The following is a 72089-nucleotide window of genomic DNA, read 5'->3' as shown; positions in this document are numbered from 1 at the left end:
CAAACCTCATGCTTACAGAAAGAGATAAATTTTTTTTGTATATAGGATTCGAGAATTTTAAGATAGAATATTCATCTTCCACCATTTTAAAACTGGTTCAAGATTTCCTGGGAGACAGATTTTTTGTGGTTACCATTCTTAGATTAGATTAGATACCCACTCGGCATGTTATGTTGCTGAAATATTGAAATATTCGGAAATGGTGCAGAAATATTTCGTTAACATTTTATTTGTAACCATGCATCTGAAATATTTCAGAAATATACCTGCATCATGTTTTTTATAATATTGCATTAACAATATTCCTGAAATCTTTCAGAAAGTTGTTTACAATATTTGTAAGTTTCTGTAATATTGCAAAAAAATGTAGCAGATGCAATATTTCAGAAATATTTCTGAAACATTATAAAAGTAATATTACGTTTGCATTGCACGAATAATATTTCTGTAACATATCAAACGCAACATTGCATTTAAAATATTTCTGAAAAATTTCTGAAAGATTGCGTAGGTAATGAAAAATTGAATTGCAGGCAGTAAATTTCTACAATATTGCAGAAGAAATATTGCAGATGTAATGGTTTAGAAACATTTCTGATACATGATAAAACTATTATTACGTTTACATTGAACGCGTTATATTTTTGAATGTTTCACATACAACATTGCATTTGTAATATTTCCGAAAAATTGCTGACAGACTTTAGAACTTATAAAAAATTAAATTTATTATTATTTAATATTGCATTTTATTGCATTTTTTCTCTTTTATTAAGAATTTTCTAATATTCCAAATTTTGTCATATGGCATTTTTAATATAAAATATAAAATATTTAATAATATTTAATATAAAATAATATTCGACGCTAACTGGCAAAAAAGATTTATTCGTATATCTGTATTGTTAATATTGTTATGCGATAGCTTTATGCTCACCAAAATAAGCAAGTATAAGAAAGAAAGAAGCGTCAGAGTCAGAAGATCACCACTACCCTGTTCGATCATCGATGTCAAGCAACAAGGCGCCGGTATACTACTTGGATGGGTGAACGGCTGAGAGAGCGGATTTCTTCGGACAAATGCGCGGCGACTATACGCACATGGCTTAATATATTTTTTTTGTTCCGGTAACAAAATATTTCATTTTTCACATATCAACAAATAGTTTTTGCGTCAGTAACAAAATTTTGTTTGCTAATACAAAACATTTTTCTCAGTGTAAAATGTATTTGAAATATTTCTGAAGTGTTTCTGCAATATTTCGTAGATATATTTCAGAAATATTTCAGAAATATTGCCGAAATCTTTCAGCAAAGTTGCATTTGAAATAATTGTGCCGATTGAAACATTGCAGAAATGTTGCAGAAACGGTCGTGAAATATTTCTGAAATATTGATGAAAGGTGTAATATTTCAAATGGAATTTTGCAGAAATGTTTCTGAAATATTACATGCCGAGTGGGTAAGTTTATTGCATATCCCCGCAGGGTTTACAAGGCGTTTTTGTGAGGAACGTACCCAAACCTCTTACAGATCACACCCCCCTAGCCTGGCCATTTTACGACCTTACAAATAGACTAGTTCCCCAACACCCCCTTCCTCCTTCCCCTTTCTGCTTGTCTTCTTCCGCTTCCTCCGCATCTGCGTCCCTCCGCCTCCATCCATCCTGTCTCGGTTCTTCCCTGTCCTCAAACTCTGAAACAGATTGCGTTAACACTACCTCCTATTCACTTCTCCTCCTCCTCTCCCCTTCCCCTGCCGTCATATCCTCCATCTTCCTTTTTCTCTCTTTTCCCTCCAACTTCCCTCCTACTCTTCCATCCCTCCTACTCTTCTTTTTCCCTCCCGTTTCCTCCGGCATCCTTCAGTCCTCCTCCCTCTACTTTCCCCACCCATTTCTCTCTGCCTCCTTCCTTCCTGCCAGACTTCTTCACTTATTTTCCCTTCTTGTCCTCCTCATCCTCACCCGACTCCATCAGTAGACTCTCCTCCATTTTTTTTCGTGATCTCGTCCTCCTCAGTCCTCCTCCAAACCGCTCTATCCTCCTCCGTCCTTTTTGTTCTCCTCTCACTCTCCTCCCTTTCCCTTATTCTCATCTCCACGGACCTATCCTCCGCCACTTTAACCTTGAGCCTGTACCCTTCCCTTCTCCTCGCCTCCAAGACCCTCCGTTTGTCCTCCTCCCTTCCCATCTTCACTAATACCGTCAACCAAACCCCCCTCTGTCCTATCACGCTTACTTCTTTTACCTCTACTCTTACCTTTAATCCCTTCTCAAATAGCTCTTTTACTTTCTCCCAATTCGTTCCCTTTCCGATCCATCTCTCTCTCTCGACTCTTAGGATCACATTCTTCTTCCTTTCCTCCTCTTCGTTCCCCTCGTATTCATCCTCCCACCAATTTTTCGCCTCTGCCTTACCCCTCCGCTCCTCGCTATCGTCCCTCTTCCTTTTTCCCGCACTCTGCTCTAACCTCTCCACTTTTCTTCTCAAGCTTTCTATCTTCTCTCTCTGGTCCTTTATTTCTTCATCTTTTTTCTTAAAGCCCTCCTTGACCTCTCTCATTATCTCCCGCTTCAGATCCTTCTCCATCCTTTCCATCGCCTCCTTTTCCATTATAAATTTTCCTCTGAATTCCATCTGTAACTCATACAATTACTCACTCTCCTTTCCCCTGCTCTGTCTTCCTCTCACCCTCCTCTCTCTCTCTCTCTCCTCCACCGTACTTACCTCTTTCACCTCTACTTTTTACCTTTGCTCCTTCCAAGTTTATTGTACTATTCCTTCTACAATCAGCTTTCCGCTTACTTTCTACTACTATTATCCACTTCTTCTCAAAGCTCGACCACTCTGCTGCTGCCACGTGCGTTTCTTTCCTCTTCCTCTCGATTCTATCGCTTCCTTCTATCGATTCTTCCTTTCGATCCTTCCATTCCTCACTGTCATCCGCGCGCTCCAATGCCGCGCCTCGACGCCCCGCAGTGGTGCCAACCCACTCTTTTGGAGGGGCCGGCACCCCACGCCGTCTCGGCCCTAGCCGGCGCCCGTCCCTCTCACCTCAGCGCCATCTCCATGCTTCACAGTTCCGTGTCCACATCTGCGCTGCTCCCCTCTCTCGTCTCCCCCCGCTCGTCACGCCCGGCTCCGTCCTAACCTCCAAACTTCTTCATCTACGAATTCCTCTATATCTCCTCTCACGTTCCATTCTTCTCACCTCCTTCATTTCCTCATCATCTTCCATACTCTCTCTATCGATTCACCCATCCCCCGCTGACTTCCCTCCTTTTTCCTTCCTTTTCCTCCAATCTCACCGCTCTTCCATCCTCGGGCCGTCCACTCACTCCCAGTGTAGTCTAATATACTCCATTACCATTCTTTAATAGTCTCAAATATCTGACACGTTCGAATTCTTTAAGGCCGTGGCACATAGAAAAACTTAAGCAGTAAAACTGAAGCAGTAAGCAAACCAGCCAATCACAGTCAAGAACTTAAGACATAACATAAGCGGTAGCGAATAGTAGGGGAGACCGGGGCTAAACCGCCAGTTTTTTTTCGGAGCCGATTTTTAACAACAAAATAAATAATTGAAGTTAAATGTGGTATATCACTGTAAAGAGTAAACCTTTAGCTACAAAATTTATTAAGGAAATTTTTATCTACGTCGCTTTGTTTAACCGGTATAGAGCAAAAACGACAACGGTGCAAAAATTGAAATCTCAAAAATGCCGGGGTTGAACCGCCACCCCCCCGGGGTTTATCCGCCACACTGCATTTTCAATACATATACGTACATGTAATCCTGAAAAATGATAGGATACATTTTAATAATTGTTTTTTAAGAGAAAAATATAAAAATTTATTAAAAATTTTTATGCAAAACATTAAAAAATAATTGTTTTACCTATTCCATAAAACAATTTAGGCACGTGAATACAGAGGTTAACCAAATCGTAAACTCCCCAACGGCACGTCACATTGTCAACGCGGGCAACCACGGGGAATACGCGTGACGGCGTTCCGGTGCCATAGGATCAGCGCGGACCCTCGAGCAACCTAACCAAGCCGCGTTTCTCGCGGGGGAGCGATAAATAGCGACAGGGGGGTTAGAAAAGCTCGCGGTGGAGCGCGACCATTTTACCGACTCGACGGCGTCCTCGCGCCGATTCCTCGACGCGCCGACGACGACGACGACGACGGCCATGACCACCACGACGGCCACGACCACCACGACGACGACGGCCACGACCACCACGACGACAACGGCCACGACCACCACGACGACGACGACGACGACGACGATGACCACCACCGACACCACCACCACTACAACGGCGGCGACAATGACGCCGAGACGATGCGGCGAACGCTGGACGATGCGGTCGCACGCGCGACTGTCACTGACACAACGACCAACAACGACGATTTACCGCGGCCGGGAGTCGGGACGATCTACAGCGCGCGCGGCATGTCAACTCTCGCGCGGAAATCGCGGGATCTCAGAGCCGTGCCGTGCCTCGCCGTACCTCGCCGACGTGCCGTGAGCGTAAGCGATCTCGAAAACAACGGTCCGCCATCTTTTCGGTCGGCCAAAACACCCAAAAACACCCGTTTTGCGACGATACGTGCGTACCATTTCCCTCCTACACAAACTGACGCACGTGCAAGGGAAGACAGAATCACGCTCGAGGGAAACCTAACCTGAAATCGCCGTGAGCTGAAGTCGTGCGCCCGGCGCGCCACAGTGACGAGACTGGCGGACCAACCCCGGGTGCTTACTGGCGGATAAGCCCCAAACATAAGTTTCAGGTTTGATCGCCCACGAAATATTAGACATCAACGATAATGAAAAAACTACACTGGATTCGTGTTCAGCATGCATTACTCTTTATAATCACGTACCGCGAGATTTGGAGAGCAAATATTATTGCAGATATTACAATATTTCCACGCGCAGAAAATTTCACTTTCACCTTCCGAAAACACGTTTGCCCTCGTAAAAATCATAACACGGCAGGTAACCTGCCGAAACTCCGTTGGTCACATGGGTACCATAAGCAGCGTTTACAATGTTAATAGCGAGTTCGCACAATATACAGGTTCCGAGATATTTGATTTGGCGGTTCAACCCCGCTGGCGGTTTAGCCCCGGTCTCCCCTAACATAAGCGGTAGCGAATAGTACCGTTGATTTCCTTACTGCTTACGTCTTACTGCTTAAGTTTTTCTATGTGCCAAGGCCCTTAGTGTATAATCGACCGTATTTAATTGTTGGACAACATGCGTTAATTGAATCGACAAAACTTGATCATCGCCTAAGAGAAACAGTTTTTCCCGGGGACAAACTTCTCATAGGGATTGAGTATCTTTTGCTTTTTATCCTCTGTACTTCCAATGTTATTGTCTCAGAATCGTGCGTTACTTCCAGAAACTTCGCTCTTTGACTAGGTTCCAAGCTACTCTTGTTATAATTTATGATAAAGTCTAAATATTCCAGAGCTCAATCGAGGCCTTTACATTGTCCACACACTATGCCTAGATGACGCAACGAGCAGTATATCGTCTAAGTATGTAACTAAAGAAAAAAACAACCTTTTTTACTCAGCTGGTTCACTACTGGTCTCAGGACCTTAGTGAACACATGAGGGGTTACATTAAAATCAGGCGGGTAAACATAAGAACCCGAAATATTGGCCCTGGAAATAAATCTCGAGTACTTAGAAGAATCCTCTCGTCTACTGGTATCAGAAAGTAGGCATTCTCTAAATCTTACTTTGCTTAAAAAAGAACAGTTTTTGGAAATTAGCTTTTCCGCTGTACTATCGTCTTCCAATTTAAAGTGCTTTGTCAATATAAACTCGTTAAGTTTCTTAAATTCAAAGCAAATCTGAAAATTCAATCCGATTTTTGGGACTAGAAAAAAAAATAATAATAAGACGACACAACTGAGGATCTTCTGGAGTACAAGGCCTAATAGCTCTAATTCAAGAGTTAATTTATCGCCTCTCTGACGTCATCGAGAGATTGCAAACTCTGCAATAGCGGTGCCTTTGGAACCAGCGTCTGACAGGGCCGAAACGTAAACTGGATCAAGAGACACGGTAGTGTCCCGCGCTAAGCACACGCGAAGCGAGACCGCACCGCGACTCTTCCACGCGAACGCACGAGTTGCAAGTACCCGAGATTTTTAGATCTCAATAACGAATGAACGGATCAAGCTCTAAGCAGGCTTGATCGATAGCTTCGGTTTGAATTATGTAATAAAAGTACCTCCGGCAGTCTCTGAAACGCAGGGATCTTTCCGAGTTTTCTTTTTAAGCCTGCTGCGAGTGGCTCTTGAACTTCATCTAGAGGTTTTTACGGTTCTTGCCAAATAAATCGGCCGTATTTTACGACTTCTTCCACCGTTCCTGGTATTTCTTCTCGATATCTGGCAGGATAAACGCTTTCCTCATCATTGATTGCTGATAACGCAAGCCTGCCAAAAATTTGCCTGCATTTCTCCTAAAAAAATGCAACAAAACGCTTGAGACTTCATCCTCTCCCAGCTCGCGGATTAGAGAGATGGCTTTTGCCATGGCTACCATCGCCGAGCCGAGCCTAGCGTTTTTTCGATGGAACAAAATATTTGTCTCTGCTCTTTGCAGTCCCTGACATGCAAATCAGAAAACATGTAAGCCAGAATCTCTGGGCTAAGTTTATGGAGATAAACAACAATCACAACAAGCAGCTGACTCGCTATACGTACGATCTGTCCTCCCTCGAGTGAAGGCTCATCGCCGCGAGATTTTCTTTTACGAACGTGCGATATGTCCTTCCTCTAGTGAAGGCTCATCGCCCAGAGATTTATTCTCTTCCGAACGCGCGATATGTCCTCCCTCTAGTGAAGGCTCATCGCCAAGACGCTTACGAGCACATTTTTCCATATTACTCACCGATTTCTACTACTTGTTAATCGTGAGAACGAGACTTGAATATAATTGGCGCGAGACACTACTCTATCTTTTGATACTGCTAAAAAGAAATTAGAGAATCACTTTTTTTTGCTCACTTTTTGTCCATTTTTGAACTATAATTACTCAGCAGCAAACAATTAACGTAAAGAAAAATAAAAACATGAAGATGTGACAAAAAAATTGACGAATGTCGTCGTTAATACCACCATCTTGAAGTACGTAATTTATTCTTTTAAGTGAGAAAGAAACTTTGCTCCCTACGCCACGCCGATTATATACCAAGATATTGTTTAAGTTTAAAATAATCTCCGTTTTTCGATATTTGCAGGACGATGCCGTCGGCATAATGTATACAATTAGCTCTTTATCCGTTTAATTACACTGCAAGCAATTTACTTACAATTGGATGTTATTAATTGGACCACATACATGACATTTTACAGCATCTTCTAACAATTTTATTGGCTTTTCTACTTATCTAATTTAACACATTTTCTTCTCCTAATGAAAAACGAGTTATGTACCTACTTCTTTCTATCATTAATCACTTCATATTACACATTCTATTATTACGATTTTCAAGACAATGTTCTCGATATTCATGATCTTTTTTTATACTCACTGACTCATCAGTTATATGTTTCTAACTTTAATACCTTTTACAATTACACCATATGTTATTTGACTTACGCTTATTTGTTTTTACAATACAAATAATTTTTTATTTTTTGTCATTTTATTTAGCTATGATTTACATTTCTCGATCACCCCCTAATCATCAAGTTAATAATATTCACTTACATGCCTTCTTTTACTTTGTCGACTGATAGAGAGATCTGTGTAATCAAAACGTATCTTTATCTTTTCTCTTTTATATGATTTACAAGTGGATAATAAATTTTATATTACTTGACCACACATAACTTATTTACTGTTTTCTCTTGGTATTCATTACTTATACTAATCAGTCAAAGAGTTGAAAGTGTAGTTGATTTGAATCAAATAAAAAACAATCTAAATGCAACCATGTCAAAAGTTCAGATATTTTTATTTGTAATCTTTGTTCAACTAAATTGATAGTAGGTATCCGTAAGAAGACCAAAATGTCTCAAGTGTCTCAAGTTTTTGGCCTTCTCGCTTTGAGTTCTGATTCTTAAGGCGGAATGAATTCAACAAGTACATTTTGTTGTATCGCACTCAGCTTTTTTCGCGTTTAAAAGTTTTCTGAAGGGAGAGGATGAGAACTTGTAAATGATCGAAATAACAATATAAAAAGAAAACGTTTTTTAAAGTAGATTCTTTCTAGCATATCTTAAATTATAAATACATACGACTTTTTGATACGTCTAAATGTCTAAAAAGAGGGATTGAACACAGTTAATTCTCTTGCAGTCTGAATGATTAGACACGGATAATCAAGAAATAACTAAAAAAAACCCGTTTAAAATTTTTATTTGTCATCTGATAATATTTTCTACTTATGACTTATGGCCTTGATTTGAAATAAAGAAAAAAAAAGAGAATAAATTATCAATAAATGTGAAGTTGATGCCAAACCTTTTAACCCATTAACGACGAAGATCGTTGATTTTTCAACATGTTTTGAACCTCATTTTCATGCCTGTAACAGAGAAATAAATGGATCAACGTTCCTTATATTTTCGGGTATGCTCTAACAGAATTTGGGCTCAGAATAGAGAATTTCCAACTACAAAATTAAATATGGCGGCCTCTGTACAAAGAAATGAGAAAAAATTGTTTATTTTTAATGTTTATGATTTTTTTTCGGACTGATATCGCGCAGAAATCTGGAATATCGCTCAACCATCGGTGCACAAAATTGTTGAAATTCAACAGGAATTTTTTTGATATTTATGTTGATGACTTTTCCTACCTATGATTTCTACCTATAAGATGATCATAGAAATAAAAAATTCGTCGAAAAATACAAGAAATAACTGAGTCTTAGCCACTTTGGGGCCGCCATATCGGACCCGTCATTTTGAAAATTGATCATTGCGTCAACCGTCGTTAGGAGACTCGATAATTATCATCTGAACTCATAATAACCCAGGTAGCAAGATGTCGTCATTATAACGTCGATTTAAGGTCATTTCTCGTCATTTGACGTCAGTGGACTAAATAATGACGTAAAATAAACGTAATATTTGTGACGATATATTGTCGTCATAAAAATATCGTCATTTTATCGTCATTTTTAAGTCATATTCAATGATTGATATTACAAATTTTAATTAAGTAATAATTGTAAGTAAATAGTATATTAGTAGAACATATTAGCTTTTTCTTCCGCGCTTTCACTATTAATTCTAACGAGTAACAAAATATTAGATGGTACTGAGCTACTCGATTCGCAATCTGCGCATGCGCGAAAAGTCCGCGCGTATGCATAGGATCTAACCTAAGCTACGCAGCGAAATCCATTGCATGGCCAAAGAAGAAGAAGAAGAAGCGGTCTGTATTCTGTTTCTTCTTATATTTAGTGTGATTTTGACAAAAGTGTTTATTAACGGAACAATGTATAAAGTAATAGAATTTAATGAAGCAGATGGGGGTGGCCTAGCAATTGTGCATACTAAATGGATAACGCCACGTAAAAAGGAAGTATTCTGGCCACCTTATAAAGACAATGTAACTTTTATGCGTGCATTAAAAAGGGGAGAAGATATTAATGAAAACACATGGCAGATTTACGGAATAGCCCGTAATTTCTTTGAATCCGGTAAGAACGTAACATAATTACTCATATAATATTTACTATTTTAGACGTAGATATAGGTTAGTTCAGTTCACAATGAGCAGAAATAGTGATCGACTCTTTTTGCTAACTAAAATACGCACGAAGCTGTTACGTCCTTTTATCACAATGTTTATAATTGCGTAAACGGATCAACTAATTTCATACTTTCTGTTTTTCTATATTCTTTTATAATAGTTACATTGGATATTGAATAATATAAAATCGTAAATGAAAGATATATTAAAACCTTTGTTTTAATAAAATGGATTTAATTAAAAATGTATCTCTCTAACCTAAAAATTTATCTTGTTCTTTAATAATTGCAGATAATTTAGATCTAGCCAAACAAAAACTTTCTCTGGCAGAAGATACAAGCGATCTTAATACAGAAGCGGAATCACAATCACAAATTAGAAAAATAAAAAAACCAAAACGTTTATGCGAGAGCAGTAGTAATAGTGAAGAAGAACAAACAGATTGTATATTTGAACGTCCTGCAAAAATTTCTAAATCATATGGTCGTCCTACAAAAAATTCTAATTCATATGGTCGTCCTGCAAAAAATTCTAATTTACATGGTTTGTACTAAATAATTTTTATAGCATTTTTATCCCTTCGCCCGTAAACTATAATTTGACTGGCATCGTCCGTAATCTGGGTCGTAAATGTCCTGTCGTTATTTTGACCTAGTAAATAATGTTCAAAAAATCTGAAAAAATTCTGTAATATTTGTATACTATCCTATTTTATAATCCCAAAGTTTATTTAGCGATTCGTTATAAAATAAATTGTTTATAAATAATTCTTTATGCAAAAAATTAATAAAAATCCATTTTTATTAAAAAAATCATATCTCATTGAATTTTAAATCAAAATGAAAAATTCCAACGAGGTTTTATAGTTAAATATGTGTACTTTCAAAAAAAAAATTCTGTATATGGGTTATTTTCAAAAAGTATAATTATTCTCAGGATTGAAAATGGCGTTTTTCGGGTTAAAGAAAAATAAGACTTTTAGCGTAATTTTTACATTATTTTATTAAAAAATCATATAAAATCGTTCAAGAACATTAAGAGTGATTTATTCTGTCCAAGAATTAGCACATGACAAACATAAATTTGTGCGATGCTTTTCACAAACGGCATTACCGCAAAGTCCACAACAAAATGATGTTTTAACATCGTCAGCGTAAGGACAGACTGTTCATCTTTTACGTTTGATTTTAGTGTTTGGATTAAATGAAGTAGTACTTTGAACACCTAAAATTTCTTTAATATTTTGTTTTAAATTAGTTCTTAGAGTATTTACAGTTGCACGAAAGTCTGGCACTGTCCGTAATCAGGGTCAATATTGGCACTGGACGCACTTTGACTCGCTGCTAGTCAAGCACACACTGGCGAATTCCAACGAAACTTTGGGCATGAGTTCTCCCCACTACCTACTTTTTTTACGAGGGAAAGCAAGCCCCCCCCCTTTTCATTTCGGCGGTATTCTATTTTGAATTTCGGCTTGTGCCATTTACAACCCAGATTACGGGCGAAGGGTTAAGGATGTTTGTATAACTTGGAATATAAAAGTACACACAAAAAATATATACATAAAATTTTTACATATATATATCTATATATTTTGTAGATGTTAGCAATAATACTAAACAAATTAGTGATACTACAAAAAATATAAATAGATTGCCAATAGATGTAAATGTTGCTAGTTCCTCTGATCAAACTTCTACTCCTGATCGGTTTGGTAAGTTTTATATGTATAAAATGTTTTTGTTTGTTAAACTTTTGTAGTAATAATATCTAGAAGTTATTTAAGCTCCTTTATTAATAATAATATGTGTAGATGTTAATAGCAACAGTGCTGGTGTAAACATCACTGATGTTATCACGAAGAAAGATAATATACCAATAGATGCAACAAATATTGCTGATACATCTCTGACTTCTGATTGTGGTCGATTTGGTAGGTTTTTTATTTCTAACTTGTTTTTTAAATTCAGTAGTTACAATTTTTTAGTATTTATTTTTAATATTTAAATTGTTAACTGTCTTTATAGTTTAGTAATAAAGTATAGTCTCAATTATTTGGTTGTTTTGTAATTTTTTAATTTTTATAAGCTATTTCGAATACTAAAATCTTGTGTTTCTAGTTCTACGGAAAATATTGCAATTACTAGTGACCATTAAACAACAAAATGAAGATTTAATGAAAGCAGTACGTAATAAAAATCATACTCAACTATTGACTACATTAATACCAGAAGATTTTTCAGTCAAATTGCCATTAATGTCAAACAATCATATTTTAACATTAGAAGAATATTTACAAAATAATGACAATTTGTCCGCTTTGGTAAGTTAAACGAAAAAAAGTTCTTTATTTGTATATACTTTCTATATTATTCTGTAATAATTTATGCCAGAGAGAGAGAGAGAGTTTGAGTTTGAGTTTGTTTATTATGCCATAGTCAAGACTTTAGGCAAATGATGAAAAATACAAGGAAATACATGAAGTAAACAAGAGTAAAATAAAAACAAAAAATTGGAATAGATACAGAACAGATGAGACAATTATAATAAAGCAGTGAGCAAAAGCGGAAACAATGAAGATAATGACTGTATTGCAAAGAGTAATAATATTGATTACTAATTATTTCCACTTCAGCAAATGCTTCAGAACTAAATCCCGTTGACAGTATTAATAACTGAAATAATGCTGAAGAAATAAAAATCAACGAAATTCAGTCGTGCTCTCAAGTAAGAACTAGTAATCGAGATAATATGAAAAAAATTGAACGATAAGAAGGCTTGAATAGGGAGCTAGCATTGAAGTGAGCAATTTCGAGACAGTCATGCGAAGCAGACGGAATAGGGACAGAATCAACAAGTCACTGAATCTTGGCCAAATCAGTCTCAGTAGTGATAAGAATTGGAGATTGACCATGGTCTTTGCGGACAAAGATCTGGCCATCTTTGCACCATACGTGCTTAAAAGATAACAGTTTAGCCCTTTCGCGAGTCCGGCGCAACAAATTATAAATATCCGTAGGAAGTAGCTCATTAATATAAATGTGCCCGGGGACATCTCTAGAGAGAACATCGCAGACAGTCAGTCGACGCTTACGGCGCATAGCACCAAGAATGTAGTCACGAATCTCTCGCGACTTAAGTATAACTATAATTGATCGTGGTTTAGCAGCACGATCAGAGGCGGAGACAGTGCTAGGCGCCACATCATGCATCGCAGACACGTTGCTAACCCCCACCTCTCGAGTCTCAAGAACATCGGAAACAAGCTGTGGTGTACCCAGCGCGCGAAAAACACTAGTAACGAGCTGTTCGGATGTGTCGGTTAGAGAACCTGGTATCCCGGAAATGATAATATCGGAAGTGCGTGAGACTCGAGACGAAGGAGATCGCGGAGGACGAGAACTACTCCGGTCGCCTTCCAATTCACTCCTTAATTCATTCTTTAGGTCGCTCTTTAAACCGAGAGAGAGAGAGAGGGGGGGAGAGAGAGAGAGAGAGAGAGAGAGAGAGAGAGAGAGAGAGAGAGAGAGAGAGAGAGAGAGAGAGAGAGAGAGAGAGAGAGAGAGAGAGAGAAAGAGATTATTGTTTTTATTATGGTCTCTGCTATAATTAATAGATATATTTTGTTCTTAGATGGTTTAGGTATAAACTTAGTAAATTTTACAATAATATTTCTTAACAATAAAAATATAATAATAAAATATAAAAATTAGCCCGCTTCTGTAGTATTTGAAAAATATAAATAAATACAATATACATAGATATGAGTATATAGATTAAATAGATCCTAATTTTATTCTATGTTCAACTTTTTTGTGTTTTATACTTCATAAAACTTAATATTTTTTTAGAGTTCCTATTTAACTTCTTTAGGAGGCACTAATATAATTTCTCGAACAAATCGAATATTGAGAACTATCTTTACTGACAACTTAGCGTGCCAATATAATTTTATAGGCAATAGAAAAAAATTTGCATTTAGCAAATTACATTTATGTAAATGTATTATAAGTAAGTATTTGCAATATTATAAATTTTAAACTACTTTTTATACAACATAGGCAAATTAAATAAATTAAATAAATATAGTCAATTTTATGCCTGTGTGTTTTAAACTTGTTTCATCAAATTTAAATTTGTTAATATTCTTTTAAAGATCTTAAAAAATTACATTAATAACATGTTATATTCTGTTATATTTTAAAGTAATTTTTTTCTTATTATAATTATAACTTTTAGGAGCTATTAAAATATGTGAACCACAATCTTCAGAGAAGGAAGTTGAAGATGCTATAAAAGTATGGTTGAAACATGCTCCACAACGAGAACAACAAAAAAATAAAAGTAGGATTGAAACATGCTCCACAGCAAGTACATCAAAAAAATAAAAGAAATACTGTTTAAATCTCTTTAAAAACAGAAGTTAGTATTTTATATTATTTTTTAATATATGCAGTATTTGAATATTTTTAAAATGTTAAAAAGGAAGGACCAAGTAGGAAAGCGTCAATTTTACCGACGTATCAGACATGATGTTCTAAGTATATGTAATGAAATAAGTTTGTGTTCTAACAATGCGAAGCAATCACATAATGTTTTAAGTACTAGAAAGGCTAGTTCATGTTTTGATAATTTCAATATTAATTCTCAAGATGTAAAAGATGATGCAAAATTTGCTTTACATGAAGATAATGATAATCTCCCTTCTCTACATTTAAATAATGTACTCGATGACGACAGTTATACAGCTAATAGCGTACTTGATATATCCGAAGAATGTTCTGATTTTCATAATTTTCAATTTGCAGCGAATAATTTTGAGTTAGAAAGCACACATGTTTTTGATTTAAAAGCAGCTTTAGCAGAATGGTCTACAAAATTTAAAATTTCTCATACTGCTATCAATAGTCTTTTGCATATTCTGGTTCCATCACATCCCGAATTGCCTGTAAATGCTAAAACCTTATTGAAAACACCTAAATCTAAAGTTGTTAAACAATTAGATAATGGCGAATATTGCCATCTTGGTATAAAGTCTGGGTTAGAAAATATTTTTTCAGTAAAATATTGTTTAAATAACACAATTGATTTAAGTTTTAATTTTGATGGTGTGCCTTTATTTCATAGTAATAATATACAAATATGGCCAATCTCATGTTTAGTAAAAAATATTAAAAGTAAACCATTCATTGTAGGTATATTTTGTGGAAATGCTAAACCCAAACCTCTTGATAAATATTTAGATGATTTTGTGAACGAACTTTCAGATTTATTACAAAATGGATTTAATTTTAACAATAGAAGATATCTTATTAAAATTCACAGTATAATATGTGATGCACCTGCCAGAGCATACATAAAATGTATTAAATCTCACGGAGGATACCACGCATGTGATAAATGCACAGAAAATGGAGAATTTCATGGTCGAGTAGTATATCTTAGTACAAATGCAAAACTTCGGACAGATACATCATTTCTTTTGCAAGAAGATGAAGAACATCATATGGGTAATTCTCCATTATTAAAATTAAATATTGGAATGGTCTCTATTTGTCCAATAGATTACATGCATGATGTATGTTTGGGTGTAATGAGAAAAATTTTATGTATATGGATTGGTATCACTCGAAATACTAATATAAGACTAAGATTGCGTAGTCGTCTCGTTAACATGATGTCGGATCACTTAATTTCGTTAAAACCATTTATACCGGTTGAATTTAATAGAAAACCTCGTAGTTTAAATGAATTGCAACGATGGAAAGCTACCGAGTTGAGAACTTTTTTAGTATATTTGGGTCCACTTATTTTAAAAGATGTACTTGACTTAGCTGTATATGAACATTTTGCATTACTGAATTGTGCAATAACGATACTCTTATCTGAAAAATATATTTTACAATTTGGCCTTGATTTTACACGTAACTTATTAAATCTTTTCGTAAATCACAGTAAAAAATTTACGGAGTGGAATTTCTTGTATACAATGTACATGCACTCTGTCATTTGCCTGATGAAGTTCAGAAATATGGGCCTTTGGACGTGTTTTCCGCATTTCCATTCGAAAATTATTTTGCTGAAGTTAAAGCCTTAGTTAGATCACCTCATAAACCACTTCAACAAATTTGTAACAGATTGCATGAAACTTCATTTTTAGGCGTACAAATAACTGAAGAAATGTCATTAATACATTTTATGGAACATATAGAAGGTCCTTTGTTTCATAGAGTACTAGTTTATAAACAATAAAAAAAAATTAAATTTAAAGACTATGTTTTCTATAAGTAGCTATTCTTTACCAGATTCATATTTTCTTACAAAAGAAAATAAAGTTATTCGAATTGACAATATTATTCTAAATTCAGAAAACACAACACTTTTGCTAGGAAAGGAGTTCCAATTTTACGATACTTTTTATAATTACCCAATTGATTCTAAATTGTTAAATATTTATATTCTGGATCAATTATCACTAAATTTAGAGGTTTGGCCTATTGATAGCATTATGGCTAAAGTTATGCTACTTCCATTCAAAAACAAATGGGTGTGCGTGCTTTCCTATAGTTCATAGCAATGCGTAATTATTTTTTTTTAGTACGTTACTTAACAAAGCTTGCGTTTTCTATTATCTATATATTTTCAATGTATATTTTGTTATTTTAATTTTCATTTTTATGTCGTTTTCATATGAATATCTATATTTCTAAAAAGTAGTGAGTTGATTATACTGTGTTACTCCTAAACACTTAAATTAGAAGCAAATTATATTTTTTGTTATTTATGTGTAGTAATAATGTGCAATGCATTTTTATGTTTTTAAATTAAACACACAAATAATTATATTTTTTATGATATATGCATATATATGTACGTATAATTGACTATATATAAGTTTATTTTCTGCGATGATAAATGTAACTTAACTTATATATAATTCTATATATGTATAAGTTCATTTGCTATAATAATAAAATACAAATGTCATGTAATTTTTGACCAGTTTATTTTCTGTGATGTGTCCTATATAAAAAAAGGCATGTTAAGTCGATAGTCGAATTTATTGTTGCCGCTTTTCCGCGATGCTGATTGGTTTTCTCGCTGCGCTTACTTCATTTGCAGCTGTCATCGTATATTTTGACAGTTGTGTGTATCAAGAAATTAATAGTGTAATAGTAATAGCATAATGTTAAAGCTAAATAGCGCGCGCGAAGCGCGCGTCTGTGGTGCTAGTTAAGTAAAGATGCGATGTAATTTCTTACAAGTTTATTTTAAGTAAAAATGCCACATAAAAATAGAAACATTTAAAAAATGTGCTACGTAATACATATTTATAAACGAAGATTTGCAGGAACCAATACTCAGAGGCTTCTAAATGGTTTATATTATTCTCCAAGCCATCAAATCCGTTAAATCCTTATTTCCTTAGCATAATGCATAATAAATATATTAAACATTAAAAATAGATAAACGCTGCGTTCGGTTTGGGCGCTCACGCGCTGTAAGCATCATTCTATCTTCGTTGCACATCGAATATCAAACGAAGATAGAGCGATGCTTACAGCGCGTGAGCGCCCAAACCGAACGCAGCCATAATAAATGTTGTATGATAGTATTTTTATATTAAATAATATTCGTGAAATGACGTACGTTTCTCGACATAGTTGTGCCGTGATTTTGACGTCATAAGTATCACGTCATCGGTCTGTGACTTATAGCCGTCATTATGACTTCGTTTTTGACGTCTTTTATGACGTCAGTTTCGTCATGTTAATGACTTAAAAATGACGTTATATTGACGACATCTTGCTACCTGAGAAGCTTCAAATAATATAATAAATAAGAGATATTAGTGAAAAACTCTAATTTTGGGGACATTTTTATGTTCTAGCCGCCATTTTGGAAGGAAAAGTCATCAACATGAATATAAAAAAAATTCCTGTTGAACTTCAACAATTTTGTGCACCGATGGTTGAGCGATATTCCAGATTTCTGCGCGATTTCAGTCCGAAAAAAAATCATAAACATTAAAAATGAACAATTTTTTCTCATTTCTTTGTACAGCTAGAGGCCGCCATATTTAATTTTGTAGTTGGAAATTCTCTATTCTGAGCCAAAATTCTGTTAGAGCATACCCGAAAATATAAGGAACACTAACGTTGATCCATTTATTCCTCTGTTACAGGCATGAAAATAAGGTTCAAAAACATGTTGAAAAATCAACGATCTTCGTCGTTAATGGGTTAAAGTACTCTTTTTATAATTGTGTTTTTTGACCCTTATGTTACTTGGGAAATACTTATTATGTTCTTGAAACGAGGTAAAAATGCGAAAAGTGAACAGATTTACTAAATTTCGACCAATGAAATCATAGATACTCTAATGATAGATAATGGATACTTTATTACCCCAAGGGGTCTAAAAGGGCGTTTTGTAGGGACGTACCCAACCCTGTACAGTTTCACAACATCTTTTCCAACATCTTTTCCAACATACAACATTGGCGTTTTGAAGGGACGTACTCAACCCTGTACATAACTCGTGCTTCCTATCCCGTCCTGGCCATAGCGGCCTCATACATTCTTGTTCCCTCCCTCCTTTTCTCGTCTCTTATCCTTTCCTTTTTCATAGATACTCTAATAATTTCTTTCACTTTTCATCTCGTTTTAATACGTAATGGGTCCCCTGAACCAATTTTTTATTTTTCTCCGAAGTGAATAAATTATAATCGTTATAATACATTTATAAAAGTTACAAGCAATTATATTTACTTTGAAAAACTATATTTTCTTTTTCAAATAATAATTTAGGGGACAAATACTTTTATCGCGCGCAAAAAATGGCCTATTTTCAGGAATTTTTTCTCAGTAAATAATATAGTAATTAATGCGAGTTTTTTAATTTTATTTGTTATATATTTGAGTGTGTCTATAAAAAAATTAAGTCTTATTACAAATTGTACCTTTTAGCAAGTTGCGTGCATCAGTGCATGGTTATAGTTGCGAACTCGGGGGCTTTTTCCGTTTTTCTATTTTGTTCTTCTTTTTATAATACAATTTTTATAACAAAAATAATGGACAAATTTTGAGGCAAAAATTGTAACATTTTTCTTTCAAGTTACGTAATTTTGTGAATTTTTATAAATTAAAAAATTCCTCTGACAGTTCGTAACTATAACATTTCTTTACAAGAAAATATTGGTGTTTCAGATTAAACAAACCTACAGTGCAAAATCATGCAGACACTGGAATCATGCACTGGTGCACGCAGCTTGCTATAAAAGATACAATTTTTTATAAAACTTAATTTTTTTATAGACACTAGACACCACAGACGCGTGCTATGCGCGCGCTATTTAGTTTTAAAATTATATTATTACTACTACATTACACTATCAACCCTTTGATACACAAAACTGTCAAAATGTGCGATGACAGATACTCACGAAGTAAGCGCAGTAAGAGAACCAGTCAGCATCGCGGAAAAGCAGAAACAATTCAATCTTTTACATGCTTTCTTTAAGAGCGGATAATGAAAAAAAAAAGTATTGAATGGCTTTCTGATCGTACGCATTGATTAATCAGTTAACGATTCTTATGACATTTATTGCTATATAAAAAAAGTGAATTTGGAGCAGAATCATAATATAAAACTGATTATGGATAACTTACATATCAGGGTAACGTTTATATCACGTTGTAAAGTACCAGTTCTCGTCCGATCACTGAAGTCAAGCAACGTTGAGCACGGTTAGTACTTGGATGGGTGACCGCTTGGGAACACCGTGTGACGTTACCACTCAATTTTTTTTGCATTTTTATTATTACACAGACGCGCGCTGTTTAGCTTTAATATTATACTATTACTATTACATTACACTATTAATTCCTTGAGACATAAAACTGTCAAAATATGCGATGACAGATGCTCACGAAGTAAACGCAGTGAGAGGATCAATCGCCATCACGGAAAATGACTTGTGTTTGCTACCTGGGTCAGCAATAAAACCTCTTACACTTTTTTAAAAGTAGATACACTCAAATATATAACAAATAAAATAAAAAAAACTCCGCATTAATTACTATGTTATTCACTCAGAAAAAAATTCTTGAACTTATTAAGCCATTTCTTGCATGCGACAAAGACATTTACCCCTTTAAGATTCGACAGGAATCTTATTCAGAAGAAAAGCATTAATCAAAATGTAGCTAGTTATTATACAAGAGAAAAAGAATAAAAAGAGATGATTTGAATTTGTTGATTTAATAATGTAAGAAAAAGTCCCTTGATTTCTCAACTGCGAGATCTCCTGCCCCTTAATTGACTAAATCCAATCTGGTGCTGGCGTGTGTACGTCCGTTCAATAATATAACGCGGCGTGACAAAACTCATTCGATGCAATGGCGCGATGCGTTCCTATACCTTAAATAAGTTCGTTTCACGTATGTAATCACATACACCTTGTTTCATCTCAACAGCTATGCTGATTGCGGTCATAAAAGTTGGCATAATCCAAGTTCGGCACGAAGCACGGCTGCGGCGGACACCGGTGACGTACGTTGCTGTATATATACGGCGCGTGTCCCACCGGAAATCGGAATGCCGTAATATCACGGTACACGTTGTATTGTATTTCCAGGTAATATCTATCTGCGGATACAATTACGGCGAGTGCGATGGCGACGCGCCGCGTCGACGCGCGTCGGTGAATTTTCGTGAATTATGCGGAACCCAAGCGAACAGAGCGCGTTGAAACGCGATGAAACGTGGCGAGAGGCATTTTTCGGTAAATGACTCCTATTGTTTCAATCACGACCGCAATCCGCCTGAAGACAAATAACGCGTTGCTCTGACACACATGAATGTTGTCCTTATAAAAACATCCTGATAAAAGGGTTAACGCAATTTAGAATTTTTCTTTACAGGAAATAATTAATTTTTTAACTGAAACTTGTATATCCTGTCAAATAATACAATTTTAATGAAGAATGAGTGCAGTGAGTATTAGTATATTCTAATTATCATAGCTTCAGTTTATTATTAAACTAAATGTGTGGCTATGTAATCTGTACATTAACCACTCTTGGTGTAAAATTGCGTAAGAGAATTACACAAATTTGTTAAATGACGAAACATGGATATTACACTATTAATTGGTTCAAGCAGAAAAAATATAATCAGCTATATTGTGACAATAATCAAAGGATTTATTTAAATGCGCTAAATGATAATAATAAGAAAAAGGAATATTAGCAGTATATAAAAATTACAGAATTGCTTAATTTAGTTTACTTTTTATATTTTATATGAATAGACGTGCTGTTCCAAAGTTATATGATTATTTTTGTTACATTACATTTTTAGATTGTTACAAAATGATGAAATAAAATTTTCTGATTACTTGCAGAATAACTTAATCTTTCCTAACTTAATATTTTAGATATTAATATTATAAATATTACATATTTAAAATTTAAACGTACGATCATACTCATGATATCATCAAAGTTAATGTATAAAATACACATTATGTTATACGTTTACAAATTATGTTTTTTTCTTTCGTACGCTGGATTATGTTTCTTTAATATAAATCAAATATATAATATGCATTTTCTTAATTCATTTGATTATATATCACATTACGAGTATTTCCCTTCATTGTACACTTTCTAAATAGAATTGGTTAATTAACACGTGTGATATATTATTACCAAGCGGTATGTTCTACTTGATAATGCATATTCAGTATAAACATGCATTAATTATAAAATATGTATGGTATTCCCCAACTGAGAGATTGAAGAATATCATTAAGAATATATGAGTTTAATAATAAAAGAGAAAAATAATATAATTCAAAATACATATATATCAAATATGTTTATTACAATTATATTTAAAATATGTCATTCACTTATATCTTTGTAACATAATAAACGCAATATTATCCGCAAATGTGTGTTATAATCAACATATGGAAAATATTTATTGTAATACATTACTTTTTGTGTCTGTTTGTTAATTATAATAAACATATGTAGCATTTGCATGTTGAATATTATATGATACATAGAATGAATTTTAAACTGATATTTATAAGCATTATATATTTAAGCACATATATTTATGTTTAAAATAATAATTTCTTATATAATAAGCAGCTTCGACAAATTAGGTTGTTAAAATAAAAATTAATTAAATACATAATTGCCAAAATTTATTTTGCATAATTTTTTAATTTTATGATTAAGATATGCCGATCCTCAATGAAAAATGAGATTCTTTATGATTTCTAATTTTTATGTTTTTATATTTTTTAGAAATTCGTTATGAACTGTGACACGTAGCATAAAAGCACACGGTGATAAGTGAATATATGGAACGATATATGCAAAAATGACAGAAAAGATTTTAGAGAGTCCAAAATTCCGCACGATTAATAAATTCGATAAAATGGCGCATACATGTGTGAAGTGACAATTAACAATGAACTATATATTACAGAAGCTGGTTGGTTATTACAATTGAAATGCTTTCTGCTTTAATAAACATTGCACTATGTGATTTCCACAACCACTCGCTGAATTATTTTATTGTATTTAAAAATCGCATTTGAAGTCTCCAGGGTTCATCGCACTCGCTTACTCGTAAAGGTTCTGACGTTTCTTTAAATGGGCAAATCTATATATATAAAGGAAGATGTCCTGACTGACTGACTGACTGCAGGGGCGGATTTTGGGCTTGTGCCGCCCTAGGCACTAAAATATTTGCCGCCCATGTAAGGCGTGAAAAAAGAAATTTTATTTAAATATTGATTGTACTTATAAATTTTCCCGTCTCGATTTTTTTTTCGCAAACTCATTAATTATATCGTCATAATCTAAAGATCTCGATAATTGTGAATCTTAAAGAATTGTATATGAAGTAGGGGTAGAATTTTACGGGGAGCGCCATGATGTGTACAGTTTTTGTTATCGATCTTTTTGGAAACCGGTTTTTTTAATTTTTCCAATTTTTCGGGAAATAATTGATTGAATCTCAAAGAATTATACATGAAGCACGGGTAGAATTTCCCGGGGAGTGCTATAAAGTATACTATTTTTTGTTACCGATCTTTTTGGAAACCGGTTCCGAATGACCGAATCTCAAAGAATTGTACATAAAGTAGGGGTAGAATTTCCCGGGGAGTGCTATGAAGTATATAATTTTTCGTTGCCGATCTTTTTGGAAATTGCGGTATCAGAAGTTTTACGAATTTTTCGGGAAATAATTGATCGAATTTTAAAGAATCCACTTTTAAAAAAAAAGGGGTAGAATTTCCCGGGGAGTGCTATAAACTGTATAGTTTTTCGTTACCGATTTTTTTGGGAACCGGTATCTTTTTGGAAATCGGTTACGAAATTTTTCCAATTTTTTAGGAAATAATTGAGTGAATCTCAAAGAATTGTATACGACGAAATTGAACTTCAGTCGATAAAAAAGTAATATTTTTCAATTTATAACATTTTAGAGAGAGAGAGGGGGAGAGAGAGGGGGGAGAGGAGAGAGAGAGGGAGAGGGAGAGGGAGAGGGAGAGGGAGAGGGAGAGGGAGAGGGAGAGGGAGAGGGAGAGGGAGAGGGAGAGGGAGAGGAGAGGGAGAGGGAGAGGGAGAGGGAGAGGGAGAGGGAGAGGGGAGGGGAGGGGGAGGGGAGGGGAGGGGAGGGGAGGGGGAGGGAGGAGGGGGAGGGGGAGGGAGGAGGGAGGGGGAGAGGGAGGGAGGGAGGGAGAGAGAGAGGGAGAGGGAGGAGATGGAGAGGGAGAGGAGAGAGAGAGGGAGAGAGAGAGAGAGAGAGAGAGAGGAGAGGAGAGAGAGAGAGAGAGAGAGAGAGAGAGAGAGAGGAGAGAGAGAGAGAGAGGAGAGAGAGAGAGAGAGAGAGAGAGAGAGAGAGAGAGAGAGAGAGAGAGAGAGAGAGAGAGAGAGAGAGAGAGAGAGAGAGAGAGAGAGAGAGAGAGAGAGAGAGAGAGAGAGAGAGAGGAGAGGAAGAAGGGAGGCAGAGGGAGGGAGGAGAGAGAGAGAGGAGGGAGAGAGGAGAGAGAGAGAGAGAGAGAGAGAGAGAGAGAGAGAGAGAGAGAGAGAGGAGAGGAGAGAGAAGAGAGAGAGAGAGAGAGGAGAGAGAGAGAGAGAGAGAGAGAGAGAGAGAGAGAGAGAGAGAGAGAGAGAGAGAGAGAGAGAGAGAGAGAGAGAGAGAGACTATTTGCGTGTCTTATTACATATGTCCTCCGGGGCGAAGCCCGGGTAACCAGCTAGTATTATATAAATTTGTAATTTATGTAATTAACTTATTTTAATGTTGATGAGTATACGAAACATCTTTGTATTATTGATATAGTCTTATAATAAATTTTTTCTCAATTTAATATACGATTTGATATCACTATGAATAAAAAACAATATAAATTATTACAAAACAATTAACGATGCCAAGAACTGTCGTGTGTTAGGCTTAGAACTGTTTTCCATTTTTTTGCAGGACGCTGACGCGGAATTGTCACGGGATATAATATCACCGCAAGCAATTTGCATAAAGTGAGAAATGACGCCTTGAAATTTTCGCTGTAAAACGGGGAAGAATTTTAATTTCTCGTCGCCGCTGCAGCCGCCGCCGCAGCCGCCGCCGTTGCTCCGCACGCGTAACTTTCGAGCGCCGGGAATTTTAAAACGTCGCTTATTACGGCTGCCAGGGTAGGAGGATTTAATAACATAAATCCCGGGGAAGAACAGTGGGCGAGTCATCCTCTCAATAAGGAAAACGCACGGACGAACGGACGGCTCACATTGGTGAAGCATAGACAGACCACTGCGCGTCGAATTAATCCGGAATGAATGATTCATGAGGCCTCGGAGCTTCGCGACCAGGCGTTCGTTCCGTTGCCGTAAAAATGGAGCAAAGTTCGTCGCCGAGGTCGAAGATTGTCGAAACAAAATGGAAGATCCGTTACCAATTAACGTGATTGTTGACACACTTCCGCGCGCCTGTCTATAACGCCAATACACACAAATAATCACAACAAACGCCGCGGGGATATGTACAATACATACGTGGCGGTGCGAGCGGTCAAGTATCCGGCCGCATATCGCAGATAGTAGACGCGCTGCGGCTACTATTATCGCGTGCGAATAAATATCGGTGCACTTCTTGCGCTCGTTATCACACGTATATAAATATCACTCGAGTCCTGTACACTCCCGGGCATTATCGCGCTCGTTCCGCGCGCATCACAGATGCGTTAATTATCTTAGCAGATTTGCGCGCAATGGATTGTAGATATTACGGCCGCGTAGGATCAGTATACTGCTGTACAATCTAGAACGGCATATATATATATATATATATATATATATTTCTGCGAATATTACGATGATCCCGCATTGCAATTTTACGAATGGCCATGCTACAGGCATATCAATTACGTGTAGATGATTATGTAGAATGTAGACTATTGTGGGAACGATTTAAATGTGTAAATTGTTGAATAAAACAAGCATTATTTTTGTTATATTAATGGCAGGATAATGTTTATTACAATTTTATGCCATACGATGTATTTCTGAATTAAGTTTTATCTTTCACAATCAGCACAACTCATATTTTATCACAGATTTTATTTTCCCATATCACGTAACTTTATTGCGCTTTATATTATCTCTCCTTCTAGACAATAATTAAAAGACTGAATTAATTATAATAAAATACTATAATTGTTTTAACAATACTAATAATAACTGGAAATATTGATACGATAAAAATACTGTAATAAAATGTAAATAAAATTATCAAAAGTTTTATATATCTACAAAAACTTTTATTAGTAAATCGAAATTTAAAAATATATTTCCTTTTGAAATTTATTTTGGCGATTAATAAACACTAATATTTGCCGTTTATATGTTATCATGTGAAAAACATTGTAATTTGTAGAGAAATAAATAAATAAATTATAAGATGAACTTTACGCGGAGTTTTCGAGCGATTTCCATGCACCTTTTCTCTAACCGCATGTCGCTCTTCGTGGTAAATACTTAGAAAATACTAGCTGTTTCGGTAAAGTAATTGATCCGATTAACCGGAGTATTGGATACGCAGTATCAAATTCAGGTGAGTATATCGGATAGGAAACAGGAAACAGACTACGGTCTGGCAGCAAAGAGAAATTACGACTTTCGAAATTTCAGACTGCCGCGCGCTTTCGCGTCTAATTAAACTTCGACTTCTCTCTCGTTTATACGCCGTCAGGAGCTAAAGTGGCATGCCCTGCTGTAACCGAATGCTCGCGCGTAGAACATCTCGCAATTCGATTCCGTAATAACATTATCTTCACCGCCAAAGGGCTCAGACTTCTATTCGCGAGATATTTTACTAGTACAAGTACACAATTAACTTTTCCACAATCTGAACACTTTTTAGAACAATGTGCCCGCTCCACAACAAAACATAAATTACAGCATACAACTAGCAGAAATAATAGTAGATATGAAAAACGACCAAATACGTGCAAAGTACTAAAATTTAAATACTAGTAATATAATCTTCAGTTTGTGACGCAAATACAAAATTTTTTGTAAATTAATATTGAACAATTTAACTTTGCATTTTGTCAAGTGTAATATAAAATATCTATTACTTACATATATTATTGATTATGACATTTTTGTGACAACTAATGTGCTCTTCGGATCATTCTTAATTCAAAGTCTTTTTCGTATAATTAATTAATAGATTTTGTGTATATATTAATATTTTATATTTGAATAAATTACATATTTAAATGACTAATTTTTTTGTAAAACCATAATCTATGTTAGTTTCTTCTATAACATTATAACAATAATGTTCTCAAGAAAGTTCGTCAATCTTTAAATTGATAAATACATATATGACACATTTTATGAAAATAAAATATATATTTGGATCGATTCTATTTCTCAGCCAGAAATGATTACCGAATTCACGTCTATTTGATATCAATTTGATATCGATGAATGGTCGAATATAATAATAAGAATTTGTGCCATTTGTGACCTCATCATAATTGTTTTTATGTTAATTGAGTAATTTTGAATATTTCTATTAGATTTCTATTGTCTTTTGGCTTCTTTCGTCCTCCCCGCGCGAATTTTATATCGCACAAATACTCAGTATATAATTAACGTATATACCTATTATGCTTTTCGATTTTGTATCAATTCGATATAGAACTGACCGAAAGACAATAAAAATCTTATAGAAATATTCATAATTGCGCAATTAACATAAAAATAACAAATAACGGTAATTATGCAGTATAGGGGACCACCCTCTGATGACCTTGACCTTGACATATGTTGTCAAGGTCACCCTTCTGAGTGACCTTCAGAAGGTTTTACCCTTCGGTCATTGTTTGTTAAAAAGTTATTAACAAAAAAATTTAATGAATAAAATGTAATTTTCTGACACCGTATATAGATTACATGCTTTTATATTACATTCTTCACTAAGCATAAGTTGTCCTTGATTTTACCTTTCCTACTGTTGTTGACACTTATTGCCTAATACAGCATAAAGTGTTTAAACATTGGACATATGCTGTAATTTAATTTTCAAATTAAAAATTATTATACACATACACACGCGCGCACGCGTTTCGATAGTTACTAACAACTGAAAGAGACGTAGCAAAATATAAACACGAAGAATTTTGAGTAGTAGTACGCACTATTCCTACTCCTATATGTTTATACTTTTATGTAAACAAAGCTTCATATGAGATTCACCTGTACGCAGCTCTTGGTATGTCACTCAGTATTACTACGCGTAGCCAGTGTGTTAAAACAGTAATTTGTATAATGATGTATTCAGTTGAACAAATGAATAATAATCCTTGGCTTGCGGTTCAAGATGTCGTCGGCAATGCGAATACATGGCCCAAATTCATACGAAAAATGTTTTGGAATACAAATTTCAATGATCACAATAGAATGGTTATTGTAAATTTTGCATATGTAAATGCAATTTCCGAGGAATTTTTGCATGACATTTGAGCTTTTACCTTAAAAAATGCATATACAAATGAGAGGAAGCGCAATGTTAAAGATAGATTTCGTTACTTAAATCACGAGGTAATTCTTTTAATTTTAATTGATAATTATATCAAATAAATATTATTATGTTTTCATATTTTGTAGGAATTCGGACGACTTCGACGCAGTCATGTATATAGTTACAGTGTTTATTTTAAAGAAATGTTGGATCTAAACTTTAATCCAATTTAAAAGTTTTAAAACTGAATGTTTGTGTTTTTGGTTAAAGCAGAGAATACTTCGTATTTATACTTTTTTATAACATAAAATCATGTATATACTTCTCTATACCAACTATTCTCCGCTTTAAAAAAAAAAAACTATTCTATTTATTCTATTTACTATTCTATTTATCAACGATTCACTGCTTTACATGACTTTCCTTCGTTCATACTTACCCTATTTCCACATACATATTGGTCTTTCAATACTCAAAATAATTGATATTTTTTTCAAACTTTTTTTTGTTAATAACTTTTTAACGAATAATGACCGATGACTAAAACCTTCTGAAGGTCACTCAGAAGGGTGACCTTGACAACATATGTCAAGGTCAAGGTCATCAGAGGGTGGTCCCCTATACTGCATAATTACTAGGTCGAAGATGACAAATATCAACCAGTAGATATTCGACATCCATCATTCACCAACGTATACACATCAAATCAACTTCGATTTGACTAATCATTTCTAGCTGGTTGTAATAAACTCTCACAGCTTTAAATCGCTTCAATATTAATCACTACATGTGTACGAATTTCTCAGATTACAATGTTACTATAAAACTATTAGTGATGCATCTGTGAGTTTTTCGTAAAAAAACATATTTATTCAGTTACTAAAATAATTTGTTGTAATAAAAAAATTAATTGGAAAAGCGCAATGCAATATCGCGATCCATTTTATAAATAATCTGATGTAGAGGGTTAAATATAAGAATATTTGTTTCTAAAGAGAAATGCTTTTAATTTCATTATTTTACATACATATATATTAAAGTTTTGTCCAAAATTCAGATCTTTATTGATATATAAATGTCTTTACATATATATAACTTTTGAAATACTTTTTGTACTCCCAAATCTCCAGATTTAAGGTGATTTTTTTAAGTATTATTTTAAATATCAATTGTTCTATCTATTATCTAATACAGATTTAATATATTATATGCACATCTAATGTTTATTTAACTAGCATTCTTATATAATTAGCATATGTGAGATTATATACATATTTTATCAAAAAATTGCATAACAAAATGTTTTTTTTGTGACAAGTTAGTAATTTTTTATATTATTTTAACTAGAAGTAAATAACAAAAATAAATTACGCGCTATAATTTCTTAGAAAAAGATTCTGGCCAACATTTTTATGTATCAGGTGGAGGAGCAAACTGGTTTCAGGCAATCGATGGCTTGCCTATAGAGAGAGACGAGCGCGCCTCTTAACGATAATATCGTGATCAGTACTGTGAGAAGAAGTAGAGTATCGTCGGCGTACTTCAGTTTTGTTGCATGGTATACCCAGGACTTTTTGTAGCCGTAACATTGCGAGACCATACCGATGACAAAGCCGGCGATGCCCAGAAAATTGTGAAAGAACTTCGTGGTTACCGGACGCATGAACTTGCGAAGTTTCCACGCGATCCATACTGGATATCCGAAGACAGTCATCACGCAGACGATGACCAGTGAGGCGAGGCCCGTAATAGCGTGGATTGAGACAAAGTGTACCGATTTGACGTTGTACATCACGCCCACGCCGACCAGATTCAGGATAAGTCCGATGGCTTGTAAAATCCAGTGAAGATGTTTGTTGGCGCGACGCGACAAAGAAGAGGTCAGCACGTTGTCACTCGCCAGGACGATAATGGCCTCCGACATCAATAGGACGTACTGAAAGGATATGAGATCGATTCGTGAACGATTCGTGGGGAGAAGTTTGGGTAGTCGATTGGCTAAGTCGTTAGAAGTTCTTTGGCTATCTTACTTGGTCTAAACTTTCCCGAAGGGAAGAGACCCAGTTGTCGTTCGATACGTGATCGCAACGCGAAGGGGCAAATAGATGTTCTAATTTGAGTTTTGGGCTTCACCAAAACTCAATTATGACATCCGTTCTAATATAATATCTTGTTACATTGTACGTAGTAACGAAGAAATAAATACGAGTGTATTTCTTGTCACTTTCGATTTAATCTGATTATATGCGATTGAACAATTTTTGTAAATTATATTTTTTACTTTAATGCAAACGTTTCTTGTAAAATTGAGAAGTAAACTTTTAAAGCATGTTTCAAAAAAATTACTAAAATTTTGTACTGCAATTATGTTTTTCGTATTATAATTCACAAAGAAACAAATAATAGGGGAGACCGGGACGAAGTCGTCACCGGGGCGGAGTCGTCATTGCAATTATCTCGAATCTGTATGTTGTATGAACTCGTTATTAATACTGTAAACGCGGCTTATGGTGCCCATGTGACCAACTGAGTTTAGTGAGGTTATGTGCCATGTTGTGATTCTTATCGAGGTAAACGTGTTTTCGGAGGTCGAAAGTAAAATTTTTTGCGCGTCGAAAATTTGTAATATCTTAAATATTATTGTGTCTCCGAATCTCAAAGTAAGTGATTCTAAAGAGTAATGCATGCTGAACACGAATCTAGTGAAGTTCTTTTATTTTCATTGATTTCTAATATTTTATGAACGACCAAACTTGAAACTTGGGTCCGGGGCGAAGTCGTCACCAAGCCATATCATGGAGGCTTACAGCGAAAATCAAAGTCAAAGAAGCAGCAGTGATCGGATTCCGGCGAGGACTTGGATAATATGTGCTGCGTGTGCTCAGAGATGACAGAATAGAGCTGACGAGAAACGTGCGAGCGTAGGGCACATAAGTGTGCGCTTTTCTTGTAATTATTTTCCGCCATCGTGTTTTTAATTAATGTTTCCATTTTTCTATTAAAAAATAATTAATAAAATGTATCCTATTATTTTTAATGATCGGAATTATGAATTTTCATTTAAAATTCAGTCCGAGAATGGAGTGACGACTCCGCCCCGGCAATTTTGACATTTCAATTTTTGCAACTTTGTCGTTTTCACTCTATACCAGTTGAACAAAGCGATGTAGACCAAAAATGTCCGTATAAATTTTGTAGTCAAAGGTTCACTCTTTACAATGGTATACCACATTTTACTACAATTATTTGTTTTGTTGTTAAAAATCGGCACCGAAAAAATAGTGACAATTTTGCCCCGGTCTCCCCTATTCAGCATTTTTTAAATACACAAATATATTTGTAGAGTATAAAATATTGTAAAACTTTGTCAATGTCAATTTCAGATTAATGTTTTGTTGCTCTTATAAAAAAGTAGTTCGATACATTTGTATACATTTATAAATAAAGTTAATTCGATAAGATAGGATCATATAACTACTGTTTTACATATTTTGGTTGAAATCATATATAGTGCAAAAAAATTATGCAAGTATTCCTAAACTTATAGATATTGACTAGGTAAGCACGTAAGCATTAAAAAATTGAAAAATTTCTTAAATATTTATGTAAAAGAAATATAAAAAAATGTAAAATCGCGAGAATAATTATTATAGGATTTATCTCTACGTGGAAAAATATACGATTTTCACAATAAAAACTACATTTATAAATATATTATTACGTTCAAAAAAAGCGAAGAAAAAAATTAATTCTGTTTATTCTGTTAGCCGCTTGTAAAAATAAATTCTTTAGAGAAATATATTTGTATAATACACGAGAAATCGTTAATAAATAAACGGATCAAAATTAATGATCCATCTATGTCTAAATTCTGCCTGCAAGAATAAGCGATTATCGTTACACTTGAAGGGTGGGCGAGTAGTGATCATATTACAAGAAGAAGATAAGATTTATTGCAAATTTGGTCGTAAAACTGATACGACTATAGTTTAAGGAAAAATATAATCCACACAATGAGTTTTTTTTAGCAGCATTGTGCTTATTTATATTGGTAAATTACATAATAAAAGGAAACATTCAAATTGTAGAGAAAGCTATAAGAAAATTATAGTGAAAGCTATTATTTTTATAAAATGTTTATGATCAAACATCATTATTTCGTCATTATTTTTTATATGTATGTATTAGGCCATTTTATATCATATTACATCATATAACGTGTAAAATTAGAAAACAAGCGATATATTGTAAAAAAGAACAAGCATGGACAAAGTACATTCTTTATTAAATTAAACGTTAATAAACGTTTTGATAGATTACTAAATAATTAAATTAAAATTAATTATTGTGATCGATTTATGGCTCAAGGCTGAAGCAAAATTTAATATATTTCTACGTATATGGTATAAAAATATACCATATCTGTATATCTGGATACTTAGATATACCATAAACAAAACAACACAAATTATAGAATACAAAATTTTAGAATTTCAAAATTTTCGAATGGAATAATATTACTTGTAATATGAGAAAAATATACTTTTATAAATTCTCTCTGTTATACATATAATTTAAATAAAAGTTATTTTGTTATTAAATTTGTACAATAAGCAGACATTTTAATTTTGTACATAATAACAAAATAAATATAAGATTGCTGCATATGTAGCTATTGTCAATTTTCAGTCATATCTTTCTATCTAGGAAATTTTTTTTTATGAAGCTATATTCTATGTTCATGTACAAAAGTATTCTAATTAATCCAAATAATACGCGTAGAAAATTCCAGCGAAAAAAACGCTACAAAGTTTGCCTTGACGCTTTTGATTACTAGGGCCTGTGAGAGTATTGGTCGCCTACTATATGCAGCGCAACTTAGTTTTACTAATTTATGAGTTACGATATTTTAAAATAAACGAGGAAGGAAAACGGACGTGGAATACTTACACCGATAGTGCAGAGGATTACGTGTACATTTGTTACGGAATATTCCTTCGCTGCGTGATACACAAGGTATACCGTCACCAATGCAATCAATATATGGTTAATCGTGTCCAATGCAGAGACAAATATGCATTGAGCAGTGCAATCCGGCCCCTTATTCCCGGAACTTACGATTCTTTCAGTAGAATTGATACGCGGTAATCCTGGTTTAGATCCTGCCGATTGGAGTTGGAATTCGCCATTGTTTTTATCCGCCATTGTTCTGTAATATACACCGATTTATTATTGGTATTATAATCAATAGTCAGTCAAAGGGATTTATACCGTCTAGAATTATATTTCTGATTTGTCATGTTCTATTTCAATGTGATAACATGGATCAGATAAGCAAATTATTAATCCAAATTAAATAGTTATATAATCAATATTGATACGGATACATATTTAACTATTGTACCTTCATTTATTTATTAATATATTTTTAACCACAATCATATTATTTAATTATTAAAAATAAATATGACAAATATTTTTTTGTTTTATTTGTAAAACGTAGTATATAAGTTATAAATACATTTTTTGTTATTTAATAAATATTTAAATTAAAATTAATAAATTTATAATATATCTAACTTCTAACAAGTCATAATACATAATAGCGTATTAAAATATATTTGTGGAAACACTAATTCAATACAAAATTTATTATAAATATTTTACATTTATATAAAAAAAATATGTAATATTTGCCTATAAATGTCATGTCTGTTAACAGCAAAAACATTATAATGCATCTCCACTTTAGTGATCAGTTTTAATTATGCTATTGCTACCTAATACACACGCTTTCTGTGGTTCGGAGCGGATTAACGAGACACAATTATTACATCGAACGTCAATGAATGATACCTTTTATTCGGTATAACGCAGAGAACAATACAGATATAACTGAACAAAACAGAAAGTTCAATAAAAAAGTGCAACTTTAAGAAGTTAAAAATGATAGAAAGAAATAGCCAATTGGAAAATGTAGAACCCTAGAATATTGTTCCTAGGCAATAAGGCAGCAAACTCAAACGGTGTGAATTCTAAATTCCATCATCTCCACTAGAATTCGCATCAATTGAGGAACGTATCCCAAAACTGCTGATAAGTTGACGATGTGGTTGCGCCAATGCTTTCGTCATTACGTCAGCCAGCAACAGATCCGTGGGTGTGTGGTTGACCCTTATTTTCTCAGCCTCAATTTTCTCACGGATGAAGTGATGCTTGGTATCTATATGCTTAGTGCGAGGCTTGTATCCACTGGTCATTAAGAAATCGATTGCCCCTTTATTATCACAAAGAAGCTTGATAGCTCCTTTCTCAGGATTAGGACAGACTTCTCGTACTAACCTTTATAGCCATATAGTATAATGCTTCTTGGGATTCCGAAGTTAACGTCATATACTCGGCTTCGTTGACGATCTTGCGTTATTTGAATCCCTAGGCAATTCTTAACTTCGCCTAAGTTCTTCAACTTGAATTTTTCTTTGAGCTTCTCCTTAATAAAGCGTTTTTGCTTATGATTATTGCTAAGAATCAGCACATTATCTAGATACATCACGACGATTAGAAAGTTTTCACCTTGATTCCTTTGATATACACACGAGTCCGCCGTTGATCTTTTATTTTAAATTAAAGGTCGATTCTCATTAACCAGTTAAGTCACGGTCCGGTCACGATACGATAAAAAATTGTTGCCATTAGACTTGTCAGCGCCTTATCAACCTTCTTGTTTCAACAGCGACTTCCTTACTTTAATCCGCAAACTACTTTCTTTAACCTACACTGTTGGAAAATTTGTGTTAAATATAACATAAATCACATGTCCCAAACGGTCCACTCAAATTTTTGTGTTAATTTAACATAATATGGATGTGTTAAATGGTAACACCGATACTATGTTAAAATATTTTAACAGAAAGGAAATTCTGATCGTAATTTGAGGTTAATTATGTGTACAATTAACATAACTTTTATGTTGAAGTTAAGATTGTAAGATAAAATCAACACTCTTTTTCTGTAAATTTTTATTCCCACTTCTGTTATAGAGTAAAATCAACATGCTTTTTCTGTAAATTTTAACACATTTAATAAATACATTTAAATTGTGTTACTTCAATACATTTTTTAAATTATTTTAATAATTTTACATTTTAAATTCGTTAAGTTTAATCAACATAGCAGGCATATGTTAAATCTATACATGTACGTATGTGTTGATTATTTTACACAAAAATTTTAACAAGGACCTTTTTTAACAAAACTACAAAAATTTTCCAACAGCCAAATATCTTACTGTCTTGATCTATTACCAGGATTTTAACTATATTTCTTCGTCTAGGTCTTCCTAAAGAAATGCAGTTAACATCTAAGTGATAAATGCCCAAATTGTACCTTGCAGCGAGTCCGAAAAGATGCCTGAGAGAGTTGTATCTTATTATTACCATTGCGTAGGTTTCTTCGTATTCTAATTCTTTCTTCTGTGCGCATCCTTTCACAACCAAACGCGTCTTATATCGCACGACGTCACTATTGAAAGAGATGAGTTTCTTTTACTCTTAAAGATCCATTTGGCTTTCCTATTCAGAGGAAGAACTGCCGCTTCCTATATGTGATTTTTTTCATGTGACCGCAATTTATCTCGTATAGCTTTAAACCATTTTTTGGAATTTCGGTAATCAAGGCTTCCTCAATTGACAATGGATCTATCCCAGGAAACTTTTCAACTTATTATTAGTAAGTAAAGAAGTCATCCATTCTCTTTTTTGGTATCCTTGAAGATCTTCTTGGTATTTGTGATTGCTGCGGTGGGATTCCATCATCTTCCTCCTCGTCGTTTTCCGCGAATGACTGTAATAGTCTGTTTCTGCGCTGTCACTTTCAATCGTAAATCCTGTAATTCATTTACCGGTCCAGTTTCTGCTTCATCTTCGTCCGGAGTTTTCGTAACTGGAAGAAACTTTGACTCTCACTCCTGTAAATTTCCGGAACTATCAACCTTTTTGTGAACTGGATCATGACGCAGCTGCTCCTTAGCGAAAATGACGTGTTTCCTTTTGAATATTTCCTGAGGTGTATAAGGTTTATACAAACGATAATTTGGCTATCTTTGCAGTAGCCTACAAGAACTCGATATTTTTCTTGTCCCATTTTTGTCTCAAAGCCTTCAAAATGTGGACATGAGCTTTGCTACCGAATATTCTCAGATGGCGGAGATCTGGTTTCTTTCCACTCCATGATGATTACTCCGGGGTCATGTTGGATTATAGCGTCTTTATAGGTGATCTATTAAAAAGATATAGCCGTTGAAACCGCTTCTTTCCAGAATTTTTTAGGTAGATTGACTTTAAAAAGTCGACACCGAGCTTTTTCGACAATGGTCCGATTATAGCGTTCCGCCACACTATTTTGTTCGGGGGTGTGGGGTACCGTCGTCTGATGTCTGACTCCTTCTTCTTTCAGGAGTCTTTCAGAAAACTCATCAAGTTATCATTTGTGTACTCCTTGCCATTGTCGGTCCGCAAGGTCGAATATTTCTTTCCGTTTACTTTTCTACGAGTTTCTTGAAATTTCAGAATATCTCTGGAAACTGATTTTTGTTTTTTAGCGTATAAAGGAAAATTTTTTTCGAATAATCGTCAATCAACGTAAAGAAATATTTCGCTCCTCCAATCGATGCCGTCTCCATCGGACCACATAGATCCGAATAAACTAGCTCCAGGATGCTTTTAGCTCAATTACCTAAATTCCCAAAAGGAAGTTTTGCCTGCTCTTCTTCTATAGGCAAGTTACGCAGGGCCTACTGATTTCTTCTTTATACTTTAATCCTCTGACTAGATCTTTACGTAGTGAATCCATTTGGAATCCATTGCTTTGCAAGTGGCCTAATCTTTTGTGCTATAGGTCTGCGTATTGCACAGTTGATGCTAGTTTAACTTTTGCCAACGCAACGGTTGATCTAGTTTATACATTACATCCCGTTGGATAACGTTGCCGTTGCGACCAGTTGCCTAGTAGCATCTCTTATTTGACACCCTTGTTTGTTGAATGTTACCGAGAGTCCCTTTTTTACAATTTTACTGACTAAAAGCAGATTCGAGGTTAGTTTAGGAACATAGAGGATCTCCGTTATTTTTACACACCTCTTCGTATTGCTGGCGAGAACGTTATTAACTTGTGCCCATCGCTTCTACTGACATTCTCTCATTGTTGGCCACAATAATTTGAGAATTAAACGGAGTTTTGGAAAACATATTACACGGATCTTTAAACATGTGTGTGGATGTCGTGTACCGGAGTCGATATACCAATCCGTAAAATTTTATTACCTGCAATGAGAGCTGTAAAGAACGTAGAGTCCGTCTCTTTCTTCGATGACTTAGATTCTTAATGTGCCGCTTTGATTTGCCTTTGCTGCGAGAGTTTTTCGCGAAGTGACTATATTTATTGTACTTATAACATCTTTTGAAGTACTTGTCTTGTTCTGAGGTTTTACCTGCAGTGCTGTGCCACCTGCAGCCGATGTGCGACAAACATCGTAATTTACTTCTTGCAATAATTTTATTTTCGGTGATAGGCGTATTTGAGTTTTCAATGCCCATATTCATAGGCTTATATTCATCGGGTAAGCTCGCAAGGAGTAGTGTACATACCCAAGTAGCAGGATGAGGTCTAAAGATGTCTTAACGTTTTATCGACATTAGAGACGTTATTAAGACGTTATTAATACGTCATTTGACGTCACTCTGCTATCTGGGTACCTACTCATCTTTGATCTCAAAACACATCCCGTTCAGCTTGTGCGACGTTGATATGATTTTCGTGACATATATTCCTCTACGGACGCGTAATTTTCCAATCGCGTAGTTACACGGAGAAAAAGTTACGGTTGCTACAACAGAATAATAATGTTAATTTTCGCCCATCCATACAAAAGGGTTATGGAAACCATAGTACTCTGGAAGTGACCTATATGGTTGCCCTAACCTTAGTGAGGGTAGCTACTATATGAATGTTGCAACCATAATATATGGATGTAACAACCATAATGATTATGTGTAGGTACTAATGCTAAATATAAAAAAATTATTTATTTTGAAATTTTATTACTATTTTTTAACTAAATTTGTTTCTTAAGATGCAGTCTATGATTATAAATATTTTCTCGTATTTGAAAAAAACACTTACCTTGGTGGGATTCGAACTCGGGACCTCTGGATCGTGAGCCAACTGCCTTACGTGGTAGACTACTTCTTAATTTAATGTAAGTGTTATATATAGTCTACATATGTCATAATCAGCGCAAATATATAATTTTTCAAAAATCATCTTAAGAAACAAATTCAGTTTAAAAAGAGTAATAAAATTTTGAATTGGATATATGATATAATATTTCTTAATGTCGGGTGAATGTCAGAAACCAGTGTCGGCTTATTACGAAATTTTGTGTTCGTAAATATATTTATAAAAAAAAGTATATTTATAAAACATCCTTATCTCAAATCCTTATCAAATCCACTTTATTCTATGCAGAAATTCTTTTGCGCGCGCAATGGAACTAAACTCTCAATCAGTGATTCAGTGCTGTACCGTGCAGCTATATCTTATGGATCTCTCAACCATAATATTTGTGCTGCAGACCACATAAGAGAGATAGCAATAATCCTTTGGTTGAGGCAACCATATACGAGGATATTGTAACCGAATTTCACGTATCGTAAGAACTACGGTTATGAAAACTGTATAAATGAGCATATCTTAACATCTACATTCAATGTAATATCAATTTAACTTGAATTCACATACATTTCTTTTTCAATCACAGAGAATGTTGTTGTAACAACTGTAGCACGCGTAGTAAGCCTACCTTTCTGGACAGTCCCAAATCCTCATAAACTTATTATCATAGCTTATCCCAAGCCTCTTTAGCGTTTACTGTGTCTTGGACATGCACGTAAATGGACGGATCAACAGATAGTATGATCTTCGCTCTCGTACACCTGACTTTTGCCTCATCGGCAATCGATCCTGTGACGCATCCCCATAAATCCTCGTATTCGAGGTACGTCTTCATGATGAACTGCCACGTACTATAGTTCTCTTTACCGAGCAATTTTTCTATCGGCGGTAAGCCGATACTTGCGTTTGATTGTGCCATGATACAGCCTTCCTTTATTAGATTAACACGTTCTTTGTGAACAATGTATCGCTTGATCACACACACACACACACACACACACACACACACACACACACACACACACACACACACACACACACACACACACACACACACACGACAGCTTATATTCTTCTTACTCTTTAAGAAATCCGCACTTTTATCGATATCCGGACGTTATATTGGGCCCATAACCTGTAGTTTAGGACGGATTAACGAGATACAATTATTATATTATTTATTAGCAATATAATAATTGTGTCTCGTTAATCCGTCCCGAACCACATGGTAGCAGAGCGTTGGTTATGATCCACGGACTTCTGCTACCATGTGGTTTGCGATTAATGAGACATAATTATCATATTGAATACTAATGTAAGAATTTAGAGTCGTAAGACCAATTAGGTATTGATAGGAGATCGGAGAGATTAACTTACAAAGTGGAGCAGTCGTGGGGTAGCAACTTAAGTGCTAGGCGTGAGAAGGATCCCGAGTTCGAAACCCGTCGATTTTGTTTAATTTTTTCCGTCTCCTACACTAATGAATAATATAATAATTGTGTCTCGTTAATCCGCTCCGAACAACATGGTAGCAGAGCGTGGTTACGATCCACGGATCTCTGCTACCATGTGGTTCGGGGCGAATTAACGAGACACAATTATATTATATCGAACACTAATGAATGATATAATAATTATGTCTCGTTAATCCGCCCCGAACCACAGGTTATGGGCCCAGTATAACATGTCGATAAAAGTGCGGATTTCTTAAAGAGTAAGAAAAATAAGCTGTCGTGATCAAGCGGTACATTGTTCACAAAGAACGAGTTAATCTAATAAAGGAAGGCGGCACAATCGAATGGTATAAATTCTAAATTCCAACACTTCCATATTATACAATTGTTATCTATTTATAAATTCGACAGATTATTTATCAATTCGCTAAGAATGTTTATGATAACATTGTTGCAGATGGCCAAGAAATATTTTAATACTTTTTGGGGGAAGTACGTGTTTCAACATTGACTTATATTTACTACGACTCATATCTACTATGACACGTTAAAGAAAGAGAGAATGCTATATACTTTTCCGTATTATATCTTTCTATGTAAGGAAACCCGGCATAACAGGACCACGAAGCGTAATGGGATATGGTCGATATCTCACTTTACAGAGATGCTGCTACGTAATGAAATGTTTCGAAATTATTACTCTTAATGTCTCTAACCCCGCGTGTTGTTATCAGTTTTCATATTATTTTTAGCTAAAAGATGTTACAAATTGCTTAATACGTTCGCTGTGCTCTCCGCGATTGAGTTGCAGTTTCTTTGATACATTTGTATAAAATAAACAATGATGAAATTCTACTTTTTATTACTCTGAGTACATTTACGTTATTAAACGATCTTTTCTTGTCAATTTAGTAAAGTATCTGTATCTATTATTTGTGATAATTTATGTTACCTAAAGTAAACTTATGTATTTCGGGGCACAACTGGGCATTAGTCCACGGGGCATAATGCCTTGTGTTCTTAAAATGTTCTATTTTTTCCATACGCTATCAGTAAATACCTATGTTGTGCAATATTGATGCCAAAGATTATTAAATCAAATTTTGATTTTAATTTATATTTTAATAAGAAAAATGTATACTGTAATAAGAAAAGTGTTATTAATAAACAATTATTATTAATTAAAAGTGTAATAATACATTCCTATATATATTGCTTGTTCTAATAAATCACTTTTAAGAAGTTTTTACATTAATGAACAAGTTTTGTGAGGTATCCCATTATGTCCCGCATAAAATGGATAGTAAGGAAAATTCACGCTTTCAATAAAACAATAATTTGGTCCTTTTAAACTATTCTTTCGCAGTAAAACTTGTGTTTTTCTTATAGTAAATATTTCAAAGAATATTGTAGTGCAAGACCAAGTTTATTTATTTATTTTTAATATGTTTTAAACTTATTTAAATCTTAGTGTTCCCATTATGCCCTAGGTTCCTCTATTATAGAGTTTTTATGATACACGTTATGGTGTCATAAAAGAGACTTAAAGACTGCATTTTATAACATGTAAAAATATTTATAGTGTCAAATTTTGCTCACTACCTATCAGATAGAGCGTGAGACATGTTGTATAATGCGGTATCTGCTTCGGATATAGCTCGATTTCAAATATACGTATCCATGCATTTTCTGTTCTTTTCTCCATTACTCATTCTTTCTTTCTCGGGGTGTGTATACGCGAGCGTGTGTACGTGTGTGCGTGTGTGCATGTGAGCACATGCATAAGATTTGTTTTAAATCACTTAGGTGGATTGAGAACTTGTTCCATGATGGTATCTTTTTATCTGACATTTCCGCAACTTATATGAATTATATAGGGATCAGATAACTTATACATTATATTTTTATGTATATTATGTGTTAAATAATTAATTTTTCTATCCCATACGCATTAGGTAAAGTTTTAACGGAAATCTTTTTTAATTGGAAGCTTACTGACCTATGGCTCGTGAGTAGAACACTATTGTACGAATAGATATTGTGCTAACGAAATATTTTGCTCAAGACATTATCATTAAGGAAAGTATTATATAACAGATTGTAAGTATGAATCAACTTTGCGCTATTACTACTAACGCAATATATTGCTATAGTATATACTCGATAAGTAAGTCAACAAATTTATACAAGATACGTTATATAATATTTTTATTGGTGTAACTCTTTACAATCTTTACACATTTCAATTCCTAGTATTGAGATCTGATTTTTGAAGATTATTTTGTGTGTCTACGTATTAGCGAGTAAATACCTAAAGTGATTTGTGTTTTTTTGTCTTATCTCTATTTTATTTTTCATTAGAATTGAAATTAATAATATTGAATTATGTTTAAAGGAATAAATTGTAAATTATTTTGAATAAGCAAACACACAAAAAGGTATTAAATACATATTGTTATTAAAATTCTGCTACAATAATATTTAATAAGTAGGTATTTACTGTAAGTATTTAACGTACAGTACCTATAAATGTTTAACGTAGTATAAATATTCGTAAATACATTTGTTAAATACGTATAAATATTAATTAAACTTTAATAATGCAAATAATGATTGATATTGTTTTTGACATGTTTCAATACAAAATTATCGATTTGTACTAATGTATTTAAATTTAAAATTCACGATTTAAGATATAGGGGAGACCGGGGCTAATACGTCTACGGGGTAAATACGTCTAATCAAATATCTCGGAACCTGTATATTGTGCGAACTCGCTATTAACATTGTAAACGCTGCTTATAGTACCCATGTGACCAACGGAGTTTCGGCAGGTTACCTGCCGTGTTATGATTTTTACGAGGGCAAACGTGTTTTCGGAAGGTGAAAGTTACATTTTCTGCGCGTGGAAATTTTGTAATATCTGCAATAATATTTGCTCTCCAAATCTCGAGGTACGTGATTATAAAGAGTAATGCATGCTGAACACGAATCCAGTGTAGTTTTTTCATTATCGTTGATGTCTAATATTTCGTGGGCGATCAAACCTGAAACTTGTGTTTGGGGCTAATCGGTCAGTAAGCAGTCCTGGTGCATTTCCAAGACATTTTCGGGCTCACTGCATATGGAATATGGATGAGACGGGAATTACAACCGTTCAGACACCGAATAGAGTCATCGGACGTCGAGGAGTGAAACAAGTCGGGCAAGTGACTTCTGCGGAAAGAGGAACCCTTGTAACTATTTTTTAAATAATGTTTCGCATAAAAATTTTAAATAAATTTTTATATTTTTCTCTTAAAAAACAATTATTAAAAAGTATCTTATTATTTTTTAGGATTAGATGTACGTATATGTATCGAAAATGTAGTGCAGACTGTTATACCCCGGCATTTTTGAGATTTCAATTTTTCCACCGTTGTCGTTTTTGCTCTATACCGGTTAAACAAAGCGACATAGACAAAAATTTCCTGTATAAATTTTGTAGCTAAAGGTTTACTCTTTACAGTGGTATACTACATTTAACTACAATTATTTATTTTGTTGTTAAAAATCAGCACCGAAAAAAAACGGACTGTTTAGCCCCGGTCTCCCCTACAAATATGTATACTATACACATGTTTCGATGACTAATACCACTTTAATAATTTGTGGAAACAGCATTGCTTAAAAATATCGTAATATATTTTTATCTGCGATTGTATCTTAACTTTTATCAAACGCTCTCATGCGGAATTTATTAATTGTCAAACGTACAAAATTTGTCATCCATAATACTAGACGAAAATATCCCGAAAATTCCCATACAAGCTCCTACTGATGCGCAAAATCTGTTTACGCGGATGGTAATCCTTGTAAATGATAAGAGGGAGTTACAAAGCTGGGTTTTCGTCTAGCCGATTACAAGCCTTGGCGCTACTACAAGAAAACGGATTAGCTCTATAGGCAACCTTTAAAATTGAATGCGCGTCGGAAAAAGAACAAAAATCAATCCATGTGTGCTGAAAGCAGAAAATAGGCAGTTTATCCAAACGGGGTTACGAGGTCGCATCTATTGCTTCTTCGATCCATTTGGTCCGAACTTATTTAATTATTAAAATGTTTTTCTCACAATCAGTCTAGTTTAAAAAATTAGATATTGATTTCATATATGTTATTAATCTGCCTATTTTCCATCGTCTTGAAATATTAGCAACTAGAGTTTTGGTTAAGATTTTTTAATTTTCTTTTAAAACATTATCGAGAAAAGACAGAAAATCTGAAAAACGTAAAAATATTATACATATTTGTATATTCTAAAGATAAAGATAATTTTTTTGACAAATTGTAAAATATTTAAATTATATATATAATCGACGTATACCTGTGAGATATGTTACATTATTACGATATATCTTTATAATAAAATTAAAATTTAAAGTCACAAAACACATATTTAACAATATATGAAAGCAAGTTATTTTTCTGAACACAACATATAAAATAAAAGAATAAGAAATATGCACTGTTGGAAAATTTTTGTAGTTTTGTTAAAAAAGGTCTTGTTAAAATTTTTGTGTAAAATAATCAACACATACATGTGTAGATTTAACATATGCCTGCTATGTTAATCGAACTTAACAAATTTAAAATGTAAAATTATTAAAATAATTTAAAAAATATGTATTAAAGTAATACAATTTGAATGTATTTATTAAATGTGTTAAAATTTACAGAAAAAGAATGTTGATTTTACTCTATAACAGAAGTGGGAATAAAAATTTACAGAAAAAGAATTTTGATTTTATCTTACAATCTTAACTTCAACATAAAAGTTATGTTAATTGTACACATAATTAACCTCAAATTACGATCAGAATTATTTCTTTTCTGTTGAAATATTTTAACATAGTATCGGTGTTACCATTTAACACATCCATATTATGTTAAAGTAACACAAAAATTTGAGTGGACCGTTTGGGACATGTGATTTATGTTATATTTAACACAAATTTTCCAACAATGTGTGTGCATGCGTGCGTGTGTGAGTTACCTTCAGCAAATTGTACTATTATTAATATTTATCTATTATTAATATTTATCTGAAAAATCAATTATAATGCAATGCTACATCATAATCTATCAAGGAAGATTGAAGTTGACAAATAAAATACACTATAGTTCCTCTGTCCACTGGGAGATGGGTAAATGCCAAAACTGCAACATGTCCACGCGGTCTATTTTGTCCGTAAGGTAAGTCCATTTTCGTATCTTCTTCTTATTATTTTATTTCCGTCCCGAAACTGCCTACGATGAAATCGCGAGCTTACTCGTTCGTAAACCATTATTCCTTGAGAATGTTTCGACGTTCTTGAACATAAATCACTTTGAAATATCGACGGAGGAAAAACGTAGGTATTTCGTAATGTTTTGCAAAATTTGTATAGCCGTAAATTGTAAGTACTATCTTTCTTTGTGAGAGTAAATTTAGTGAACTTATAGAGAGAGACGTACGCTGTTAAATATTAAAGGATGAAATTTAAACCAATACTTTGAGCTAGATAACATTTTGTTATTTTTAACCACCATTTGTGACGAAGTTTATTATTTTAACATAAAATAGAGTATTGTTTTAACTCCATTGGTTTAGTTAAATTAACATTGTTTTAGTTAAATTAACGACATATTGAGGAGCAGTGGCGACCTATAGGAATGTTTAAAAGTGACTCCCATTGAGTCATTGAGCGTGATAATTTGAAACTATTTTAAACAGTATAGCATCTATAAAAAAGTAAGCATCAAAAGTGCATATTGTGGCATATCAAGACATATGCCAAAATTTGCACATTTGCACTTGATCTCACTGGAAATTAAATTTACATTTTCATATTTGATTAAAACTCACTGTTTGTAATACTTATTAAGAGTCAATATGTCATCGATATTCTATGCACAGTTAATGTATACCAACCCACAATTAGGAATAGGATTAGTCCCAACTTAAACGAAGATAAGAGAAGGAAAGATAATGTGTCACTTACGTAGGTTAACGCCGCAAACGCATACGCAAATAGCACTTTCGTAACTGACTATCTCGAGCGACAGACCGGCAATTGTTTACGAAGAAAACTGCACCGCGCGAACTTTTTCCTCGTAATATATGCCAGCGACCGCGCGACGCGCGCGATTAATGTGGATGGTGCGCGGGGGATCAGTTCGTGAGTGAAGTCCTATGAGCCGAGATCGATGTCGAAGGCGACTGTCGTAAGATTGAGCTCGCGTTTGTCGAGAGAATCTTAAGTAAGTGGAAAAGAATACGGGATGTCCCCAGCGAGATTTTTGTCTGGCGAGCGCGCTCCGTGCCTGATAAGCGCGCGGATGCTTGCCGCATTCACGTGACTCGCGTTTTCATTAATAAGACGAATGCGGCACGTATTGGATATTATCAGATGCCTTCTAAGACGTGCTAACGACACTCTGACTTTTATCGCGATCACGTAAGCTTTATGAGCGGCCAGCGGCTAAAGATGTACAAATGAAACGGAGATAGATTAAACCAACACAACCGAGGATATAATCAGCGGACCAACTCAAAAGCATTCAAAAGTTCGCCGAGTACATTTATGTCCGTTGCAGATCTTGGTGCTCTCGTGCATTAACCGGCACCGTCAGAATTATACGAATTTTCATATGTCTGAATGTATAAGGATTCCATATCTTTGGAGCTCATCGAGTTATACTTTATAAGGTGAAACTCGGTAGAAAATAATCTATATAAATACTTATCTTTTTTACAAAACGGTACAAAAAGGGCGCCAAATGTATGCGCCTGTCTACCTACAAAAAGTATGATATCAGAAACTGGCACCAAGTAGAAATAAATCTTTGGAAAAAACTGTTGTATATTTTTAAAAAAATTTAATCAAAAATTTAAAAATATTTAATGCAAAAGACTTGGGAAATATTTAATGGAAATATTTAATGCAAAAGACGCTGCTACATCAAATAACTTAAATATATAATATATTAATATTATTTATAATGTATTTAATACATAATATTAAGGTGATGCTGGAGCCATCTGTTTTACCGGCATTTTTTGTCGGAACGTAGCGTCGTATTAATTTGACAGAATTAAAAATCCTTCTCCAGAATTGCAGTACATACATTAATGATTCAGGGGAACTCCGATTTTATATAGAAAACGAGAAAAAATTACGAAAGTACAGATTTCCTTATTCTACTCTTATCCCAATATGGCGTCTCGAGTTGCGGCGAGCTGTCAGCTCGTCACAAGATGTATTTCATATAAGAGATATACCATTGGTACGAACGCGAAAACAAGTTCCCCTGAATTGCACAACAATAAAAACATCGATAAACCCCCCAAATCAAGATTTGGAAGCGTAATATAAAAGTATAATATCGATGTGTATCGTGCGTATGTGTGCGTGCAATGTAGCGTGCTATCCTTGTCTATATCTTTGTCTATACAAGGACAGATATAGTCGATAACATAGAAAATGGTAATTTTGTCGGTTATACAGACGGCTCCAGCATCACCTAATATATAATATAAATAATAATAATATATAATATTAAATTAAATCATATTATGTCTATCCCATACACTCTCTAAAAGTCGAAGAGCAAAATATAACTCAAAACGAGTGAAATGCAAGTGTAACGAAAAGTGACAATTGAGCCTGTGCACTTCGAGCTATTTGCCTACTCTATAAAGAAAGAGTAAAATTGCGTTCTATATATAAGTTGGAGTGAAATCGCACTCCATTTGAGTGAAAGGGCACTCTTTTCGAGTGCAGTAGATCAGTGTCTATTAGGAATGAATTATGTTACTCTACAATTTTGAGTAGAAAATTTTACTCTGTTAGAGTAATTTATCAGTCGATCTTTAGTGAATCGTAATTCACTATAGCTTTAGAGTGAGATCGTGTCACTCCGGCTAGAGTAGCCACTCTAAAAATTTGAGTAAAAAATTCACTCCTACCTTATGAGTGCCCGCATTTTCTTAAATTAGAGTGACAAAACTCTCTTTTGGAGTGACTATCGCAATCACTCTAATATATTAGTGGCGCGAAACTACTCTATGAAATTTAGAGAGCATACATATACATTTTAATTGTTTTCTAATATTTTCAGGTATAAAAGCGTCAAGTTTTTTTTGCATTAAATTTTTTTTAATTTTGATTAAATTTTTTTAAAAATAACAACAGCTTTTTTTTTTAAATTAAAACATACAACAGAGCTTCTTTCCAAAGATTTATTCCTATTTGATGCCATTTTCTGATATACTTTTTGTAGATAGCCAGGCGCATATATTTGGCGTTTTTGTACCTTTTTTTGAAAAGTTAAGTTTTGATAGATATGCCTTTTTTTAAAGTATGTTACAATTATAATGTGTATGTATATGTGCATTAACTCATAAAGCTATTGACTTCATAAGCATTAACTCATAAGCGTTTTACTTCAACGCTTTTTATTAATTATATATGTATAAGTTTTGTGAAATATAACTATTTTAAAGCTAATAAAACTATGCTCATTATTAATAACACAGTTTAATTTATTTATCTTTTGTTCAAATCTTTCGTACAACTTGTTGAATTTTACTTAATATTGTCCTTTTCTTTCTTATATGTATAAATCAACTTTTTGTCCTTTGTCTCCTCATACGTGCTTTGACTGTTATTAACACAGTGGCACCTTACAATATGTTTTAAAAGCAGCACATATCACGATTTTCACATATGTATCTGAATTTTTAATTCTCACTTTATCTAAAATGTACACATCACCTTTAATTTAATTTTTGTACTATTACAGTTTTAAAAATTAAAACTGTTCTTTTTATGCGTTAGACTGCGAATAATGCGTTTGCGTACCTTTGTAATTTGTAATTTTTAATCGCCATTGATTTGTTCGAAATTACACTGAGAATGGTCTGAATACAGACTGAACGTTTGTAATTCGTATTAAATACATACATATGTGAATATCGACACTAACACTTAGTTGTGGCACTAAGCTCTTTAATTTCATTATTGATTTTACTAATGAGTACTGTCAATCTATCTTGCTAGTATCGATAAGAAACGATACGTAATGCTTGGCTAATTTCAACATGCAATCGCTTGTATATCTATGTGGTAGAGATGTTGAACAAAATTTTTATGCATTTAGTCAATTCCTATTTCAAACAGTACAATATTGTAATATTTCAAAAATTCTATAATTTATATACTTAAGTATATTTTTATACCACCTTTATATCTTTTTAATTTATTTTTACATTCATATTATTATACTTTTAAATATTGATTAATCATTAACTATTTAACATTTTTATCAAATTTGATAATAGCAAGCATACTTAACTATGTTTGAAACATGACCTCTTGAAGATAAAATTTTGAAATATATTTTGGATTTATCAATACCTCAATTAGATTATCGACATCATTATCTTGATCATTGAGAAGATATGATTAATGAGTAATATATTATACTTACACTTTCTTTTAGATAAGGCTAAATATATAGGTACATATAGGTTTTACATGATAAAAAAGATGCTTTCTTACAATTATGAAATTTATATAGAAATAATATTATATAGAAATAATATATTATTGACACGCTATTAATATATTAACCCTCGGTTGTCACACGGGGTCAAAGTGACTCCAGACTATTTTTTTTATTAAAGTAACATATCTTAAGAGCATACTATGCAAAATTTTGAGCAAGAAACATTGAAAAATGAAAGTTATAATTTTGTTCTTTTTTTCGGAATTTACATTTTTAAGGATTTTTTTAACCAGAGATATAATTCTTTGACCAAACTGACTTTAGTATCGAAGATTCTTAACTCGACGTTTCGACACTGGTTTTGTGTCCTTTTCAAGAGATTTCTATCTAATCCTGTTCACAATTATTTCTGCCATATGTAAAGTTCTTGCAGTTGTAGTAACTTTGTCAAAAATTCTTAAGAGTCGCAATACAGTGTCTCGTAATCATAATGCAAACGGAACCGACAGGTGACACGTCGTTCCGAAACGAAAGACGGCGATCGACTGATTTTTTTTAACATAATGCCACTCAATAAGTTAATTTTTTATAATGAGAATACATTCTACAATGTTTATATTCAATTCTAAAATTTTTTGCGATCCACTTAAACTTTTATAGTTTTTAAACAGCAGCTGCTTGAAAATTGGTTGGGGTCAAATTGATTCCGTGCCGTGTGACAAACGTGTTCGAAAAAAGAAGTGACAACCGAGAGTTAACAATAAAAATAAAAATAAAAATAAAAATAAAAATAAAATTATGTAAATAGTAATGTTATTCTATCTAAAGTAATCTTAATTCTACTAAAATATTTTTATTAATTTTTTCTAGAAATGTATGCCATTTTTACATGCACTTTTTTACTTATATAAGAAGTCGTAGAAATTGATGATATATTGTTATATACATTAATTTACATATTTAATGCATTTAATACGAAAAAAAAATATTTTTTGACGTGTGTTATCTATACCGAGTTTGCTTTATAATGTATAATGCAATGAATATATATATATATTTATTTTACAAAATTTAAATTTCCTGGCCGGATCAACTGCCGCCATAATTGTGTTGCTTTCGCTGACAAGCTGCCATCGATAATGAATATCGCAAAATGATCCCATCCGCCGTTCTTTACTGGCGGATGAGAGAAATCGAGAGGGCTCTTTTTGGAATTTTTCACATTGGATGGACATCTAATGACAAGGCACACATTTCGCCTTGAGCTGTTTCTCGAAACTTCCAAGTAACTTCCGAAAGCGCAAAACGCGAGTTATTCGAAAGTCAGTTGTGGAGATATATATATATATATATATATATATATATATAGTGTCAAATAAGTAGTTTGCATGCATTATTATATTAGCTATCATAATTTCTATTGGAAAATATATATTGTAGAATTATTATATAAATATTAAAAAACAAAATAGAAAAAGAAAGCGAAGAAAGCAGAATCGGAATTTGCGGAACGTAATGCGTAATATAAGCGTTGATAACATTTCATGCGCTGCAAATAATAAAAAGCTGATAATATCGTTTGAGTGGAAAGGCCATGTGAACGGAATATCGATATACCTGCTAATTCTCACGTAGCGATAATATTTTACGATATCGATCTTGTAATCGCACGCACGATAACTTTTATCATTGTACTAGAGATGTCAAAGGATAATGTTATCTTCCATTATTATACGTATAGTATCTAATGACCGGATGCGGATTCGAGTATCAGTAATTATTAGTTGTACTTTGTCTTATATGTATAGTCTTTTATTTAATTTGTTAAGAGATGGATGCACCAGGAAATTACTTATACCGAATTTATCTGAGCAATTAATCAATTTACTTGGTACTCGCATTGCGCATTAACTTTTAAGATAAGACTTTATGATAAAAGGTTGTTAGTTATATCGTTTATTATATATATGTTTTCATTTTACTGTAATAAACTTTAAACATTAATAATTATTTAATAGTAAGATGTGAATACAAAAGCTTTTTAGAACAAATCGATTACTGCTTAAGATTTGTTAAGATTTAATTTACACGACAATGTCCTTACTTGATAAAGAATATAGTAATATAAATAGTATGAGGATACCTGTTACGTGTACGCGAAATAAATAATAGCTTTATTATTTTTTCTCTTTTAAGCATATACGCAAAGTGTCTCATTATATTAATCTTTAACAACATACTCTTTATCGAATGTAACTTTCGGAAAGCAAAAGTTGTATTACGTTTCTAGAATACATTAATTAATTATTTTAAAACAGATTTTTAATTTTTAATTTTCAACTATAATTTATCTTACAATTAATATTAATTTATCCTAATCTTGCATTCATAATCATACGAGCATTGTAATAGACCCTCCATATACTTCATGTGTATAATATTATGAGCACATACAAACAGATACACAGGTTACACTGATAAACACACATACACGTATACCAATAAAACAATTATTCTCTGACTATGTTCAATTAACGCAGTATGCAACATCATAACAACACTAATCTTTATTATTGCAAATCAGTAGACACGTCATACAGCATTTGCAGCTATTATTTATTATAGTTTGAGAATAATGCGCAATCAACTTAATTATAATAATTATTGTATATGTGCAAACTCTTGCAGAATAAAACTTATGAAATTGCATGTAATAAACTCTTTGTTCAATCTAGAAATGGGATTTATAAAAAAAAAAGTTAAGATACAAATAACTTTTTACTTAATAATGAAAAATGAGACGTTCTGTTTTTTTGTAAATATAAGTGCAAATAAATTATAATACTTTTTTTACTCTGCATTTAACTTCAAACAGAAGTTGCTTTACTTAACGGAATTTTGTAATTCCACAAAGTTAGTTATCTAAATATTTTATATTAATAATTTTAGTAAATTGTGGTAACAAATGATAACTATTCTCCAACATTTTGCAAAAACATTTCTTTTCAATTTACTTAAAATCTGCATTTAATTCCTTATACTCATATCACTGTTAATATCCTATATAAGCGCATAATATTTTCGATAATAGCGAGCTATATGTTTTATATAGCATTGTATATAGCTTTTATTTAAGTAAATATTCTTGAGAAGTAAGGTAAGTTATTTAATTGAAGAACTTTATAAAAGACTTTTTACCGTACTGAAATCATCTTCGTAGTTTCAAAAAGTTTGTACATTTTATTCCGTTTTGTTCATCTTCACCGAGTGGTTGATTTAATATCTGTAATATCAGTTACGGAGCTTTCTTTCTAATTACAGTCTTCCATTACATTCTTACTTTTAATTATTCTATAGAAATATGATTGGCATAGTATTTTAGAAGGACAAGTATCCGGATAAAAAAGATGAATTTTGTATCCTGCTTTTATCAAGTTTGTAAGATATTAATTACTGTATAATTACTGTATTAAAATGTGAAATAGAAAGTATAACAAGATAGGTCGCTACGTACAACATTGCCTTCGTAACATGCACTTGGATTAGCATTTTTACCACTCTGTTGCTATAAATCCAATTTTATCTGTCGTCAGTTTTCGGAAACAGCCACATTCAAGCACTTTTATTATTTCTATATAATTTCCTTGATCATATATCCAGATAAACAGATATAAAAGATTAAAGCAAAAACAATGTGACTTTATATATAGACTTACATTCTTATGTTTTAATAAAGCGTTTGTGCAATTAATTTCTGGGTTACTAGTATAGGTAGATAATAAGATAAGACTTTATATTTTTATTTAAACATATATAATATATAATATATGTATATAAAGTATTTATCAAAATATTTATAATTAATTATATAGAATGTTCCAAGTCAATAAAACTTCAGGATCTTATAGATCATAGAAAATTGACTTTGGAGCAAAAAAAGTTCCTATAAATATAGGTCCGGGAATGCTTCGTTAAAAAGTTATAGCTTAAAAACTTCGGGAAAGCACGTTTTTTGATGACTTTTAAAAATAACTTTAAAATCCTTCATTTATTTGAAAAAAGTTACGAAATAAATCTGATGGATAATTCAATTACAACCTAAATTACACCAATTTTATTTATTTCTGATAAAGCGTTCAAAAGAAAATAAACTCAAAACAACGAAAAAAGCAGAAATATAATAATATATTTAAGTTTATTTATAAATAAATTTGTATAAAACAAATTACTCTAATTTGTTAATTTTGAACTATATAAGTAAAGAAATTTACACATATAAGAAAGCCGTTTAATGACTGCTAGATAAAGAAGTGACTGAGTATTTTCTCACAGAATTAGATTTTTTTATTTTTAAAGTAGAAGTTAAAATATTGAGTATTACTGCGTTTGCTTAATTTCATTTTCTTGTCAGTATATATACCAAATTGCACACATTACATATTATTATATATTATATTATATTATATTACATTATATATTATTATATTATAATATATATCCCTTCTTTTCTTTATTACAAACTTATAATGTCGTTACATAGAACTCTATTAAACAGATATCCATGAACATACTGAATTCCAATTAAATAATATCAGTATTTTAAAGGAAATCTATTATACTATTATTAACAGTATTTACACTTTATAATACCTAATAATTGTTTTATATATATATATTGTCAAGTAAATTTTTAAGCACATCTAAAATATCTCAGATATTACCATTGACATTAATAAAATGTGCAATATTGTTTCCAAAAACAAATAATAATTGTTAAAATTAAAAAAATAAAGAAACTTGTGCTATTAAAATATATACCGTTTTGACGACATAATTAAGAAAATTTATCAGATATGATTGGTACATATCTCAATATTATTAATTTAAGATAAAACTTTCTATTTGCCTTACCATCCTAAATATTTAAATTCTAAATATTAACATTTTGTTGGATTATTTTATTTATTTCTTATTTATCTTGCAAATAATATTAAGGTTGTATAAATATTAGAAATAACTTAAGTCATCTTTTATTGTCTACTTACAATATGTTACAATAAATTTTTATTAATTTATTATTAATTATAGTTTTTATTATTAATTATAGTTTTATACTTACAAAAGATTTTGTTTTATTGATTAGATAATGATTGTTAGATTTCTATCTCAATTAAATTTGATATTGATTAAAACATACCACTATTTTATAATGTTGCTATTATATAGAGCAGTATGACTTAAAGTTAAAATAATTGTTATCTACTTCTTTCTCACGCGGAATATCTTAGTACTTTTACTGATAAGGTATTATTAAAGACCGATAATGTTATGGAAGTTTGCATGATTGTTAAAATTTAAGGTTAACTCATGTATAATAGATACTAATTTTATAAATATATTTCAATTGTATCGACTTAAGGATGTATAGGTCGTATAGTCCTTGCTAAAAGTTAAACTTTCAATAAAAGAAGACTTTACATGTATGTCAAACAACTTAAAAATTTTTATATGTTAGAAGGGATTACCGTTAACAGTTTGAGTATGATGTTTTGTTATTTAAATAATTAGTATTGTTTAAACAATTAAAAAAATTGTTTTGTTGCAAAAAATTTTGAAACTTAAAATACAATATCAATGATGTATGTTTTACATATAAAAAAAGTTCAAGAAATATCTTAATGGTTTATTTATATTTTATTTATATTTACAGCAAAAATGTCGATTCTCTATAAGGGATAATGTTAATTTTATCAACTTTAAATTTAAATAACTCTTAAATAACTTCAAAATTTTACAGAGTATTTTTAATTTAATTTAGAAACAATTTACAGCACTTTCTGAATATATTTGAAATACCTCCAATACATCCTTAATTACAATAACTTTTAAACCAGTAAGAGAATATTGTGCTGAAATTTTACACAGATACTTAGACGTAATAATAGAACAATCTATGAAATTTTTAGATTTTTGGTAATGCTTTGAGATGTCACCTATACATCCTTAACTGCAATGGCCACAATTTAGTATAAAATCACAACGTTTCAGCCCTTAGTTTGGGCCCTTTTCAAGTGTAAACTAAATCATCTGTAAGAATCGTTGTTGAAATCACAAGACATCCATAATGTATGAAATTATTCCAGAAAGATCATAAAAGATGTCTTGTATGTCCAATAATAAGATGTACATAGTCACTTATAAAACTAGCCGAGAGTGACATGTTGTTCGTACGAAAGCGATCAACCGACTAATTTTATAATTTATTAATATGTCGATGTTTCATAGACATATACCATACATATATGGGGCATTCTACGTCAGAAGAAGACCCCCTCTGTCCAAAAATGGTTTTAACCGAAAAAGCTCTACTTTGGCTTAAAATGTAAGTTATTATGTCTACTTGTAAGTGCAAAGTGGCCCTTTTGAAATTGCAAATGGCGGATCCAATATGGCGGACGATCTAAAAAAAAATCAAAAAAAGTAACCGAATACGCTTGAAAATTTTTACTCGGGGATTTTTTGGGTCGTTAAATACGAATTTGACATCAAAGTTTCAAAATTCAAAATGGCGGATCCCAAATGGCGGACATATTCAAAATTTTTCAAACAACGGGCGGATTTGCTTGAAACTTGTTATTTGGGGGTTTTTGGGGTCACTGATTATGAATCCGAAGTCTGATTTTAAAAATTCAAAATGGCGGATCCAATATGGCGGACGAATTTTTTTAAAAACGAACGAATTCGCTTGAAACTCGATCGTTACTCGGGCGTTTTTGGAGTCGCTGATTATGAATTCGAAGTTGAATTTTAAACATTCAAAATGATGGATATAATATGGCGAGTGATTTGTTTAAAACAAATTATACATTGTAGACAAGTGTTGATCCTGCAGAAGCATTAGAATACCTTTTTATAAATAGTTCTTTATTACTGTTTGAGATAAAGCAGTGATGTTTTAATATCCCTGGTACAGCTGGAGCTTTGTCAAATCTTTTTCTCAAGAACTTTTCAATTTTTTCGTGTTCTTTGCGACTATAAACAAACAGTAATAAAGAACTATTTATAAAAAGGTATTCTAATGCTTCTGCAGGATCAACACTTGTCTACAATGTATAATTTGTTTTAAACAAATCACTCGCCATATTATATCCATCATTTTGAATGTTTAAAATTCAACTTTGGATTCATAATCAGTGACCCCAAAAACCCCCAAATAACAAGTTTCAAGCAAATCCGCCCGTTGTTTGAAAAATTTTGAATATGTCCGCCATTTGGGATCCGCCATTTTGAATTTTGAAACTTTGATGTCAAATTCGTATTTAACGATCCAAAAAATCCCCGAGTAAAAATTTTCAAGCGTATTCGGTTACTTTTTTTGATTTTTTTCTAAATCGTCCGCCATATTGGATCCGCCATTTGCAATTTCAAAAGGTGCCACTTTGCACTTACAAGTAGACATAATAACTTACATTTTAAGCCAAAGTAGAGCTTTTTCGGTTAAAACCATTTTTGGACAGAGGGGGTCTTCTTCTGACGTAGAATGCTCCATATGTTTAAGATTTTATAATATTCAATTTTTTAATTTAAAACTACAATTTTATTGTTATCCGAGTTTGATTATCCATATGTAAATAATAACTATACACACAGAAAAATATCATTCTACAGCCAAAAAAAAAGTAATTACTTTTATTTTATTTTATTAGTTTTAAGTAATAGTTTTCTTCAACAAAGAATATTTTCTTATAATAACAGTTTTAAGATATATATATCTTGGCACAAGTCGTAGAATAGCTCATCATTTTGTGCTCAAAACAAGAATTTATTCTCCTTTTAAAAAAAAATATTATTTTATTTTAAGTATATGCTTCTCTTCCGTAGATTCTATATACAGGGTGTCCCATTTTAAAAAACGCACCTCAATAATTCTTTAACGAAGCATTTTCAGCAAAAATATGTTTCAGACAAAAGTTGTACAGTTTCGAGGGGCACATAAGATGGTGTCATTAGTTAATACTTTTATGCACAGAATAATGAGACGAATCAATTGGTATGAAAAAAAGACATAGTTGCTTTTAAGAAAAAGTATGCAGATGCATGTTGCAAATTACATATTTTTTCTTAAAAAAACTATGTCTTTTTTTTATACCAATTGATTCGTCTTATTATTCTGTGCATAAAAGTATTAAGGTAACATTACCGAAAACTTAATGTTTTACAAGATATTTTGTATTTTATGTCAAAATACTAGAATTTTCAAGCCTAATAATTCCAAAAGTTCTTAATGAAAAAATACTTTATTATAGTGTTTTGAAAAACTCTCGAGATTAGCTACAAGAATATGCATTGAAAAATAGGGGTTTTCATTTAAGAAATTGAAGGTGACCTTCACGTGATCTTCAAACGCCTATCCAAGGTCAAACTAATAACACCATCTTATGTGCCCCTCGAAACCGTACAACTTTTGTCTGAAACATTTTTGCTGAAAATGCTTCGTTGAAGAATTATCGAGATGCGCTTTTTAAAATGGGACATCCTGTATATAAGTAAGTAACCAAATTCTTGTATTAATTAAATATTGTTGTTTGAAGAACTAGACTTGCTAAGATCAAGAATATGTTTTGAGTAAATGATGCTTGTGATGACTTTATGGTAGATTTGCGATTATACAAACTTATCAAATATTATATTTAAAACAAGTAATATTTACTTGCAGGTAGTATGTAATTTTCTGTGTGTATTGTAGTAAAAAACGAAGTTTCATGGCAATATATAATATTATTGCGTTTATTTACTCTTATTTGTTATTATGTTGATAATTACAACATAATTACCTATAATTATTCTATTGTATATGAAAAATTGTTTCGCGATATTTTATAATTTTTACGATGTCGTATTATTTTCAGTATCTTATTTATAAGTAAATAAAATATTAAAATTAAAAGCCAAGTAATGTTACGGCCGATATTCCGAGCAATATTAGGGTATTAATAAAAAGCTATATATACATTTTGAATTATAATTATCGAGTCAACGTTTCGACCTACTTGGTCTTTCTCAGGGCATTACATTCAAACTTACAAGTAATATAAATAAAAATAATAATAACTGTTAGAGTTCACATTATCAACACTGAAAATTATAGTCATCGCCGATGAACGATTACGACACGCAAAAGAAATAAGGTCAAAGCCAACTTCGAATTAAACGCCGTCACAGGCCACATAATTACAATAATTGTTACCTATTGCAATAAATCCTGATCTGAGTTGCAGTTGACGGAGATGCTAATTTCGTGCATTTTCTGTATATTTTAAAAGGTTCTTGACGCAAAACCGATCTCTACTTCCATTTAATATTGGACATGACAATTTCCGACGTTGAGCATGGCTGATACCAGGATCATACAGAGGACTGCCCCTTTTAAAATATACAGAAAATGCACGAAATTAGCATCTCCGTCAGCTGCAACTCAGATCAGGATTTATTGTAATCGGTAACAATTATTGTAATTATGTGGCCTGTGACGGCGTTTAATTCGAAGTTGGCTTTGACTTTATTTCTCTTGCGTGTCGTAATCGTTCCATCGGCGATGACTATAATTTTCAGTGTTGATAATGTGAACTCTAACAGTTATAATTATTTTTATTTATATTACTTGTAAGTTTGAATGTAATGCCCTGAGAAAGACCAAGTAGGTCGAAACGTTGACTCGATAATTATAATTCAAAATGTATATATAGCTTTTTATTAATACCCTAATATTGCTCGGAATATCGGCCGTAACATTACTTGGCTTTTAATTTTAATATTTTATTTACTTATAAATAAGATACTGAAAATAATACAACATCGTAAAAATTATAAAATATCGCGAAACAATTTTTCATATACAATAGAATAATTATAGGTAATTATGTTGTAATTATAATTATCATATTATCTATAATTATATTATTCCAGTAAACACATACTTAGTCGGTGGAATAATAGTTCCAGATGCATAATACAATTATAATTACATAATCACCTATGATTGTTATATTGTATGTAATAAATATTAATTGTGTGTATCAAATTGTATTAAAAATGTTCTTTTAATCAAATGCACGCGCAAGCAATACAGCGTGACTGACCATTTTTACGCGTTCGCGGTTCTGTATTTGAACCTTTTATCGACCGTGGCTGTAAGTAGGTCGGTAACCGACCTAGAGGTAGCGCGCTCATCTGCACCGCTCTGCACCGTAGCTCACCGGGTAACGGAACTCATTTATGCTCCTCACTGTATGTAACAAATAAAATTTGAGCGATATCATCGACGAGATGCTATCAGATACTAACAAATTTTCGTGACTATCAATAGGGCCCTAAAAGTTCGATAATTGAATCGTATCAATATTATCAACTGCGTGTAAATAAAGTGTATAAAGGCTCTCTTGATTAAATCACCCGGGAAAAAATGATTAAATGAATTTAGATCAAATTATATCTGATCAGATCTATTTTTATATCTGATTAGATCTGACTACATATGGGATATCCGAACAGATCTAAATAGATCTGGTTGGACTTATTGTACGCATATATAATAGGTCCAACCAGATCTATTTAGATCCGTTTGTAATGCTATATGGGATACCGGTATTTTCTTGTATTATATTGTTTTGAATATACAAATTTTATATTAATATTAATATTAATATTAATATTATCATTTATGCTCCTCACTGTACATAAAAATTTTGTTTTTGGATTTTGTTTTTAATATTTGCCAGTTAATATATCATTGCAAGGTTTTTGAATACTTTAAAGATGTGTTATAAACAAGTACAGGTAAGAAGGAAGCGTCAGAGTCAGAGAATCACCACTAGCCTGTTCGATCATTGAAGTCAAGCAACGAGGTGCGGGTTACTACTTGGCTGGGTGACCGCTACAACGTATATTAAGAAACAAAATTGAAAAAGCGTTTTTTAAAATCTTTCCTAGAGAAAGTAAAAAAACGTTTTTAAACCGGTTATGAAACGTTTTAAACAAACATTTTTGAAACGTTTCTGAAACGAATATGTGCTACCTGGGATCTCACCCAGATCAGCATAAATATAATTAGATATAGACAAAATGCAATCTGATCATATATGACATTATATGATAATAATTGTGATCTAATTTTATCTAAGCAGATATGATCATTTTTTCCCGGACAGATAAATGAAAAGAGGCAATAAAAGCCAGGCGCTGTAATTGATGCGCAATAATTTGTATTCTCAGTTAAGGGGAGGTTCTCATCTAGCGACCCAAAAGTAAGGTGATTTTCTTGAATTTTTTTTTTATAGAAGGAAGTAAATAAATAACTGAAGGTTTTTGACACTTATTTATGGAGTCTAAGAGTACATAGAAAAATTTTTTTTAATAGAAATTACTGCCGTGGAATGGTGTTACACGTGGTGCATCGTGACCGCGTCAAAAAAAGATGTCTAATTGGCAATCACTCTAGCACCTGTAAAAATTATCAGAAATCAAAAATCCAAAAATTTTCATGAAATATATAATATTTGTTGGAGCTTGAACCTATAATATAAATAAAAAGTCGAAAATTAAAAAAATGACGGACATTTGAATTTTGAGTACCGTTTTTTCACGTTTTTTTCTCAAAATTCAAATGTCCGTCATTTTTTTAATTTTCGACTTTTTATTCATATTATAGGTTCAAGCTCCAACAAATATTATATATTTCATGAAAATTTTTGGATTTTTGATTTCTGATAATTTTTACAGGTGCTAGAGTGATTGCCAATTGGACATCTTTTTTTGACGCGGTCACGATGCACCACGTGTAACACCATTCCACGGCAGTAATTTCTATTAAAAAAAATTTTTCTATGTACTCTTAGACTCCATAAATAAGTGTCAAAAACCTTCAGTTATTCATTTACTTCCTTCTATGAAAAAAAAATTCAAGAAAATCACCTTACTTTTGGGTCGCTAGATGAGAACCTCCCCTTAATACGTAAAATTAGAGGGCGTTTTGATCCTTTTTTTAGTCACCTTCAGCACAATATTAATAAGTTAAACGCGAATTACGTAAGTCGAGGTTTAACACAGTTAAATTTGATAAAATAATGAATAAAACAAATATATACGGGTAGACAATTAGTTGATGCGGCCTCTCATAACGCAGAATGTATTGGTTGTTTTTCTTTTAACCTTTCGACTGTTTAATAGATTTGTCATTGTCTCGATATTACGTTGTTGAAACAGGTGCTTGATTACCCGCTATTATAAAATATAAACATGTAAGGTAAATGTACCAATGCCTGGATAGTCAGTGAACACGTATCTGTCTGGACACCTTTATTATTTTAGTCTTTAAATAAGTATAACACGAATTAACGTTTGGATACTATAACTAAAGTTTCAAAAGAAAAATCTTTGATTTTAATTCGCGTTATACTTATATGTATATTTAAAGACTAAAATGAATAAGGTGTCCAGAGACGTGTCCACTGACTGTCCAGGAATTGGTACACTTACTTACCGTAATTATATTATAATCAGTGCGACATTGTCAATATTTATTTTTTTAATTTCTCTGTTAGTTACATCTCATACTTTTTTACTTTATTTTTTGCTTACAATTTATACCATGATGTACTACGTGTGTTACTCCATATACGATTATACAGGTATTTTTGAATTAACGCTAAGAACTTGACTCGACCGACAAATGTCTCGTTTCCTTCCTGGCTTTCCAACCTGGGAGTATCGTTTCGAAGATACTTGGTTTGCGTCGGAGCATACACTTGCTGGGCTTCTGCGTTATGAGAGACTGCATCATTAATTGACTACCCGTATAATCATCTTATTTATTATTTTATCAAATTTTATTGCGTTAAACCTCGACTTACGTAATTCGCGTTTAACTTATTAATTAATATTGTGCTGAAGGTAACTAAAAAAAGGATCGAAACGCTCTCTAATTTTATGTTTTAACTGAGAATATAAATTAATGTGCACCAATTACCGCGCGTGGTTCTCTTATTGCCGCTTTTTATTTATCTAATATTATATATCAACTGTCGATATAAATTTTATAAAATCACCGATATATTAAAGATCGATAATCTTATATCATAGGTTCGTATTTATAGTTCGTTCTTATTTCAAGACCGCGTCTTAAGTGTCTTAAAATGTTAATACGGCCTTGTGATTGAGTCATAACATTTTTAGATTGTGCTTCAGAGTTCAGACGGTCTTAAATATAAAATCTGACTATGAATACCGGCCATAGATATAGATGCAAACTTGACGTGTTGGTAAAATTTAGCTTATTGCGACATAATTTTTAGCATTTAAAAATCTTCGAAAAAACATCTTGTCCGATTCAAAATAATTTTTAACAGTAAATCTGTGTTATTAATGAAACTTCGAAAACCTAAAAATAATTGAAGAGTATGGATAATACCGACTATCGATGCTTTTCAATTGTTGATATCTTTTTGAATGTGCATTATTGCATGATCTGCCCGGGAAAAAAATTATATATAATCATATATAATTATATATAATTATATCTCAAAATTGGCACGATATAATTTTATCTGATTATATATAAAAATATATAAGGAGTCCTCCGTAGCCCTCGACGGGGGAACAGGTGGATAAATGGTAGGAGAGTGAAAGGAGATGAAGGGAGAGATTGAGAGGTGAGGAAGGTGTTGATTGAAGGGGGTAGATAGGGGAGTGCGAAAGGAAGACGGGAGAATGGAGGCAAAGCGGAAGGTGGTCTGGAGGAGACGGGAATCGTTGGTGAAGTGGCACGTGGAAAGTGAGGTTAGGGAGAAGGGCGGGAGTGAAGGAATGGAGGTAGCAGCCCAGGTTACACGACGAGGGAGCTGAGCGAGTTGGCAGCAGGGAGTATCGATCGGGCGATCGATCGATCTGTCGCGAGACAGAGGGATTGCCGATGGTGGCGCGGCAGGTATGGAACGGAGCAGGGAGGCGTCGCGACAGATCGATGGATCGAATGACCGAAGAGGCCGGACAGATAGACAGGTGATGGAAAGAGAAGGAGAGAAAGCGACGGAGTGGTAGAACGAGGAAGGAGAAGAGGTGACGAGCGTGCGTGAGCTGGACCTTGGAGGCAAGGAGAAAGGAGCTAGGGGAGTAGATTAAGGGGGAAGATGGACGAGGATAAAGCGGTGGAGGCGAGGGTATGGATACGGGCGAGGACGAGGGACATAGGAAGAAAGGGGAGGGGAAAGGAAGTGGGTTTTTGTTTCAGAGCGAAGACAGAATAGGAAGGAGGGAAGGTGGCGAGCGGGAGGAGAGAGAGAGAGAGGGAAGGAGGGGGAGAGAGCAGTGGCAGAAAGGAGGAAAGCGGAGAAATGGCTGAAGCAAGGAAGGCGGAAGGAAGGAGATAGAGGTATGAAGAACGAAGGGAGGGGAAATAATACATACAAGGTTGGCACCGCTTGTCGTTGGGAAATAGGCGGGATCGATGGAGCGATAGATCGATAGTCGAAGGAGAGAGGGAAATGCGAGAAGAAGGCACGTGGCAGGTAGTAAGATAGCAGTGCGAGCGAAGGTAAGTGAGAGGAGACGGAAAAGGAATCTGCAGCCAAGGAAAAGAAGCGAAAAAAGAGAAAGAGGGGAAGGAAGGGAGAGAAGGAATTAGCGAGGAAAAGAGGATAGAAGTAAGTAAGTAAGGGTGGAATTAGGCAGGTACGCGTAAGGGGGGTAGAAGGAAGGAGAGAGAATAAGAGGGGGAGTCAAGAGATAGAAGTAAGGTAGTGAGAGTAAGAAAGGGTGTATAGGAGAATTGGTTACAGATCACCCAGGATTACCCAGGATGGAGGAAGAGGGGAAAATAATAGCGGAGGCGGTGGGAAGGATTGTGGAGGAGAAATCAAAGAAGATGGCGAAGGAAAAGAAGGAGGTGGAGAGAAGGAAGGAGGAGAGGATAGAGGAGTTGGAGGAGAAGGTAAGGAAGATGGTGAAGGAGAAGAAAGAGGTGGATAAAAAGAAGGAGGAGAGGATAGAGGGGCTTGAGAAGAAGGTAAAGAGAATGGAGAGAATGATAGAGAGAATGGAACAAAATGGAGGCAAAAGGAAGAGGGAGGACATCGAAGAGAGTGTGGGGGTGAAGAAGAAATGGTGGGCAGGGGTGGGCGAGAGAAACGAGGATGAACTGAGGAAAAGGAACGTAATCTTAAGGGTAGAGAAGGAGGTATGGGGAGATAAGGGCTCGCACTGAGAGAAGGTGAAGGAGGTATTTACGGAAGGATTAAAGATAAGGGTGACGGTAAGGGATGTGTTTGTGGTAGGACAGAGAGGAGCTTGGTTAACGCTATTGGTGAAGCTGAAAGACGAAGAGGAGAAATGGCGGGTGATAGAGGCGAGGAGAAAGGCGGAAAATAGGGTAGGAGTGAAAATCGTTGAGGACAAGTCGGTGAAAAGGAGAGATAGAGAAAGAGAGGAGAGAGAGGAGAAAATGGAAGGGAGAATAAGCAGGAGTACAGGGAGATCTGAGGAGGATGAAATCTCCAAAGGTATGGAGGAGAAATTTCTAATGGAGTCGGACGATGATGGGGAGGCCGGAGGGAAGAGGGACTGGGCCAATCGAGGGTAGGCTGAGTTAGGAAGAGGGGGGACAAAGGAGGGGGCCGGTACAAGAGCGGAGGAGAAGGAAGAGGAAGAGGAACACGAGGAAGAGATACTTTGATTTATGATTCGAGTTTTGACTTTGAGGTTGTTGTTTGTAAGAGGCTTGACGCGGATGTTGAGATTGATTTGTATTCGTTTTGTTTTTTATGTCTGTGTAAGAGGTTTGGGAACGTTCCTCATATAAAAATAAAACGCCTTGTAAACCCTGTGGGGAAACACAATAAATACACATACATATAAAAATATATAATTCTACAAATTTTTATATAATTATATATAACTTTATATTAAGGTTTACTTTCAAAGGATTATATATTATTATATAAAATTATATATAATTTTATATAAATATATAATGAATAAATAAAAAGTGAAATAATTTATTCCATAGGGGAGACCGGGGCTAAACCGCCAACGGGGTTGAACCGCCAAATCAAATATCTCGGAACCTGTATATTGTGCGAACTCGCTATTAACATTGTAAACGCTGCTTATGGTACCCATGTGACCAACGGAGTTTCGGCAGGTTACCTGCCGTGTTATGATTTTTACGAGGGCAAACGTGTTTTCGGAAGGTGAAAGTGAAATTTTCTGCGCGTGGAAATATTGTAATATCTGCAATAATGTTTGCTCTCCAAATCTCGAGGTACGTGATTATAAAGAGTAATGCATGCTGAACACGAATCCAGTGTAGTTTTTTCATTATCGTTGAAATCTAATATTTCGTGGGCGATCAAACCTGAAACTTATGTTTGGGGCTTATCCGCCAGCAAGCACCCGGGGCTGGTCCGCCAGTCTCGTCACTGTGGCGCGCCGGGCGCACGACTTCAGCTCACGGCGATTTCAGGTTAGGTTTCCCTCGAGCGTGATTCTGTCTTCCCTTGCACGTGCGTCAGTTTGTGTAGGAGGGAAATGGTACGCACGTATCGTCGCAAAACGGGTGTTTTGGCCGACCGAAAAGATGGCGGACCGTTGTTTTCGAGATCGCTCACGCCCACGGCACGTCGGCGAGGTACGGCGAGGCACGGCACGGCTCTGAGATCCCGCGATTTCCGCGCGAGAGTTGACATGCCGCGCGCGCTGTAGATCGTCCCGACTCCCGGCCGCGGTAAATCGTCGTTGTTGGTCGTTGTGTCAGTGACAGTCGCGCGTGCGACCGCATCGTCCAGCGTTCGCCGCATCGTCTCGGCGTCATTGTCGCCGCCGTTGTAGTGGTGGTGGTGTCGGTGGTGGTCATCGTCGTCGTCGTCGTCGTCGTGGTGGTCATCGTCGTCGTCGTCGTCGTCGTCGTGGTGGTCGTGGCCGTTGTCGTCGTGGTGGTCGTGGCCGTCGTCGTCGTGGTGGTCGTGGCCGTCGTCGTCGTGGTGGTCATGGCCGTCGTCGTCGTCGTCGTCGGCGCGTCGAGGAATCGGCGCGAGGACGCCGTCGAGTCGGTAAAATGGTCGCGCTCCACCGCGAGCTTTTCTAACCCCCCTGTCGCTATTTATCGCTCCCCCGCGAGAAACGCGGCTTGGTTAGGTTGCTCGAGGGTCCGCGCTGATCCTATGGCACCGGAACGCCGTCACGCGTATTCCCCGTGGTTGCCCGCGTTGACAATGTGACGTGCCGTTGGGGAGTTTACGATTTGGTTAACCTCTGTATTCACGTGCCTAAATTGTTTTATGGAATAGGTAAAACAATTATTTTTTAATAATGTTTTGCATAAAAATTTTAAATAAATTTTTATATTTTTCTCTTAAAAAACAATTATTAAATGTATTCTATCATTTTTCAGGATTAGATGTACGTATATGTATTGAAAATGCAATGTGGCGGATTAGCCCCGGGGGGGGGGTGGCGGTTCAACCCCGGCATTTTTGAGATTTCAATTTTTCCACCGTTGTCGTTTTTGCTCTATACCGGTTAAACAAAGCAACATAGATAAAAATTTCCTATATAAATTTTGTAGCTAAAGGTTCACTCTTTACAGTGGTATACCACATTTAACTAAAATTATTTATTTTCTTGTTAAAAATCGGCACCGAAAAAAAACTGGCGGTTTAGCCCCGGTCTCCCCTATATATATTATAACTTGGCACTGCTTGACGTGAGACAGTGCCGTGTCTCTTGATACCGTTTTTATACCACTGTTCGTCAAATTTTAAATACGAGAAACAAATCCTATCGAATGCCATCTATTGGATAATCCGAATTTAAAGTTTATATATGATTATATATAATCATATATAATCTACATGGATAAGTTTAAACGATAAAACTGAAATTTCGCTCTTTTCAGTATGCGCATCCCAGGTAACAAGGTGACGTTAATATGACGTCAATAATTTGTCATTTTTTGGGTACGACGTCATTTTACCAACTTAAGACGTATAAATGTCGTGACTTTTTTGACGAAATAATGACCAATCGTAGAATGACCTCATTATAACGTACTATTGACGTCATTTGTATAACCATAAAAACACTTCGACAATTTAACCAAACTATAACGTCCATGTAACGTTAGATTAGTGCCCATTTAATGACGTTAGTTATTTATCCATTGTACGACGTATCTAAGACGTCAGAATTTCGACCAATAAAAGACGTTTAGTTAAATCACTTTAATATGACGTATCTGGTTCGTCAGTTTGTCGACCAATAAATGTCGTTAGTTAACTGACTTTAACACGACGTACCTGAGACGTCAGACTTTAGACCAATAAAAGATGTTAGTTAACTGACTTTAACATGACGTACCTGAGACGTCAGACTTTAGACTAATAAAAGACGTTTGTTAACTGACTTTAAGACGACGTATCTGGTTCGTCAGTTTGCAGACCAATAAATGACGTTAGTTAACTGACTTTAACACGACGTACCTGAGATGTCAGACTTTAGACTAATAAAAGATGTTAGTTAACACTGACTTTAACACGACGTACCTGAGACGTCAGACTTTAGACTAATAAAAGACGTTAGTTAATTGACTTTAATACGACGTACCTGGGACATCAAACTACAAGTGTGTATGTCGCAGGGATTTCGTGTAATTCGTTTTTTTTTCAAAATTTCTAGAGAATCTGCAAAACCGAGATGATATTGTGGGAGTAAATAAAAATTACACAATTTTACTAGTGATTTTGCAAAATCATGTTTTGTCAGTAAAATTGTGAGTTAAAATTTTTATTCATTTATATTTATAATTTTTATAATTATAAATATATTATAAATTATAAATATATAAATATAAATATAAATATAAATATAAATATAAATATAAATAATATAAATATAAATATAAATATAATATAAATATAAATATAAATATAAATATAAATATAAATATAAATATAAATATAAATATAAATATAAATATAAATATAAATATAAATATAAATATAAATATAAATATAATAAATATAAATATAAATATAATATAAATATAAATATAAATATAAATATAAATATAAATATAAATATAAATATAAATATAATATAATATAAATATAAATATAAATATAAATATAAATATAAATATAATTATATAAATTTATTATATTTGCATTTATAATTTTTATTTATTCCACAATATTCTGGTTTTTTGTGGATTCCCTAATAGCGAATTCGGGCGCTTGCACTAGTGCACACTGAGCGCGCACTAAGGCTTGTTCTTAATCAATTTATTATATTTACAGATCATCTTAAATACTTCTTAGTCTATAAAATGATTTGTACGTACAGCATCCATATAGATATTACAGATTGTTTTTTTGGCTAAAAAGTTTTTAAATGTGTATTTAAGCAACTTTAAATATAAGAATAGATTATAAACAAGCCTTAGTGCGCACTCAGTGAGCACCAGTGCAAGCGTCCGAATTCGCTATAAAAATTTCGCAAAAAAAAACAAATTATACGAAATTCCTGCGACGTGCACAGACATAAAACATTCATATGTATACAAAACGTTTTTATATTTATAACATGAACAGCGGTTGCGACTTCGCATAAATTTGTAATACTACCCAGGTAGCAAACACAAGTCATTTTGACGTCAAATTTTGGTCCTTTACTGACCATTCCTGACGTCACTAACTGGCGGCATAATGACGTTAAAATGACGGTCTAATGTCACAGACAATTGACGTCATTTTCTGACGTCTTATTGACGGCAAAAATAGGTCCATTGTACGACATACCGGTTTCTAGAAATGTTTTTTATGAAATTAAAATGTTAAAATGTCTACTTGATAAACGTTTATAAAAAAATGTTTTTTTTCTTTATCTAAGAAAAAAAAACTTTTTTAACTGTTTTGTTACATGCCATGTGCGTATAGCCGCTCTCAAGGCGGTCACCCATCCTAGTACAGTACCGCGTCCGAGTCGCTTGACTTCGATGATCTAGTGGACAGTGACGATCTTCTCACCCTGATGCTTCCTTATTAACTGTACTTGTCTATAACAGGTACATCTTTAAAGTGTTCAAAAATCTTGTAATGATAATCTTCTTGATAGCTATAACACTGCGTGAAATAGTTATCATAAAACTATAATCACACGCAACTACATCCACTTATACCATAAATTCGCCACTTCAATCATAAAGTTGCTAAACAAACATATTGCAGTTAATTTTGTGGTTTTTATTTTATTATTACTTTATTAAACAATATTAAGAAGTAAAAATAGTTATATTACAAAAAGACCTTATTTGGACGACTTTAAGACGTCTTTAAAATGACGTCTTTAGATGGTCTAAGAAATGACGTCTTATAAACGTCCATTATTAGTCGCCGATGTCATAGACTAACCTAACCAAAAATGACTAAAAATAGACGTCATAATGATGTTATGGAATAACGTCAGTATAATGTCATTTTTAAAGACATAGTCGCTTTTTGGTCATTTGACGTCATTTGTACAAACATGACTAGTATTTGACGTCAAAATGACTTGTGTTTGCTACCTGGGTAAATGAATTAGTGCACACTATAGTGTAAATGTTAAAAGTGCAAGCAATACAAACAAACTTCTAATATCCATAAAAATAAAAAATAGATTGTAGGGCCATTCAAAAGCTCGCAATTTCCCGTTTTTATCGTAACTAAGGCCCAGTTCAACAGTGGCCAGTTAGCTTAACTAGTAGTTAACTTTCACTCTTCGTCTCTTTCTAACCTTTGAGGTTAGGAAGAGACAGAGAGTGAGAGTTAACTACTAGTTAAACTAACTGGCCACTGTTGAACTGGGCCTAACTGTCGTTATTGGTCGCGTTCAGCAGACAACTGTTGAGTGTCGTCTTATCAACACGCTACGTTGATTTGTTGGGTCTAAAAGTAAGAGCCAATCACGTTCGATTGCTACTGAGCGGTTTGTTCTGCTAAACGCGCCCATTGGCTCCTGCACACAGGACGCGGAAACGCTTACCGCGCGGCAAGGAGCGACGCAGTAGCCAATGAAGTGGAATCGAGTTCAACTTTTTCCGCGCGGCAAGCGTTACCGCGTTTTATGTGCAGGAGCCATATATATATCTACGGAGATATTGGAAGAGAAACGAGTGTGAGCCTTTTTGCAAAATCCAAGCGAGAAGGACTGCAAGATTGTGTTAATATATCAGTGTTACTTCGTTTGTGAATAAATGTGAAATTGGGATTTCTACACACAACGTAAGTTGATGTTTCAATCATATTTTTAGAGCAATAAAAAGAATCTGCAATTCCGAGTGGCCGAATAATTAACAAATTTTACTCTGAATCAGTAGGGAACTTGCTATTTTATAAATAGTAAATAGTTAACATAATATCTAACAAAAGAAGAAGATTTTACACAAGATATATTAGTCGGACAGACATAACCCCATCAAATATATATGTAGCTGCTATATTTTACATACATACGTAATACACACACACACACACACACACACACACACACACACTCACACGCACGCACGCACACACACACACACGCACGCACGCACGCACACACACACACACACACACACACACACACACACACACACACACACACACACACACGTGTGTGTGTGTGTGTGTGTACACGTAAATGTACTTTTTTACATGTATATCATGTATGGCAAGTATATTTGGTGCTGGGATGACTGTTCTGTGAAATATCAGTTGCCATTGTGAAAGGACTATATGTATTATACATTGTATGAGTATTAACATTACAGAATTTATCGTTATTATTAGCAATTGGTAGGATACAAAAATAATGTTCCGTTAATTTATTATTTTATTTGCATTTATGATCTTATTGGCAGTAATCGCGTAGGTATTTAATATAAGAAATGACAACTAACTTACTGGGGGTACAATTTGTTGAGGACAAAGCAGGACAAGGCATTATTGCTATAATAAGCAGTAACTGGCTGACGCCTGGGAAACGTGAAGTTTTTTGGCCTCCATACAAAAACCAATATCAATATGAACAATCCCTAAAAAAGAGTGAAATACCAAACAATGGATGGACTCTTCACAAAATTGAAAAAATTTTATTTACTCGAAAAGGTAAACAACAAAATTATTAATAATTAAAAGTATTTATTCAAGAAATTTACATGTATACATTTTATATAGATAATGATTATCATAAAGCAAAGAAGCAATTGCGATACTGTGAAGAGCATTCTGATGTAACATCTGATTCTGATGCATTAAAAAAGTTGAATAAAAATCAAACATCACGAATTAGGAAGCCACCTCATCCTCATGATAACAGTAGTAGTGATGAAAACACCAATAGTGAAAGTAATGGAAAAGAAAAAAATCAGTCAAAAAGTGTTCAAAAATCACATGGAAACCATCTTTTGCCTAGACCTCCATCAGTTTTATCAAGTAATTACAGAAGTATTAATGTCTAGAAATTAATTTTTTAAATGCATAATTTAGAAAAATAATACAAAAATACTTATACTTGTTATAAAATTAGTTATTTATAAGAATTCGTATGAACATATTTATATACATTTATTTCAAATAGTTACTTATACTTACTACCTTTTGTTAGATTAAAAAAACATTTTAAAAAATAACATTAAAAGAATAACATTTTATTTCATTAAATGTTACGTTTATTTTTAATAGATGATGAATCTGAAGAAGAAGACATACGTGTAACGCCAATTACCAATATACCGCAAATTGCAGAAGGATCTGCAAGTGCATCAAATAATACAAGAAATATTTCATCTGCGACAAATTCATATTCCAAACGTAACTAAACAATCCACTAATGTCTCTGGCAAATTAAGTAAGAAAAAAATTGTTACAACCTGCATGTTTTAATTGTTATCAAATATAAATTTATTATAATCTAAAATTTAAACATTAACAGCATTTGAAAAGAAGTTAATGACTTTGCTAGTAGAAATAAAAGAGCAAAATACACAAATATTAGCTTTAC

The 72089-nt window shown here is 33.6% G+C and overlaps 1 protein-coding gene, 1 long non-coding RNA gene and 1 other non-coding gene across 4 annotated transcripts in view; 2 read left to right on the top strand and 1 right to left on the bottom strand.

Annotated features, from left to right (window-relative positions):
- The first annotated feature begins 19425 nt into the window (after positions 1-19425).
- Positions 19426-19545, top strand: LOC139781019 (5S ribosomal RNA). The gene has a single exon (XR_011720398.1). It is a non-coding gene; the product is annotated as a 5S ribosomal RNA (ribosomal RNA).
- A 9298-nt stretch (positions 19546-28843) lies between these two features.
- On the bottom strand, positions 28844-45872 carry LOC139781017 (transmembrane reductase CYB561D2). The gene is made up of 3 exons (XM_071719798.1): positions 45512-45872; positions 32758-33016; positions 28844-29743 (listed from the first exon to the last, which is right to left on the bottom strand). The coding sequence occupies exons 2-3, from the start codon at positions 33010-33012 to the stop codon at positions 29225-29227; spliced, it is 774 nt and encodes a 257-aa protein (XP_071575899.1). The 5' UTR covers positions 33013-33016; positions 45512-45872; the 3' UTR covers positions 28844-29224.
- Positions 45873-70716: 24844 nt separating this feature from the next.
- The window catches only part of LOC139781018 (uncharacterized), a 2011-nt gene continuing 638 nt past the window's right edge, over positions 70717-72089 (top strand). For both annotated transcript variants that reach the window (XR_011720397.1, XR_011720396.1), the window contains exons 1-4: positions 70717-71194; positions 71264-71521; positions 71771-71936; positions 72021-72089. The exon at positions 72021-72089 is cut by the window's right edge. This is a non-coding gene — a long non-coding RNA (uncharacterized lncRNA). The remainder of the gene's footprint in view (positions 71195-71263; positions 71522-71770; positions 71937-72020) is intronic.

The sequence above is a fragment of the Temnothorax nylanderi genome, unplaced genomic scaffold (assembly GCF_030848795.1).
Source record: "Temnothorax nylanderi isolate EJ_2023f unplaced genomic scaffold, tnyl_v1.0 TNYL_tig0310_pilon, whole genome shotgun sequence".
NCBI lineage: Eukaryota > Metazoa > Arthropoda > Insecta > Hymenoptera > Formicidae > Temnothorax > Temnothorax nylanderi.
Note: the sequence above shows the minus strand (reverse complement) of the source record. Positions and strands in the feature narration are given on the sequence as shown.

Excerpts from the sequence above, each read along its gene's own strand:
- LOC139781017 (XM_071719798.1), bottom strand. The coding sequence starts at position 33,012 with ATGGCGGATAAAAACAATGGCGAATTCCAACTCCAATCGGCAGGATCT. Across the intron at positions 29,744-32,757 it reads TAATCCTCTGCACTATCGGT|TACGTCCTATTGATGTCGGA; the intron begins GTAAGTATTCCA and ends ATATCCTTTCAG.